Source organism: Triticum urartu, chromosome 5A, assembly GCF_056163025.1.
Source record: "Triticum urartu cultivar PI428250 chromosome 5A, HENAU_Tu73, whole genome shotgun sequence".
NCBI lineage: Eukaryota > Viridiplantae > Streptophyta > Magnoliopsida > Poales > Poaceae > Triticum > Triticum urartu.
In genome coordinates this window covers 508,649,184-508,721,272 of record NC_141877.1, presented here as the reverse complement: position 1 = coordinate 508,721,272, position 72,089 = coordinate 508,649,184, and the positions used below count along the sequence as shown (strand labels likewise).

The window sequence follows — 72,089 nt, the reverse complement described above, 5'->3', positions numbered from 1 at the left end:
GTGAGGATGTTGATGATGGATAGTCGCACATCGAGCGTAGGAGGTCTTCTAACTTGCGGATAATGCCCTTGAGTACGATGATATGCTCCTTCAACAAAATATTTTCACGTGTGAGATACTTATTTTGTATACGAGCTAACTCAATCATCTTGAAAGCATCGATTTCTGTTGGAGTAAGAAGATTGTGATCCAGTTGAAGGGTGTCTTCTACTGCCGGAACTTGGTCCTCCATGGCCTTCTTGATCCCTTCATCCTTGTTGATCTCCATGGCTCTTCTCTCTTCAGCTCTATCTTCATTAGCCAAGCATCGTTGCCCTCATGGTTGGAGGAGGAGGGAGATGACATAGTGCCTGGCCTTGACAACCCTGACAGAAAACAGCTCGAAACAAAGACAGGAGATTTTTGCGTGATACGGGAGTCAAAACCTCCGGAAGATTTTATAATGAATTTTTACCGACCAAAATACGTGTCGTGTATGAAAACGGATTCCGGAGAGCACACGAGGTGCCCACGAGTAGGGGGCGCTCCCAGTAGGGTAGGGCGCGCCCTCCACCCTCGTGGAGGCCTCATGTCCTTCCCGGACTGCTGCTTATTTTTCTATTTTTCTAAATATTCCAAAACGGAGAAATATTGCCTTAAAAACTGTTTTGGAGTCGATTTACTTACCGTACCACATACCTATTCCTTTTCGGAGTCTGAAACGTTCCGGAAAGTGTCCCTTATGTAGTCCTCCGGGGTTACGGTTTCAATAACATTGGTTTCAACATTTATGGGATTACCTGAGATATAATGTTTGATTCTTTGACCGTTCACCACCTTCGGATGTGTGCCTTCGAAGTTGTTGATTTTTATGGCACCGGAACGGTAGACCTCCTCGATAACGTAAGGACCTTCCCATTTAGAGAGAAGTTTTCCTGCAAAAAATCTTAAACGAGAGTTGTATAGCAATAGATAATCACCTACATTAAACTCACGCTTTTGTATCCTTTTGTCATGCCATCTTTTAACTTTTTCTTTAAACAACTTGGCATTTTCGTAGGCTTGGGTTCTCCATTCATCAAGTGAGCTAATATCAAATAACCTCTTCTCACCGGCAATTTTAAAATCATAATTAAGTTCTTTAATAGCCCAATAAGACTTGTGTTCTAGTTCGAGAGGTAAGTGACATGCTTTTCCATAGACCATTTTATACGGAGACATACCCATAGGATTTTTATATGCAGTTCTATAGGCCCATAATGCATCATCAAGTTTCTTAGACCAATTGCGATCACGATGAACAAGATGCATAGGATAAAACTTCTGATGAAATTCCAATTTCAATCGTTTGTAATTCCAAGATGTAACATCCCAAATTTTCAATTTGGAATGTTTTACAATTATTAGTTAAGCATCTATGCATTTTTTTGAATTGTGTGGCATTTGGAAATTTTTAGAGGCATTTGAGTTGTTGTTTGAATTGGATTCAACTTGGCAATTGAAATTTATTTCAAAAAGAAATGTCTGATGATAACCCACAAGTATAGGGGATCGCAACAGCTTTCGAGGGTAGAGTATTCAACCCAAATTTATTGATTCGACACAAGGGGAGCCAAAGAATATTCTCAAGTATTAGCAGCTGAGTTGTCAATTCAACCACACCTGGAAACTTAGTATCTGCAGCAAAGTGTTTAGTAGCAAAGTAATATGATAGTGGTGGTAGCGGCAACAAAAGTAAAGACAGCAAAAGTAATGTTTTTGGTATTTTGTAGTGATTGTAACAGTAGCAATGGGAAAGTAAATAAGCGAGAACCAGTATATGGAAAACTAGTAGGCACCGGATCAGTGATGGATAATTATGCCAGATGCGGTTCATCATGTAACAGTCATAACATAGGGTGACACAGAACTAGCTCCAATTCATCAATGTAATGTAGGCATGTATTCCGTATATAGTCATACATGCTTATGGAAAAGAACTTGCATGACATCTTTTGTCCTACCCTCCCGTGGCAGCGGGGTCCTATCGGAAACTAAGGGATATTAAGGCCTCCTTTTAATAGAGAACCGGAACAAAGCATTAGCACATAGTGAATACATGAACTCCTCAAACTATGGTCATCACCGGGAGTGGTCCCGATTATTGTCACTTCGGGGTTGCCGGATCATAACACATATTATGTGACTATAGACTTGCAAGATAGGATCAAGAACTCACATATATTCATGAAAACATAATAGGTTCAGATCTAAAATCATGGCACTCTGGCCCTAGTGACAAGCATTAAGCATAGCAAAGTCATAGCAACATCAATCTCAGAACATAGTGGATACTAGGGATCAAACCCTAACAAAACTAACTCGATTACATGATAAATCCCATCCAACCCATCACCGTCCAGCAAGCCTACGATGGAATTACTCACGCACGGCAGTGAGCATCATGAAATTGGTGATGGAGGATGGTTGATGATGATGACGGCGACGAATCCCCCTCTCCGGAGCCCCGAACGGACTCTAGATCAGCCCTCTCGAGAGGTTTTAGGGCTTGGCGGCGGCTCCATATCGTAAAACGTGATGATTTCTTATCTCTGATTTTTTTTCTCTCCGAAAGCAAATATATAGAGTTGGAGTTGGTGTCGGAGGGCATCCAGGGGGCCCACGAGGTAGGGGGCGCGCCCTAGAGGGGGGGCGCGCCCCCCACCCTCGTGGACAGGGTGTGGGCCGCCTGGTCTTCATCTTTGGCAAGGATTTTTTATTATTTTTTCTAAGATGTTCCGTGGAGTTTCAGGTCATTCCGAGAATATTTGTTTTCTGCATATAAAACAACATCATGGCAATTCTGCTGAAAACAGCGTCAGTCCGGGTTAGTTCCATTCAAATCATACAAGTTAGAGTCCAAAACAAGGGCAAAAGTGTTTGGAAAAGTAGATACAACGGAGACGTATCAACTCCCCCAAGCTTAAACCCTTGCTTGTCCTCAAGCAATTCAGTTGACAAACTGAAAGAAAGAAAGAAAAACTTTTACAAACTCTGTTTGCTCTTGTTGTTGTAACTATGTCAAGCCAGTATTCAAGTTTTCAGCAGAGATCATAACTAACCACATTTGCAATAATTTTCAGGTCTCATAATTACTCATATCGATAGCATAATCAACTAGCAAGCCATAATAATAAATCTCGGATGACAACACTTTCTCAAAACAATCATAATATGATATAACAAGATGGTATCTCGCTAGCCCTTCCTGAGACCGCAAAACATAAATGCAGAGCACCTTTAAAGATCAAGGACTGACTAGACATTGTAATTCATGGTAAAAGAGATCCAATCATAGTCACACCCAACATAGATTAATAGTGATGAATGCAAATGACAGCTGTGCTCTCCAGCTAGTGCTTTTTAATAAGAGGGTGATGACTCAACATAAAAGTAAATGAATAGGCCCTTCGCAGAGGGAAGCAGGGATTTGTAGAGGTGCCAGAGCTCGGTTTTGAAATAGAGATAAATTGTATTTTGAGCGGTATACTTTCATTTTCAACGTAACAACTAAGAGATGGCGATATCTTCCATGCTAAACACATTATAGGCGGTTCCCAAACAGAATGGTAAAGTTTATACTCCCCCTCCACCAACAAGCATCAATCCATGACTTGCTCAAAATGACGAGTGTCTCCAACATACATCAGGTCCCAGGGGGAGGTTTGTTTGCAATTAATTTTGATTTATTTTGCATAAAGCATGGGACTGGGCATCCCGGTGACCAGCCATTTTCTCGTGAGTGAGGAGCGGAGTCCACTCCTCTTGAGAATAACCCGCCTAACACGGAAGATAAGGACAGCCTTGGTTGATACATGAGCTATTCGAACATACAAAACAGAATGTTTATTTGAAGGTTTAGAGTTTGGCACATACAAATTTACTTGGAACGGCAGGTAGATACCGCATATAGGAAGGTATAGTGGACTCATCTGGAACGACTTTGGGGTTTAAGGGATTGGATGCACAAGCAGTATTCCCGCTTAGTACAAGTGAAGGCTAGCAAAAGACTGGGAAGCGACCAACTAGAGAGCGACAACAGCCATGTACATGCATTAAAATTAATAAACATTGGATGCAAGCATGAGTAGGATATAATCCACCATGAACATAAATATCATGAAGGCTATGTTGATTTTGTTTCAACTACATGCGTGAACATGTGCCAAGTCAAGTCACTTAAATCATTCAATGGAGGATACCACCCCATCATACCACATCATAATCATCGCAATAGCATGTTGGGAGACAAGGTAAATCATTATAACTCATAGCTAATCAAGCATGGCACAAGCAACTATGATCTCTAATTGTCATTGCGAACATGTTTATTCATAATAAGCTGAATCAAGAATGAGGGACTCACCATATTTACAAAAACAAAAGAGGTCGAGTTCATACCAGCTTTTCTCATCTCAGTCAGTCCATCATATATCATCATAATTGCCTTTCACTTGCACGACAGAACGGTGTGAATAATAATAAGAGTGTACGTGCATTGGACTAAGCTGGAATTTGCGAGCATTCAATAAACAGGAGAAGACAAGGCAATATGGTCTCTTGGTTAAAGTAACAATAATGCATATAAGAGCCACTTCAACAATTTAATTATGGTCTTCTCCTACTGACCCCCGAAGAAAAGAAAAGAAATAAAACTATTTACACGGGAAAGCTCCCAACAAGCAAAAGAAGAACGGGAAATATTTTTGGGTTTTCTTTTTAATTATTACTACTACAGGAGAAAAATAAAATACTACTAATTTTTTTTGGTTTTTCTTGAGGTTTAACAAACACACAAGAAGAAAGCAGAAAAAAGAAAATAAACTAGAATGGATATTACAGTGAAAGAGTATGAGCACCGACATCTAGTGATGAGTGTGTGTGAGCATAAATGTAATGTCGGTGAGAAATACGTACTCCCCAAGCTTACGCTTTTGGCCTAAGTTGGTCTATTGCCAAGGATAGCCTGGCGGATACCCATAGGTGTAGCTGGGGTCGTACTGCGATGTAGAATAGTTGGGATCATACTGATGCGCAGCGGTTATCGCCTGCTGAGCTGCAGCGTGGAGTCGAGCTGCCTCTGCTCTCCTCTTGTACTCTTCTGCCTCCTCTCTGGTAATAACATATCTTCTTTTTGTCTGTGAATCAAAGAAGGCAGGAGCAAGGAGAGTAATACGGAAAACTCGTCGTTTATCAAAAATTAAACGATATAAGAGAGGTGATTCAGGCCTCTCGACAAACTGGTGTGAAGCCATAGAGTTATAATCTAAATATGCAGGAGGCAATTCCGTATCACCCTCACGAATATCTATCTCAAGAAAACGAGCTAAGCGGGTTGCATAAATTCCTCCAAAGAAATCTCCATTATGTCTATTATGATGCAACCTACGAGCTACAATGGTTCCCATATGATAAGATTGGTCTCCTAACACAGCACTCCTAAGAATGCTAAGATCAGGGACACACATGTGACATGCTTCATCCTTAGCATTTATGCATCTACCGATGAAGAGAGCAAAATAATGTATAGCAGGAAAGTGAATGCTCCCTATGGTAGCCTGCGTTATATCTCTAGATTCCCCCACAGTTATACTAGCAAGAAAGTTTCTAAATTCAGATTTAGGGGGAGCCCTAACACTACCCCATGATGGAAGTTTGCAAGAAGAAGTGAAATCCTCTAAGTCCATGGTATAAGATTTGTCATAGAGATCAAACATGACTGAAGGAGAATTACGCGAAGATGAATACTCAAACCTCCTCACAAATGAACTTGTGAGATCATGATACTGGGGGCATTTGTTAGCCTCAAAATCCTCAAGACCGGCATTGCGCAAATATGCTTTGAATTCTTCTTTAATTCCCGCACGGTCCATAAAATTTTCCGACGGCCATTCGCAAGGTCGTACTAGAGCGTCTCTTGGTGGATCCTCGTCAGCATCGCGCATAGCAATCCTGGGTCCTTGCTTCTTAGAAGAACCACCTTGGAACATCTTCCTAAGCATATTGTTTTTCTCTGAAAAATTCTGAAATTTTTAGTAACTTCAAACAAAAGTGAATCAACTTCAATAAAACTGATAGCAACTACTCCTACAAGTGCCTAGAGCCTATATCAAGCATTAGAACTACTTGGAACCATATAAATTTGACATGCAAGCTCAAGAACATGGTCACCTATGTAGCACAAATTTGCAAAGAATAAAGCACTAGAACAAAAACTAATTGGACCAATGGAGGAGTCACATACCAAGGAACAATCTCCCCAAGAAGTTTTGCAAGAGGTGCTTTGAGCAAGGAGATCGAAAATCACAGCAAAAGTGGCTGGAACTCGTGCTTGAGTTGGTGAGGGAGTCCTGGATTAGGGGGTGTTCGGGTAGCCGGACTATACCTTCAGCCGGACTCCAGGACTATGGAGACACAAGATTGAAGACTTCGTCCCGTGTCCGGATGGGACTTTCCTTGGCGTGGAAGGCAAGCTTGGTGATGCGGATATTCAAGATCTCCTACCATTGTAACCGGCTCTATGTAACCCTAACCCTATCCGGTGTCTATATAAACCGGAAGGTTCTAGTCTGTAGGACAACATCGTCATACAACAATCATACCATAGGCTAGCTTCTAGGGTTTAGCCTCCTTGATCTCATGGTAGATCTACTCTTGTACTACCCATATCATCAATATTAATCAAGCAGGACATAGGGTTTTACCTCCATCGAGAGGGCCCGAACCTGGGTAAAACATCATGTTCCCTGCCTCCTGTTACCATCCGGCCTAGACGCACAGTTCGGGACCCCCTACCCGAGATCCGCCGGTTTTGACACCGACATTGGTGCTTTCATTGAGAGTTCCTCTATGCCGTCGCAATCAGGAAGGATGCCTCCTCCCGTCTTTAAAGATGGCGCCGTTGCTAAGGGAGCCTTGGCTGTCGGCCAAACTCTCCGGTTAGGTGGTTTCCTCATGACCGCCTGTTCGGCTGTTGCGCCGACGGTGACCTCTCGGGTCATCATAAGCAACCTACACGTCAGCTCGGAGTTCGTCGAGCAGCTAGACCCAATGGAGCTCTCTTCCGTAAACGATCTCTTGGATCGCATCGCCGCCCTGGGGGTCGCTACGGATTACGACCAGGTTGGGCTTAAACCCGATCTAAGAGAAATTAACTCTCCCCAAGTCACCCACCACGTTGCCGTGGTGGAGGTGCAGTGCGGCGAACCTTCATCTATTCTAAGGACTAGCTACGTCCGAATTCCCGACCCCTCCAAGCCGAATACCCGCGGAGGGGAGGATGTAACTCAAGTCCTGAGCTTAGGATCAGGCAACGGGCCAGATTCATTGGACAACACCCAAGAATCCGAACTTCAGAGTTTGGAAACTCTTCAGCCTCCGAATCTTGGATTGGGTGAGGTTTCAGATTAAATGACACCCGCCCACCCGATCATAAGCGATCTCTCCCAAATCAGGCAGAGGCCCGAGGAAACAGTACATCATTACTGGGCCAGATTCCTCCTGGTTATGAACAGGATAAAGGATTGCCGTGAGGGAGACGCAATCTCAATTTTCTGCAGTAATTGCACGGACAAGGGAATCCTCAACGCCGTAAGTCGTCGTGATATTACACGCTTCGCTGACTTGGCGTCCATAGTACAAAAATACTGTGCGATGAAAAGCGCCTGGAAAACCAAAATAAAATTTTGGGATAATCCGGCCTTGATTAGTAATCTCGTCCAAACTAAGAGGGTGCATCATAGGACACCCGGGATAAACACCAAAAAGCCAAAACCCTCTACAGGGCATGGAACCGTACTGGAAAGATGGCTTGATGGACCCTGTAGAATTCACAGTACAGAGGACGCCACACCAACTCACAGCCTTAGAGCATGTTGGATACTCCGGTAGGTGGCCAAAATCGGCGAGGACCTCCTAATTCCGGAGGCCGCAGAAAGCCAGCCCAAGGACACCAGTACCGTTCTCACAGTCTTCGAGACTTTCGCATCAAACAATGTGCGAAAAAGAACACTCCGCAGCCTCACCGAAGTCTATCAAGTTGCAACAATAAATCCATGGAGTGACACTGCCATTACCTTCAACGCAAGTGATGAACCTAGATTCCGAACAGCCCGAGCACCAGCCGCATTGGTCCTCAGTCCCATAGTGGACGGCTTTCGCCTCACCAAGGTGCTCATGGATGGAGGCAGCGGACTGAACCTCATTTATGAGGAAACCCTTCAAAAAATGGAAATAGACTGGAACCGCGTCGAGCAAAGCAGCACATCCTTTAGAGGAATAATCCCCAGTCGGGAAGCGCGCTGCACAGGAAAAGTCACACTAGATGTGGTGTTCGGCACGCCGGATAATTACATGTCCGAAGAAGTCACGTTTCAGGTGGCCCCGTTTAAGAGCGGATATCATGCTTTACTAGGGCGGGAAGCATTCACAATCTTCCAAGCAATACCCCATTACCGGTACATGAAGCTTAAGATGCCCGGGCCGAACGGAATTATCACTCTAGCTAGTGATCCGGACATAGCACTCCGCGCCAAAAACAAGACGGCCGCATTAGCCCTCGAGGCGCTATCCGAAGCCTTAGCGGCCGAGGAACTGACCGCGCTCCACGGTTAACAGAGATGATGTGATACTCGATAAGAGATCCAAATCCACATCCTTCAAGCCAGCTGACGAAATAGTCAAATTCCAGGTCCATCCAACGGACCCCAATAAAACAGCTTCCATCGGGGCACGACTAAACCCTGATGTAGATGCTGCACTGCGAGAGTTCCTACGAGAGAACTGGGACATCTTCGCCTGGCACCCTTCAGACATGCCAGGGATCCCACGCAAGCTGGCCGAACACAGCTTAAGTATCCTAAAAGGATTTAAACCTGTCAAACAAGCCCTTCGGCGTTTTTCCGAACCCAAGAGACAGGCCATGGGAGAGGAGCTGGCCAAGCTATTGGAGGCCGGATTCATCAGAGACATAAAACATCCGGACTGGCTAGCAAACCTGGTGATGGTACCAAAGAAGGACAAATCCTGGCGCCTGTGTGTTGATTTTAAAGACCTTAACAAGGCTTGCCCAAAGGATCCCTTCCCCCTCCCCCGTATCGATCAAATTATCAATGCCACCGTAGGACACGATTCATTGTGTTTCCTCGACGCATACTCCGGTTACCATCAAATCAAGATGGCAATATCAGACCAAGCTGCAACAGCATTCATCACACCATACGGCCCATTCTGCTTCAACACAATGCCCTTCGGGCTGAAAAACGCCGGCGAAACATATCAGCGCATGATCCAGACATGTCTGGCACACCAGATCAGCAAAACAGTGGAGGCGTATGTGGATGATGTGGTCGTCAAATCAAGACATGTCGAATCCCTAGTAGAAGACTTGAGGCTTACATTCGATAACCTCCGAAAATATGACATCAAGCTCAACCCGGAAAAATGCGTCTTCGGCGTTCCAGCCGGAAAGCTCTTGGACTTCATTGTATCCGGTAGAGGAATTGAAGCAAATCCAGCCAAGATCCAAGCTTTGTCACAATTGGATGTCCCAAAGGACCTTAAACAAATACAAAAATTAATCGGATGCGTGGCGGCTTTAAGCCGCTTCATCTCCCATTTGGGAGAAAAGGCACTACCCCTCTATCGCCTCCTTCGGCGCACCGAACACTTCGAGTGGACAGATGCGGCCACGGCCGGACTTGATGAAATAAAAGCCATATTGGCAACAAACCCAGTCCTGGCCGCGCCAAACACCGGCGAACCAATGTTATTGTACATTGCAGCAACACATCAAGTTGTCAGCGCAGTGCTCGTTGTCGAGCGGGAAACGGACGCACACAAATTCCCCCTTCAAAGGCTGGTCTAATACGTGTCCACTGTCCTCACTCCATGCAAATCACGGTACCCGCATTATCAAAAGATTGCATACGCGGTATTCATGGCATCCCGGAAGCTACGACACTACTTTCAAGAGTGTTCCATAACAGTAGCCTCGGAAGTACCACTCAACGATATCATCAACAACTGCGATGCAACGGGCCAGATTGCAAAATGGGCCATCGAGCTTCTCCCGTTCGATATAACCTATAAGCCACGGCGAGCTATTAAATCGCAAGTTTTGGCCGACTTCGTCGCAGAATGGACGGAGGCCGAGCTCCCTAAAGAGTACGACACATATTCAAACTGGATTATGCATTTCGACGGCTCCAAAATGTTGGCCGGACTGGGGGCCGGCGTCGTCCTGACGTCCCCCACAGGCGACACAGTCCAATATGTGCTCCAGCTCATGTACACGGATTCCAACAATGCAGCCGAATATGAGGCCCTCCTACATGGCCTCCGGATAGCAATATCCATGGGTATCCAGTGCCTAGAAGTACGCGGGGATTCAAACCTCGCGATATCCCAAATAAATGGAGACTTCGACGCCAAGGACCCAAAAATGGCAGCTTACCGCAACGCCGTCCTAAAAATGTCAGCTCGGTTCGAAGGGCTGGAGTTTCACCATATAGCCCGAGAAAACAATCAAGCGGCGGACGTCCTAGCACGCATCGGAGCAAAACGCGATGCAGTCCCCCCCAACATCTTCTTGGAAAGATTGTTCAAGCCATCCGTAGCATGGGAGGGGGAACCCGCAAACAACAGCCCGAACCCAGCCGCAGCACTCGACGCCGAACAATCTGACACAATTGGAGGCTCTGCCAACGAAATTACACCTTCAGCCCACGTAATAATGGCGGTTATCGCCCCGTGGACAGAACCATTCCTAGCCTACCTTACTAGGCAGGAACTCCCGGAGGACCAAAACGAGGCCCGCTGCATAGTGCGGCGATCTAAAGCCTACAGAGTCCATGAGGGAGAGCTTTATAAGAAAAGCACTACCGGAGTCTTTCAAAGGTGCATCTCCGAAGAGGAAGGGCGAAACCTTCTGGCTGAAATTCATGCCGGACTCGGTGGTCACCACGCCGCTGCTCGGTCCCTTGTTAGCAAGGCTTTCCGTACAGGCTTTTATTGGCCGACGGCCCGGGCAGACGCTCAGGACCTAGTCCAACGATGCGCTGGTTGCCAACTGTTTGCCAACCAAAGCCATATGCCACCCACCGCACTCCAAACTATACCCATCACCTGGCCTTTTGCGGTCTGGGGGCTTGACATGGTCGGACCCCCTTAAAGGTGGAACCCATAAGAAAAAATACTTACTGGTCATGGTGGATAAGTTCACCAAATGGATAGAAGCCAAGCCTGTTAAAACGGTCGAATCCGGACCGGTGATAGACTTCATATCCGGGGTTGTACACCATTATGGCGTCCCCCACAGCATCATAACCGATAACGGTACAAACTTTACCGCTGACGAGGTAAAACTCTAGTGCAAAAACATGGGCATCAAGCTCGATTATGCTTCCGTCTATCACCCACAAACCAACGGCCAGGTCGAACGTGCAAATGGTCTTATCTTGAGCGGCATTAAACCCAGACTAGTGCGGTCCCTCAAGGAATCTAACACGCACTGGGTAGAGGAGCTCGACTCCATGCTATGGGGGCTGCGGACCACGCCAAATCGCACCACCGAATACACACCATTTTTTATGGTGTACGGCGCAGAAGCAGTTCTGCCCTACGACATAATTCATGACTCACCTAGAGTGCGCATGTACGAAGAAAGAGAAGCCGAGCTCGATCGGCAGGACAACTTGGACGCCTTGGAGGAGGAGCGTGACGTGGCAAAAGCCCGTTCCGCATTTTATCAACAGCAGGCCCGAAGATATCAAAGTAGAGAAGTACGGGCCAAAAATTACAATGTTGGCGAACTAGTTCTACGCCTGCCGGATAAGAAAAAGGACAAACTCAAGCCCAAGTGGGAAGGTCCATTCATAATCGACCAAGTCCTGACTGGTGGGGCGTACCGCCTGTGAGATGCGTCGAACAACCGACTCGAGCCGAACCCGTGGAACGCCGCCCGTCTCCGAAGATTCTATGCCTAACGCCGGACTCTGTGTTCGTCTCCTTCCTCTGTCCATTCTTTTTTGAATTTTTCTGTCTTGCATTTCTCTCCTTCCCATTTTTCCTTTTATAGCCCTTATAGGCTCATCTAGTGATGCGCCACTCGCGCTCATTAAACCTGGGGGCTTCTTTAACAGAAGCTTATTTATACGGGCTTCACGCCCAACACATGCGTCAAACTTCTGCATGTACCTTTTTCTTCACCATTATATGCATCGATATGACTTAAGTTTTGGCCAAGCTGGGTTGCCTGGCTCCTGTGCTTACCCCTACGTTCCCGATTGTTCAGCTAGGCGGTAAAGGGAGCACCTCTGCGATTGTTACTACCGGGTCAGCCGGATGTGTACCTCAGACTGGGTGAAGCCGAAAGCTAGCATTCTTAAGGGAATATTCGGTCGATGAGATAAAAGATGATCTTTTTACTCATTTTATGCGCCCCCAGATGCTTTTTTCTGCGTCTCTTCACGCAGTCCGGACATGCACCTTAGGGCATGCCTCCCAGCGAAAGGAACCCTTAACGAAACTATTCTCTCTGGAAGATGTTTCTTACTAACCATGTAATATAACATAACTAGTTGGGCACTTGTCTGATAAAGCACTGATGACCCCTACGCCTGGTCTCCAAGCATACCCCGGTTCTTATATAACCGTTAGGGTATTCGGACACACTCCGGACCATCAGGTCCCGAGGTTGAAGCGAAAAGGTCGGCAACGACAAACGATCTACAATCCGGCTAGAAGGCATTACACATGTCAATTCAAAATTACACAGACATTCTAACTGATTGTATTCCTCTTCTATACAATCTAATAGGCTGTCTAATTTACAGTCCTGCTGGGAATACTTCGCGGCCAACTCTACTTGGCCGTATACTAAGCTTACAGGGATCTCCTTCCCGTTAGGCCCCACTGGTCCGACCTCGGCCATGTGGTTTGGGTCAGACTTCGTAAAACGGGTCTTCACCATGGCCCAGGCCTCCCTAGCACCTTGTCGGCAGGCCGATATCTTCCACAACCGGAAGCGCCGCCGAGCTCCCTTCAGCTTCTCCGCAAGCTCTCCAAGGCCCTCGGGCACGGAGTGGGCAGGCCATAAGGCTTGGGCAATACCTCGCATCGCCTGCCAAATTCGCTCGTGCAGTTGCAAGAGTTCGGGAAGAAGGTCACCCGTATAACCGGGCATCTCCTCTGCAGGATGACCTGTGAGCATACCTACAGAAATTACTCTGTTAGTCGACTTCCTCGCCGAACTTTTTCTTCAAAGTTCGTTCAAGCACTTACTAAATATGCTGCGTCGAAGCCGCTGATTCTCCTTCGTGGAGTCCGACAGCTGGCCACGAACATCTTTAAGTTCGACGTCCAGCTTGGTGTTGGCATCCTGAAGATCATTCTTCTCCTGCCTCACCTTTGTCAACACACTCTCACCGGCCTTTAGCTGGCGTAAGAGTTGTTGCTTGTCCGGATCGAGTCCGGCGCCATCTGCAATATAATCGGTCAGATTTGCACCCACACCACACAATACTAATCTTTTGAAGTGTATCTTACCTGAGGGGGTCTCTTTGGGCTCCCCTGCTGCGGCTAGTGCGGCCTCTAGTTGGGCCTTGCACTTTTCCAGCTCCTGGGACAGTACGATATTCTTCTCTGTAAGAACCTGCATATTAAATGATCCTTAAATCAGTTTCTCTAACTGCTTCAAGTCTCGTGGGCTACTAGCATATATATATATTTAACCAAAATTTTCTTACCCGTATGTCTTTTACATACTGCTCCGTGGCTCTGGCTAAACCATTTTGAGCGGCACGGAGGTACGCATCTCCCGAAATAAAGGCATCTAAAGCCTCTTGGGAGAAACAAGCGTCGCGTAGAACTGTCCGGCGACGCCTGTGGTTCATGGCACTCTCCACTTTAGAATTTGTGGCAGACAGCCCGTCCGCATCCTCTGTCGGAGGAGCGTCCGGTACGCGCCTTGTGCTCGTCTTCGCTTCCTGGCCAGACGTTGGAGCCTGGCTGGTGGAGGCGCGATTGGAAACCTCTTCGGATGTAGTCCGGCGAGGTCTCTTCGTTCTGAAGATGGCACGAACATTAATATGCCCTGACAGAATAACTCTAGGGAAACAGAGGGTGCGCTATACCTTTGCGCCGGCATCTCAGTCCGGACTACATTCCTTTTTGCCCCACGGGGCCCTGCGGCCCCTCGTTGGCTAGCCGCCGCAGGTTCGGCCTCCTGCCTCGGAAATCTCCCCTGCAAAACACGGTTGTCGTTAGAAACACTGGAATACGTGAGAGTGGAATCTCTTTCAAGGGAATGGGACTCCGGTTTCCGTCACCTGGGAGGCCGGGATTAACCCTGGGTAATCCGCCGTAATGGCCACCAAGGTATTGTCCTTACTTAGCTCATGGAACACCCCGTCAATAAGCTCCACTAATATGTCCGGATCCTCTTCGGAGTCCGGATTGAGGGACCGTTCTGGGTCCTCAGTCTGTGGAGGACGGTTGTTTATATCCTTTACCTCCTGTCGCAGTTCCTGCATCGAAGTCGTTAGACTACCTATCTAACCGTGGGAGTATAAAACAAACGGGCAAGCGCAATTGTTCACTTACCCAACTTGGAGGATTGTACATACTGAATCCGGCCTGCGGGTTGACGCGGAGGAATTCCTCCTTTTCTCCCTTGTACAAAGAGGATAAGATCTTTACTAAGGCGGCGGCTGAGGCCGGCCCCTTACGACCGCAACGGGTGGCGTCATCCTCCCCGTTGAAATCCCACATGGGGTGGCCTCTATATTGAAGCGGTTGCACCCCCCGCATAATGCATACGGTCATGAATCCAATCATGGTTAGTCCGGAATGAGCCAACAGTCTTATCCGGCCCATCAGGTAAAGGACGTCTCTGTCACTTTCTCTCTGAGAACTCCGTGGACGCCAGCTCAGGTGTTTCTTCAATGGGGCATTGTTGAACTCAGGGAGACCGACCCGGATAGGGTCCGGTAGCGGGACATCATCTATGTAAAACCATTCCGAAGGCCAGTCCTCGGACGCCTTCTTCGGGGTTCCGGATAGGTATCCGGTCCCGGCGATGCGCCATGCTTCGGCTCCGCCCACTTGGTAGATAGACCCCTCTTGAGAATGGGGCACCAGGTAGAATAACCTCTTCCACAGTGCGAAATGAGCCTCAACGCCTAAAAATAGCTCGCAAAGGGCGACGAAACCCGCGATGTGTAATACGGAGGCGGGCGTGAGATTGTGCAGCTGGAGACCGTAAAACTCCAGAAGCCCGCGGAGAAATGGATGAATTGGAAATCCCAGTCCCCTTATTAGTTAGGGGACGAGGCACACCCGCTCTCCTTTAGAAGGATTGGGGGTGCTCTCCGCTTGTTTTCCGCCATTGTAGGTGGCGAGACCGGCTCGGACCGGGACCATGTATGCCTGGGGGAGAAATCCCTTGGCCTGAAGCGACACTAACTCGCTGTGCGGGATGGTGCAACTCTCCCAGTCCCCGGGTTTGGGACCGGAGGGGCGAGGGGAGGAGCTGCGACGGCTGGACATGTTGGAATGGACCTTTGCTGGAAGCGCTCTGATGATAACTCGCGGAGAGGAGAAGATGTGGTTTGAACCTGAATCCCCATCCCGTTAAATAGGCGGCTCGTTTATATGGCTAGGGGTGTTGATGTAAAAACGCCCTGGCTTTTCGCATTCGTTTGACACGTGGAAGACGACCATTATTGGGCGTGGAAGTCAAGGAGCATTACATTACAAAAATCGAACATTATTCTTACAAGTACACAGGATTGGGAGAAGAACCCGCCTTGCAATGTCGAACAATCTGCACGCCGGACTTATCGTCATTGAAGCCTGGTTCGGGGGCTACTGAGGGAGTCCTGGATTAGGGGGTGTTCGGGTAGCCGGACTATACCTTCAGCCGGACTCCAGGACTATGGAGACACAAGATTGAAGACTTCGTCCCGTGTCCGGATGGGACTTTCCTTGGCGTGGAAGGCAAGCTTGGCGATGCGGATATTCAAGATCTCCTACCATTGTAACCGGCTCTATGTAACCCTAACCCTATCCGGTGTCTATATAAACCGGAGGGTTCTAGTCCGTAGGACAACATCATCATACAACAATCATACCATAGGCTAGCTTCTAGGGTTTAGCCTCCTTGATCTCATGGTAGATCTACTCTTGTACTACCCATATCATCAATATTAATCAAGCAGGATGTAGGGTTTTACCTCCATCGAGAGGGCCCGAACCTGGGTAAAACATCGTGTTCCCTGCCTCCTGTTACCATCCGGCCTAGACGCACAGTTCGGGACCCCCTACCCGAGATCCGTCGGTTTTGACACCGACAGTTGGTTTTTTGGGTTTGTGTGAGACAGAGGAAGAAGATGGGTGCTGGGATAAGTCGAGGAGGGCCACCATGGGCCCACGAGGCAGGGGGGCGCGCCCTAGAGGGGGGGCACTCACCACCCTCGTGGCCAGGTGGCAGCTCCTCCCGCGGTAATTTTTGCATAGTAAATCCTCAAATATTCCCGAAAAAATCATATTAATTGGCATGTCATTCTGAGGACTTTTATTTTCGGGATATTTTTATATTGCACAGATAAGTCAGGAAACAGACAGAAAAATACTATTTTTACTTTATTTCTACTAATTAACAGAAAATATAGAGAGGGTACAGAAGGTTGTGCTTCTAGTTTCATCCATCTCATGCTCATAAAAAAGAATCCACTAACAAGGTTGATCAAGTCTTGTTAACAAACTCATTCCGATAATCATGAAACCAGAGAAATTTCGAATAACACTAAGTTACCTCAACGGGAATATGCACATCCCCTATAATAAGTATATCATATTTCTTTTTGATAGTAGGAAGAGGAAATTCAAAACCTCCAATTATAATCGATGGAATTTTTCCAATGGAGTTGATACTATGAACTTGAGGTTGTTTCCTTGGAAAGTGTACCGTATTCTCATTACCATTAACATGAAAAGTGACATTGCCTTTGTTGCAATCAATAACAGCCCCTGCAGTATTAAGAAAAGGTCTTCCAAGAATAATAGACATACTATCATCCTCGGGAATATCAAGTATAACAAAGTCCGTTAAAATAGTAACGTTTGCAACCACAACAGGCACATCCTCACAAATACCGACAGGTATAGCAGTTAATTTATCAGCCATTTGTAAAGATATTTCGGTAGGTGTCAGCTTATTCAAGTCAAGTCTACGATATAAAGAGAGAGGCATAACACTAACACCGGCTCCAAGATCACATAAAGCAGTTTTAATATAATTTCTTTTAATGGGGCAAGGTATAGTAGGTACTCCGGGGTCTCCAAGTTTCTTTGGTATTCCACCCTTAAAAGTATAATTAGTAAGCATGGTGGAAATCTCAGCTTCTGGTATCTTTCTTTTATTAGTAATGATATCCTTCATATATTTAGCATAAGGATTTGTTTGGGCACATCAGTTAATCGCATACGCAAAAAGATAGGCCTAATCATTTCAGCAAAGCGCTCAAAATCGTCATCATCCTTTTTCTTGGATGGTTTTGGAGGAAAAGGCATGGGTTTCTGAACCCAAGGTTCCCTTTCTTTACGATGTTTCCTAGCAACGAAGTCTCTTTTATCATAACATTGATTCTTTGATGGTGGTTTATCAAGATCAACAGCAGGTTCAATTTCTACATCATTATCATTACTAGGTTGAGCATTATCATGAACATCATCATTAATATTTTCATTAGGTTCATGTTCATTACCAGATTGTGTTTCAGCATCAAACATAGAGATATCATTTGGATTATCAGGTGGTTCAGCAATAGGTTCACCAGAAGTGTGCACAGTTCTATTATTTTTCTTCTTCTTCTTTTTAGAAGAACTAGGAACATCAATATTATTTCTTTGAGAATCTTGCTCGATTCTCTTAGGGTGGCCTTCATGATACAAAGGTTCCTGAGTCATTCTACCAGTTCTAGTAGCCACTCTAACAGCATAATCATTTTTCTTACTATTCATTTCATCAAGCACTTGTTTCTGAGCTTTAAGCACTTGTTCTACTTGTGTGGTAACCATAGAAGCATGTTTGCTAACAAGTTTAAGTTCACCTTTAATATTAGCCATATAATCACCCAAGCGTCTAATCATATAAGCATTTTTCTTTTAATTGTCTACCAAAATAAGCATTGAAGTCGTCTTGCTTAAACATGAAGTTATCAAACTCATCCAAGCACTGACTAGCAATTTTAGTAGGAGGGACTTCAGCTTTATCATATCTATAGAGAGAATTTACCTTTACTACCTGTGTCGGGATATCGTGGTCAGGAGGTTTTTCAATAAATAAAGAATTTAGATCATAAGTTTCTTCAATAGGTGGTGAATTAATACCATGTATTTCTTCAATAGGAGGTAAATTCTTAACGTCTTCAGCTTTAATACCTTTTTCTTTCATAGATTCCTTTGCCTCTTGCATATCTTCAGGACTGAGGAATAGAACACCTCTCTTCTTCGGAGTTGGTTTAGGAATAGACTCAGTAATTGGAGTAGGAGCTGGCTCAGGAGGTGCCCAATTATTTTCATTTGTCAACATATTATTCAATAGAATTTCAGCTTCATTCGGTGTTCTTTCCCTGAAAAGAGAACCAGCACAACTATCCAGGTAATCTCTGGAAGCATCGGTTAGTCCATTATAAAAGATATCAAGTATTTCAGGTTTCTTAAGAGGATGATCAGGCAAAGCATTAAGTAACTTGAGAAGCCTCCCCCAAGCTTGTGGGAGATTCTCTTCTTTAATTTGCACGAAGTTGTATATTTCCCTCAAAGCAGCTTGTTTCTTATGAGCAGGGAAATATTTAGCAGAGAAGTAATAAATCATATCCTGGGGACTACGCACACAACCAGGATCAAGAGAATTAAACCATATCTTAGCATCACCCTTTAATGACAATGGAAATATTTTGAGTATATAAAAGTAACGCGATCTCTCATCATTAGTAAATAGGGCGGCTATATCATTTAACTTAGTAAGATGTGCCACAACAGTTTCAGATTCTAGCCATAAAACGGATCAGATTCAACCAAAGTAATTATATCAGGATCAACAGAGAATTCATAATCCTTATCAGGAACACAAATAGGTGAAGTAGCAAAAGCAGGGCCGGGTTTCATTTTATCTCTAAGTGATTCTTTGTTCCATTTAACTAATAACCTCTTAAGCTCATATCTATCTTTGCAAGCTAAAATAGCGGCAGAAGATTCCATATCAAAAAGATAGCCCTCAGGAATAACAGGCATATTTTCATCATCACTTTCATCATCGTATTTAGATTCAATAATTTCTTTTTCTCTAGCCCTAGCAATTTGTTCATCAAGAAATTCACCAAGGGGCACAGTAGTATCAGGCATAGAAGCAGTTTCATCATAAGTAGCATGCATAGCAGAAGTGGCATCATCAATAACATGCGACATATCGAAAGGAATAGAAGAAGCAGGTTTAGGTGTCGCTAGCCTACTCATAACAGAAGGTGAATCAAGTGCAGAGCTAGATGGCAGTTCCTTACCTCCCCTCGTAGTTGAGGGATAAATTGTTGCATTAGCGTCTTTCAAGTTCTTCATAGTGTCCAGCAGATATAAATTCCAAGTGACTCAAAGAATAGAGCTATGCTCCCCGGCAACGGCGCCAGAAATTTGTCTTGATAACCCACAAGTATAGGGGATCGCAACAGCTTTCGAGGGTAGAGTATTCAACCCAAATTTATTGATTCGACACAAGGGGAGCCAAAGAATATTCTCAAGTATTAGTAGCTGAGTTGTCAATTCAACCACACCTGGAAACTTAGTATCTGCAGCAAAGTGTTTAGTAGCAAAGTAATATGATAGTGGTGGTAGCGGCAACAAAAGTAAAGACAGCAAAAGTAATGTTTTTGGTATTTTGTAGTGATTGTAACAGTAGCAGCGGGGAAGTAAATAAGCGAGAACCAGTATATGGAAAACTCATAGGCACCGGATCAATGATGGATAATTATGCCGGATGCGGTTCATCATGTAATAGTCATAACATAGGGTGACACAAAACTAGCTCCAATTCATCAATGTAATGTAGGCATGTATTCCGTATATAGTCATACGTGCTTATGGAAAAGAACTTGCATGACATCTTTTGTCCTACCCTCCTGTGGCAGCGGGGTCCTATCGGAAACTAAGGGATATTAAGGCCTCCTTTTAATAGAGAACCAGAACAAAGCATTAGCACATAGTGAATACATGAACTCCTCAAAATATGGTCATCACCGGGAGTGGTCCCGATTATTGTCACTTCGGGGTTGCCGGATCATAACACATAGTAGGTGACTATAGACTTGCAAGATAGGATCAAGAACTCACATATATTCATGAAAACATAATAGGTTCAGATCTGAAATCATGGCACTCTGGCCCTAGTGACAAGCATTAAGCATAGCAAAGTCATAGCAACATCAATCTCAGAACATAGTGGATACTAGGGATCAAACCCTAACAAAACTAACTCGATTACATGATAAATCTCATCCAACCCATCACCGTCCAGCAAGCCTATGATGAAATTACTCACGCACGGCGGTGAGCATCATGAAATTGGTGATGAAGGATGGTTGATGATGACGACGGCGATGAATCCCCCTCTTCGGAGCCCCAAACGGACTCCAGATCAGCCCTCCCGAGAGGTTTTAGTGCTTGGCGGCGGCTCTGTATCATAAAACGCGATGATTTCTTCTCTCTGTTTTTCTCTCCGAAAGCAAATATATAGAGTTGGAGTTGGCGTCGGAGGGCATCCAGGGGGGCCCACGAGGTAGGGGGCGCGCCCTAGAGGGGAGGTGCGCCCCCACCCTCGTGGACAGGGTGTGGGCCCCCTGGTCTTCATCTTTGGCGAGGATTTTTTTTTCTAAGATGTTCCGTGGAGTTTCAGGTCATTCTGAGAATATTTGTTTTCTGCATATAAAACAACATCATGGAAATTCTACTGAAAACAGCGTCAGTCCGGGTTAGTTCCATTAAAATCATACAAGTTAGAGTCCAAAACAAGGGAAAAAGTGTTTGGAAAAGTAGATACGACGGAGACGTATCATCTGACAAAATACTTGAGCAAAAGTATGAGAGGAGTAAACATGACACTCCAAAAATGTCAGAAGAAAAATTAATGTCAAAAGGTTTGAATTCAAATTTGATTTTATTTGGAATTTGCAGAAATGTTTTTTTAGTTTTTGTTTCGCCCCTAGAAAAATGTCCATGTTGTAGGATTATTTCCCCTGAGAATTTTGATATATATATATGTCTTATATAAAAATATTATAGTTTTCTCTTAGTTTAGTTTTTTCTCTCTGCCTTAATTTTAAAAAAAGGAAAAGCCCCCCCCCCCGAGCTGGCCAGGCTCGGCCCAGCCAGCGAGGCCGCAGCCCAGCCAGCGCCGAGCCGCCAGCCCAGCATAGCGTTCGCACCCGAATCCTCTCCCGACCGGTCGCCCACTTGCCTCCCCCTCCTCTCTCTCTCACTAACCGCGGGGGCCTGCCCTTATATCTTTCCCCTCGCCCACGCTATGCCGCGTCAGAGCGCGTTCGACACCGCCGCCGCGTTCGAATTCCACAGGATCACGATCCCGAGTCGCCCCCTGCTCCAAGTTGATGTCCTTTAAATACCTACGCCCTTCCTCTCTCGATCCCCCTAAAACCCTACTCCCAAAGCCCACCACAGCCACCGCCGTCGCCAAACGCATCTCGCCGTCGCCGCCTTGGTTCGCCACCGCTTCTGCCACCGGTGAGCACCCTCCTTGACTCCAAGATCCACCCCGCGAACCGCCTCATCCTCCCACAACCCCCTGACATCTTTTTGATCTTCCTAGACGCCTACAGGAAGCCGCCCGAGCACCGCCGCTCTTCACCGGAGCTGCAGCTCACCAGGACCCCGCCGTCGACGCCCCGGCCATTTCCGTCGTCCCCGAGCCACCTCGACATCACCACCGCCTCCGCAACACTCCGCCGCCTCACCCAGACATCTTCGCCGACCTCCCCGGGCCCCGGAGCCGCCGCGCCGTCCACGCCCGAGCCGCCGTCGCCTGTCGCCGTTGTCGCAACCGTGGTGAGTCGCCGGAGCCGCTCCCCGCCGTCCGATCTGCTATCATGGCCTAGATTAGATCACACGGAGAGTTTGTTTTTTTAGTAAATTAGTTTGGTTTCGGGTTTTTTTCCGGTTAGGTTGGTTTATTTTAAGTTGCGGTTTTGTTAGACCGGCTGCGCGGTTTATTTCTGTTTAGCCGCGGGCGTGTTTTAGTTAGTGTTCGCCTGAGCGTTAGATAGGCTCAGTAGCGCTTGTTTTTTTAGTTATTTTTAGTTTTTGTTTTTAAAACAGAATAGTTCTGTTCTTATAAAATCTATATCTTTTGGGTTGTTTAATATTTTTAGTTGATTTTTTTGTTAGTTTACAAATTTCCTATAGTTTCTGTAGAAAATAGATTTGGCCATGTTTAAGCTTATAAAAATAGTTTTATATCCGTTTTAGTCAGATTAGTATTTCTATGTAATTTGAGCTAGAATTAATATTTTTAGGTGATTCTTTTTGCCACTGCTTAGTTTTGACCTAGCCTAGCATTAGGAACTTGTTGGGGTATTTGTAGATTGTATGAAAATTAGTTTTAGTCGAAATCAAGCTTTTCTAGTTTTATTTAGTTTGCTGCTGCTTCCTGCTGTTCTAGTTATTATAGAATTTTAAATTACCCCTGTTATAATTTATTTTAGATTAGTTTCTGTAGTTACAGAGGGTGAACATTTATTTACAGCAAAATAAAAAGTTTTATTTTATTTTCTTATTAGTTTTGTTTTAGGTATAACATGAGTTCTATAATAGATATTGATGTGATTCTTTTTGCACCTAGTTTATATGATGTTTTCCTTTATGTTAGTTAGCAAAACCCTTATTTTGATTCTGTTAAGAAAAGTGTTAGTAGGATAAAACTATTTCTTTGTTGTTGCTTGAAGTGATGAAAACCTTGATTTTGTTTTCCTCGAGTTTTCTTTGGTTTTGGTTTGAGTGCTTGTGTGATTTCCTTTAGCTTGCTGTTATGTTATTTAGTGGAATACTTATTTGTGCTATTGTTTGACTCGATAGAATTTCTGGAGTGCGAAGCTTGCTATCTCGAGTCACTAGCATTTGAAGACCGCCAGCCAGGCAAGTCATTTGATCATGTTTTACAATACCTATGATTTTGTTGCATTAGAATTATTCCTCCCCACCATGCATGCAGTAGGAGAATTTTAAGTTATGTCTTGAGTAGTATCATGAGGTAGGATGAACCCAGTTCCCCTTGCTACTATTGCCCGGGACGATGTAGTTTATCTTGCTATGCTCATAGACAGGGTTGGTTGAGAGATTCATAAGGGAGATGTGAGAGTCAAGATGATGACAACCCCATGACTTCAAGCTCAAGATGGACTTCAAATTCACAACTAGGTGGAGGACGGTTGACGGGCACCCTGGAGGAACCAGCGGATGGCCGGGATGCATGGAGAAGCGCCATGACATCTTGCGGAAAGCTTCACCCAGCCATGAAGAGACGGATGGATAACCCTTGACCGGAAGCTTACCTGTGCAGCCGCAAGCCATTATGGGCTCTGGCTGGGTTGACCTTAGGCGTGAATCTGGACGGATGGTGCCAGCAGATGTAGAAGAACGGTAGGACATGGATGGGCACCGGCAGTGCCCAGAGAAACTCTACGGAAGACCTTGTTTCGTTCAACCTGTCTTCAAACACCAGGTAGTGTGAGGACATAAAGGAGGGAACGATTCTTGCGGGTAAAGTGCACAAGACTCTGCAGAGTAACAACCTAATCGATTAGCCGTGTCCCCGGTTACAGACAAATGAGCCTCTGGAAACTGTAGTATTTCGGAAATCTCAACACCGAACAAATAAATTAATTGAGGGGTTAATTAATAATTGGGAATGAGACATTGGTTCGCGGAACCATCTCAATAACTACCAACATTTTGTAGTAATTGTAAGCAAGTCCTTTGTTGTAGGGAAAAACTGGCATTCTCGCAAAAACATAAAACTTAGAGCCCCACAGCCAAATTGCATATAGTGTTAGCATTATTATTGTTGTTTCTCTCTATGACTTGCCGGCATATTCAAAATGCTGACCTACACGGCTGCAACGTCTCATGTTGCAAAGGAGTTTTCCGACCAGGAGTGAGGCTACGATCTATGCTCGGTGATTGCCCTATGGAGTTGGATGGACTCGCTTAGTCGTCTACACTTCCGCAGCTTTATTTAGTTTATTTCTCATGAGTTGGCCTTCGGCCGAATTTATTATGATGTAATAAAGACTCGATATGAGAATCGTGTAATAAATTCAGGTGTGATTGAACTTTGAATCTTTTCATCAATGTATTGTGTGTGCCAGCATGATCTTGGGATGGTACAACCACACAAGACTTGACCGATTTTGGGTCGGGTCGTTACAGAGATGGTATTCAGAGCACAGGCTGACCGTAGGACGTAACCCCTAGGATCGGAAAGCCATAGGAAGAAACTATTTTATTTTATGTCCTTATCATTCTGTAATTCTCCCCTATTCATTTCTAATTTCTCTCCGATTTCAACATTCTAGATTGCCATCAAGTTCATGCCAATTCTGCTCCCGGAGTTTTGCTAGCCAGATGAGACAATGCTTTTCGGCAGGAGGCTGGTCCAGATCATCAAGGAATTGAAGATTGCTCTGCCGTCTATCACCGGGACCCCTATCATGGCATTCCTAGAAGAGCCTCGCTATAGGATTAAGGTACACATACCAGGGAGGACTTTCGGAAGTATCTCGGCGCCCGTTGACTTTAGGTTCACTGCTCCCACTTGGATACTCGGGAGAGACATAGCAGTTCATACTGCACTTAGACGCATCCAGGAGGAATACAGGGTCGAGCTCGTTGGATCAGATCACACCATGATTTCTCGCAGGACTGCAGATGGAGAGCTCATCCGCACTATTGATGACGACTCCGTTCGCTCATATGCCCAAGACTTGGAGGCTCACATCAGGGCTCTAGAGATTCAGATGCGCAGGAGCTTGAAGACGGTCCAAAAGTTGCATCTTCGTGAAATGGAACTGGAGGATGCAGCATGTGAAGCCCACTATGAGCATGAAGAATAAGTCAAGGATTTTATGGATAGACTCGAGGACCGGGAGAAATATATTGCCACACTGGAGGAGAAGATGGATCTGGGAGAAGACCTTTTTCCGAGTGGAGATGATGGACCCCTCGTGAGCAATGACGAGGATTATGAAGAGAGCTCCACCGAAGGAAGCCGCAAGAGGAGGCGCCGCACCAGAGGACGATGCACCAGAGGACGCCGCACCAGAGGACGCAAGGATAATTGATGAAGACATTTAGTCGACCGCCATGTTATTTTATTTTCGTCGATCAGTTAGGCTGTTATTTTCGACTAGTCGTGAGATTTTGTAATCCGAGATTGAACCTTGTTTGAGATGAATTAATAAATGATTGGTGTGATTATGTTTGTGCATTCATTTGGGTAGTGCTATTTTCTCATTAGACCCTTGTTCTATTCTAATTTCGCATCCACTCCGTAACACCAGATGCCTCCAAGACGTGATCCCGGTTTCACTTTCCTGCCGGAGCTCACCCAGCTGATTCAACAGCAGAATGCCTTAATGCAAATGCTCATCCAAAACCAAGGCAACAACAAAAACCCACCGCCGCCACTCCCCGTTGATAACCTGACCCGGTTCCTAAGGCTGAATCCGTCGGTGTTCTCTAGTAGCACCGAGCCGATTGTAGCTGATGATTGGATCCGCAAGATCGGAAGGGATCTAACAACTACTGGATGCACAGATGCTGAGAAGGTGCGTTTTGCCGCACATCAACTGAATGGACCTGCAGCCTCTTGGTGGGAGAACAACACCGCTACTTATCCGGTCGCCACCATGACATGGGATCAGTTCCAGCATGCTTTCCGCACCACTCATGTCTGAAGAAGCGTGAGTTCCGCAACTTACGCCAGGGAAACTGTACTGTGGGGCCATATGTGGATGAGTTCAGCAAATTATCTCGCTATGCCCCAGATGATGTGGCCACAGAAGCCGCAAAACAGGAGAAGTTTCTTGAGGGACTCAATGATGACCTGGGAATGCAGCTAATGGTGGCTACCTTCAACAACTACCAGGAGCTGGTAGACAAGGCCACTATACTTGAAGGCAAGCAGCAGCAGATTGAAAGCCGCAAGCGGAAATATGGCCAGGGAAAGTACAACTCCGGAGCTCAGCAGAAGCCCCGCTATGCCCCATACTCGGGAGGACATACCCATCACACCCATGGAGGACATAATCATGGAAGACATAACAATGGAGGGAATGGGAACAATCGCAACCACGACAACAACTCCAAGTCAGGCAATGGAGGCAACGGCAACCAGCACCTTCCTACTCCGACTTAGAAGGATCTGAGTCATATCACCTGTTTCAAGTGCCAGAAGACAGGACACTATGCCACCGATTGTCCGGAGGCCAAACAGAGGAATGGAAACGGCAATGGCAATGGAAGCTCAGCAAAGAAGCCCAACCCTTTTCCTCGTGCTCAGGTGAATCAATGACGTGGAGGACGTCTATGACCAGCCAGACACTATGGTTGGTAAGTTTTTATTAAATTCACGTCCAGTATTGGTACTCTTTGATTCCGGTGCAACACATTCATTCATATCCAGGGTAGTTGTGGAAAAGTACGGTTTGCCCACTAGGACCCTTAGAACCCCGCTCCTTGTCACTTCCCTAGGAGGAGAGATGATGGCAGGCTTAGATTGTCATTCAACCCTCAGCATCGGAAATCATGATTTTCCCGTAGACCTCATAGTCTTAGAATCCCAGGGATTGGACATGATCCTAGGCATGGACTGGTTGACGAAGTTTGAAGGGAACATCGACTGTGCCCGCAAGACGATTTTGCTCACCACCCCGGAGCAGAAGAGGACCAAGTATGTATCCAGACACACACCGATGAAGAAGCAGGTGAATTCCCTCACGGGAGTGGTTCAGGAGGAAGTTCCTATAGTACAAGATTTTCCGGATGTATTTCCGGAGGAATTACCAGGAATGCCACTAGACAGAGAAATAGAATTTCTGATCGAGTTATTACCTGGCACAGCCCCAATATCCAAGAGACCTTATCGGATGCCCCCGAATGATTTGGAAGAGATCAAGCAGCAGATCAAGGAATTATTGGAGAAAGGATATATTCGCCCAAGTTCGTCACCTTGGGGAGCCCCGGTTCTTTTGGTAGAGAAGAAGGATGGAACCCTGAGAATGGTTGTAGATTATCGTTCATTGAACGACGTGACCATCAAGAATAAGTACCCTCTGCCGATGATTAATGATTTATTTGATCAGCTAGTCGGAGCCAAAGTATTTTCCAAGATCGATCTTCGATCAGGGTATCATCAGCTGAAGATTCGTGAACAGGATATACCCAAAACATCTTTCACCACCATGTATGGTTTATATGAGTATACCGTCATGTCATTCGGATTGACTAATGCCCCTGCGTATTTCATGAGCATGATGAACAAGGTATTTATGGAATATATGGACAAGTTTGTCGTGGTGTTCATCGATGACATATTGGTTTTCTCCAAGAGTGAGGAAGAGCACAAGGAACATCTGCGTCTAGTTCTTGAGAAACTCCGAGAACATCAGTTATATGCCAAGTTCAGCAAATGTGAATTTTGGTTGAAGGAAGTCGGATTCCTTGGACATGTTATTTCAGGAGAAGGAATAGCAGTCGACCCCACCAAGGTTGAATCGGTCACCAACTAGCAATCCCCCACCTCAGTCAAGGAGATCCGCAGTTTTCTCGGACTTGCAGGATATTATCGACGATTTATTGAGAATTTCTCCAAGATTGCTAAACCCATGACCGAGCTGTTGAAGAAGGAAACCAAGTACATTTGGACCGAGGATTGTGAAGCCAGTTTTCAGGAGTTGAAGAAACGTCTGGTTACAACCCCAGTACTCATTTTGCCGGACATACACAAGGATTACCAGGTCTATTGTGACGCTTCTCGTCAAGGACTCGGAGGAGTGCTCATGCAGGAAGGAAAAGTTGTAGCTTATACCTCCAGACAGCTACGACCTCACGAGATGAATTATGCCACACACGATTTGGAGTTAGCAGCCGTAGTGCACGCACTCAAGACATGGAGACATTTCCTTGTCGGAAATAGTTGTGATGTTTACACGGATCATAAGAGCTTGAAGTACATTTTCACGCAGAAGGAGTTGAACCTCAGAAAAAGGAGATAGCTTGAATTGATCAAGGACTATGACGTGAGATTGCATTATCACCCAGGGAAAGCAAATGTTGTAGCAGATGCCTTGAGCTGTAAAAGCCATGTGAACACCCTCATAGCTGGAGGATTACCTCAGAAATTAGCCGACGATCTCAGAGATCTCCGATTGGAGATAGTACCAAGAGGATTTTTCGCCACCTTGGATATTCAATCCACTTTGACCGAAAGGATCCGTGAAGCGCAGAAGACGGACAAGGAAATTGCAGAGATAAAGGAAAATATGAGTAACGGAAAGGCTAAAGGTTTTCATGAGGATGAACACGGAATTTTATGGTTTGAGGATCGTATCTATGTGCCCAATGACCCAAAGGTCAGGAAGTTAATTCTTCAGGAGGCCCATGATTCACCGTACTCGATTCACCCAGGCAACACCAAGATGTATCTGGATTTGAAGGAAAGTTTCTGGTGGACAGGTATGAAGAAGGATATTGCCGAGTATGTAGCAGTATGCGATGTTTGTCAGCGAGTAAAGGCGGAACATCAGAAGCCGGCAGGGTTGCTTCAACCACTGTTGATTCCCGAGTTGAAATGGGAAAAACATGGAATGGATTTTATCACAGGATTACACCGGACCCGTTCAGGTTATGATTCTATCTGGGTAGTAGTTGATCGCTTGACCAAGGTAGCTCATTTCATTCCCGTGAAGACTACATATGCCAGCGCTAAGTTAGCCAAGGTATACATGACCAGGATCGTATGTCTGCATGGAGTTCCGAGGAGTATCATGTCAGATAGAGGAACACCGTTTACCTCAAAGTTTTGGAATCAGTTGCATGAAACTTTGGGTACGGGGCTGGAGTTCAGTACAGCTTTTCATCCACGGACAGATGGACAGACCGAGAGAGTCAACCAGATTCTAGAGGACATGTTGAGAGCCTGTGCGCTAGACTACAGGTTTAGCTGGGATGACAATTTTCCATATGCAGAGTTCTCGTACAACAACAGCTATCAGACCAGTCTGACGAAGCTCTATACGGAAGGAGGTGCAGAACACCATTGCTGTGGGATGGTGTTGGAGACCGAAAACTTTTTGGTCCCGATCTTATCAGAGACTCCGAAGAGAAAGTCAAGCTGATTCGAGATAGACTCAAGATAGCCCAATCAAGACAGAAGAGTTATGCCGACAGTAAACGCAAGGAGATAACATATGAAGTTGGAGACCGAGCATATCTCCGTGTGTCCGCACTTCGTGGAATCAAGAGATTTGGGGTTAAAGGAAAATTAGCACCCAGGTTCATTGGCCCCTACAAAATCCTCGAACGCAGAGGAGAAGTTGCATATAAGCTAGAATTGCCAGAAGGATTGTCAGGAGTTCACGATGTCTTTCAAGTATCCCAGCTGAAGAAATGCCATGCCAAGATGGCTGATATTCCTTTGAGAGACACAGTGCCTCTAGAGGCCATACAGCCTGACAGTGATCTGACTTATGAGGAGAAACCCGTCAGAATTCTCGAGATTGTGAACAGAGTTACCCGCCGCAAGATCATCAAGTTTTGCAAGGTTCTGTGGAGCCACCACTCCGAGGAGGAAGCCACCTGGGAGCGAGAAGAAGATCTCCGCCGAGACCACCCGCACCTATTTGCTAGCCAACCTGAATCTCGAGGGTGAGATTCATCTTAAGGTGGGTAGGTTTGTAACATCCCAAATTTTCAATTTGGAATGTTTTACAATTATTAGTTAAGCATCTATGCATTTTGTTTGAATCGTGTGGCATTTGGAAATTTTCAGAGGCATTTGAGTTGTTGTTTGAATTGGATTCAACTTGGCAATTGAAATTTATTTCAAAAAGAAATGCCTGACAGAATACTTGAGCAAAAGTAAGAGAGGAGTAAACATGACACTCCAAAAATGTCAGAAGAAAAATTAATGCCAAAAGGTTTGAATTCAAATTTGATTTTATTTGGAATTTGCAGAAATGTTTTTTTAGTTTCTGTTTTGCCCTTGGAAAAATGTCCACATTGTAGGATTATTTCCCCTGAGAATTTTGATATATATATGTCTTATATAAAAATATTGTACTTTTCTCTTAGTTTAGTTTTTCTCTCTGCCTTCATTCAAAAAAAAAGGAAAAGCCCCCCCGCCCCCGAGCTGGCCAGGCTCGGCCCGGCCAGCGAGGCCGCAGCCCAGCCAGCGCCGAGCCGCCAGCCCAGCATAGCACTCGCACCCGAATCCTCTCCCGACCGGTCGCCCGCTCGCCTCCTCCTCTCTCCCTCTCACTGACCGCGGGGGCCCGCCCTTATCTCTTTCCCCTCGCCCATGCTATGCCGCGCCAGAGTGCGTTCGACACCGCCGCCGCGTCCGAATTCCACGGGATCACGATCTGTAGCGACCAGACCTCAGACAGTCTGATCTCTGTGCTCCGGTGTCATCCCTAGATCAGTAATGCTGACACCACACAGTACACGGAGGATTTATAGCAGAGTAGCAATCACACACTTATTACATCGAATGTCTCAAAGGAGAACTTATTACAATAAATATGGCTTAAGGCCATCTAATAACGATAACAACGGAAGGCTTGGAAGATAAGTGAGTCCATCAACTCCAACAGCATCACTGAGTATAGGACCACGACCTAAAAACTCCTTAATCATCGTCTAAAAAGTCTGCAACATTAACGTTGCAGCCCGAAAACGGGTCAGCACATGGAATATGCTGGCAATGCAACACATAGAGAGTAATGGAATGAAACAGCTATACTATATGCATATTTGGCTGGTGGAAAGCTCTATGGTTACAGTTTTGCGTAAAGCCAATTTTTCCCTATTTCAAAGGAATAAAATTTAATTACTATCATGGTGGTTGTTAAACATTGAGAATGGTTGACAGCATCCTCAATCCCAATTAAGCATCATCATTAAACATAACCCAACAAAATTTATTTAGAGTAACATGTTGAGATTCACATGATAATCCAAGTACTAGATACTCAAGATGTCCATAACCGGGGACACGGCTAACCATGATTAGTTTATTATACTCTGCAGAGGTTTGCGCACTTTTCCCCACAAGACTCGATCGCCTCCGTTTGGTTTCTCGCACTACATGGTGTTTGAGAAGACGGATGACCGAGACATAGTCTTTCAGAAGCACTAGCACCTTACGATCGGGTAGACCGTACCACCTACATCCCCTACATCTGCTAGTCTACCACTGTAAGAGTTCGCACAACTTAGTCAACTATGCTAGAGCCCATAATAGCTTGTGGCTGCACACGGAAGTTTCTAGTATGAATAGTCTCATGATCCCTTTGAGCCTGGGTGGCGGTCCAAAAGAAAACAGGCAAGTCCTGGAATACCCAGGTGCCTCAATTCACCCAGATGTGTGTTTAAGTTGCCACCTTAGATAAACCATTAATTAACAAAACTCACATATGTCATGTATATCACTCACCCAATCCACGTCTACTAGTATAGCATGGCATAATAAGCAAACGTAGAAGTAACTCCCAAAGGTTTGATAATAAACAGGTAATAGGTACTACCTCATCTACTTCCCATCCCACAATTTAATTAGATTCTAATCATGCAATGTGTGAGGTTTGATCTAATGCAATAAAACTGGGTAGTAGAAAAGGTATGATCAAAGTGTTAGTTGCCTTGCTGATGATCCGCGAAACCTAACGATTCGAAGTAACAGGCGGCGCACTCCGGATCGAGGCAGGACTGATGGGCTGGGGCGGCTCGGGTTGGCGCTATTTAAAGGCTGCCCCTGGGCGGTGTTCCGCTCGGGTACGGCCCAAAGTTGGTTCGTTTTTTTTAATTATTCCGCTCGGAAGAAAAATAAAAATAAATAATAACGGACTCCAAAAATTCCGAAATAAATTTTCATGGGCTTCTAAAATCAAGCCGCACAAGGTGAACATTTATTTGGGCCCTAAATGCAATTTTGAAAAACGCACTTTTTTTCCTAAATTCAAATAAAACACCGAAAAACTCCGAAATAAAATCTTATTTGATTTTATTATTAAGTCCTCAATGTTTCTTTATTTTGGGAAAGTCATTTTATTCCCTCTCTCATATTTTTGTAATAGAAATAATTGATGATAAAATAAATAAAATCAAATGATCCTATTCTCAAAATTTGAGAGGACTCAAATATGAAAGTAACGAAATCCCCAACTCTCTCCGCGGGTCCTTGAGTTGCGTAGAATTTCTAGGATCAACCAAAATGCAAAATAAAATATGATATGCATTGATGATCTAATGTATAACCTTCCAAATTGAAAATTTGGGATGTTACAAACCTACCCCCCTTAAGATGAATCTCGCCCTCGAGATTCGGGTTGGCTAGAAAATAGGTGAGGGTGGTCATTGAGCAAATCTTCCTCTCGTTCCCAGGTGGCTTTATCCTCCGTGTGGTGGCTCCACTGAACTTTGCAAAACTTGATAACCTTGCTGCGGGTAACTCGGCTGGCAAAGTCGAGGATCTTAACTGGTTTCACCTCGTAGGTCAAATCGTTATCCAACTGAATAGTTTCCAAAGGCACTGTGTCTCTCAACGGTATGTCAGCCATCTCCGCATGACATTTCTTTAACTGAGAAACGTGGAACACATCATGTACTCCTGACAATCCTTCGGGCAATTCCAACTTGTAGGCCACTTCTCCCATACGCTCCAAAACTCGATATGGTCCTACAAATTGTGGCGCTAACTTCCCTTTAACTCCAAAACGCTTTGTTCCCCGAAGTGGAGATACTCGAAGATAAGCTCTATCTCCGACTTCGTAAACTGTCTCCTTGCGTTTATAATCTGCATAACTTTTCTGCCTGGACTGGGCTATCTTGAGCCTATCGCGAATCAACTTCACCTTCTGTTCAGACTCTTTAATCAAGTCAGGTCCAAACAACTGGCGGTCTCCAACTTCGTCCCATGACAACAGTGTCCTGCACCTCCTTCCGTACAAGGCTTCGAAAGGGGTCATCTTTAAACTGGTTTGGTAACTGTTGTTGTAAGAGAACTCTACATATGGCAGATTATCGTCCCAACTAGATCCATAATCTAGTGCACAAGCTCTCAGCATATCCTCCAAAATCTGATTGACTCTCTCAGTCTGTCCATCTGTCTGTGGATGAAAAGCTGTACTGAATTCTAGCCTGGTTCCCAAAGTTTCGTGCAACTGCTTCCAGAACTTTGAGGTAAACTGGGTTCCTCTATCCGATACGATACTCCTTGGAACTCCATGCAAACATACGATCATGGTCATGTATATCTTGGCCAACTTAGCACTGTTGTAAGTGGTCTTTACTGGGATGAAATGAGCTACTTTTGTCAATCGATCAACTACAACCCAAATTGAGTCATAGCCTGAACGAGTCCTGGGCAATCCCATGATAAAATCCATGCCTAACTTATCCCACTTCCATTAGGGTATCGGCAATGGTTGTAACAATCCTGCTGGCTTCTGATGGTCTGCCTTTACTCTCTGACATACATCACAAACTGCTACATACTCCGCAATATCCTTCTTCATTCCGGTCCACCAGAAAATATCCTTCAAATCCAAATACATCTTGGTATTACCTGGGTGAATCGAATATGGTGAATCGTGTGCCTCTTGCAGTATCAACTTCCTGATCTCCGGGTCATTGGGCACGTAAACACGGTCTTCAAACCATAGGGTGTCGTGCTCATCCTCACGAAATCCTTTAGCTTTTCCTTTGCTCAGTTTCTCCTTTATAGCAGCAATCTCTTTGTCAGTTTTCTGAGCTTCCCTGATTCTATCCATCAAAGTTGACTGAATCTCCAATGCTGCTACATAGCCTCTCGGAACTATTTCCAAACATAGTTCATGAAGATTTTCTGCTAACTCCTTGGGTATTTCTCCCGTCATTAATGTATTGACATGGCTCTTACGGCTTAATGCGTCAGCTACTACATTAGCCTTTCCGGGGTGATAATGCAATTTCATATCATAATCCTTGATAAGCTCCAACCATCTCCTTTGTCTGCGATTCAACTCCTTCTGGGTGAAAATGTACTTCAAACTCTTATGATCCGTGTACACCTCACAATGATTTCCAATGAGGAAATGTCTCCATGTCTTCAGTGCATGCACTATGGCTGCTAACTCCAAATCATGCGTAGCATAATTCAACTCATGAGGCTTCAGTTGTCTTGAGGCATATGAAACAACTCTCCCTTCCTGTATAAGCACTGCTCCAAGTCCTCAACATGAAGCGTCGCAATACACCTCATAATCCTTGGTCTGGTCTGGCAAAATCAACACTGGTGAGGTAACCAAACGTTTCTTCAACTCCTGGAAACTAGCCTCACACTCCTCTGTCCATATGAACTTGGTTTCCTTCTTCAACAACTCAGTCATAGGCTTCGCAATCTTTGAGAAATTCTCAATAACTCTCCGATAGTATCCCGCGAGTCCAAGAAAACTCCGGATCTCTCCAACTGTTGTTGGGGCTTCCCACTTGGTCACGGTTTCAACTTTAGCGGGATCTACTGCTATACCTTCTCCAGATATAACGTGTCCGAGGAATCCTACTTCCTTCAACCAAAACTCACATTTGCTAAACTTGGCATATAATTGATGTTCCCTGAGCTTTCCAAGTGCCAAACGCAAATGCTCCTTATGCTCCTCTTCATTCTTCGAGTAAACCATGATATCATCAATGAACACTACCACGAACTTATCCAAAAACTCCATAAACACTTTGTTCATCATGTTCATAAAATAGGCAGGTGCGTTAGTCAGACCAAATGACATAACGATATACTCGTACAGCCCATACCTGGTGGTAAAAGCTGTCTTCGGAATATCCTGTTCTCGAATCTTCAACTGGTGGTATCCTGATCACAGATCGATCTTGGAAAATACCTTAGCTCCTTGCAATCGATCAAACAGATCGTTGATCATTGGTAGTGGGTACTTGTTTTTGATCATTACTTCATTCAATCCTCGATAATCAACAACCATCCTTAACGATCCATCCTTCTTCTCCACTAGTACTACTGGCAATCCCCAAGGCGAAGAACTTGGGCGAATATATCCTTTATCCAGTAACTCCTTAATTTGCTTCTTAATTTCCACCAAATCCTTTGCTGGCATCCTATATGGTCTCTTTGATATTGGCCCTGTGCCTGGCAATAGCTCAATCAAAAACTCAATATCTCTATCCAGTGGCATGCCTGGCAACTCTTCCGGAAATACATCGGGAAAATCCCTTACCACTGGTACTTCCTCCTGCACAACTCCTGTTAAGCAATTTACTTGGGTCCTCTTTGGCACATGTCGGGATACATACTTGATCCTTCTCCCTTCCGGGGTGGTAAGCAAAATTGACTTACTAGCACATTCAATATTCCCTTCATACTTTGATAACCAATCCATGCCTAATATCACATCCAATCCTTGAGATTCCAATACTATTAGGTCTGAGGGAAAAACATAGTTACCAATCCTTAATGGTAACCGATCACACCATAGACTAGCCACATACTCTGCTCCGGGCGAGGTTACTAACATGGGTGACCTAAGGGCTTGGGTTGGTAGGTTATACTTATCCACAAATCCCCTTGGGATGTATGAATGCGATGCACCAGTATCAAAAAGAACGAGTGCAGTAAATGACTTAACCAAAAACTTACCTATTACTGCATATTTGGCTGGTGGAAAGCTCTATGGTTACAGTTTTGCGTAAAGCCAATTTTTCCCTACTTCAAAGGAATAAAATTTAATTACTATCATGGTGGTTGTTAAACATTGAGAATGGTTGATAGCATCCTCAATCCCAATAAAGCATCATAATTAAACATAACCCAACAAAATTTATTTAGAGTAACATGTTGAGATTCACATGATAATCCAAGTACTAGATACTCAAGATGTCCATAACCAGGGACACGGCTAACCATGATTAGTTTATTACACTCTGCAGAGGTTTGCGCACTTTTCCCCACAAGACTCGATCGCCTCCGTTTGGTTTCTCGCACTACATGGTGTTTGAGAAGACGGATGACCGAGACATAGTCTTTCAGAAGCGCTAGCACCTTACGATCGGGTAGACCGTACCACCTACATCCCCTACATCTGCTAGTCTACCACTGTAAGAGTTCGCACAACTTAGTCAACTATGCTAGAGCCCATAATAGCTTGTGGCTGCACACGGAAGTTTCTAGTATGAATAGTCTCATGATCCCTTTGAGCCTGGGTGGCGGTCCAAAAGAAAACAGGCAAGTCCTGGAATACCCAGGTGCCTCAATTCACCCAGATGTGTGTTTAAGTTGCCACCTTAGATAAACCATTAATTAACAAAACTCACATATGTCATGTATATCACTCACCCAATCCACGTCTACTAGCATAGCATGGCATAATAAGCAAACGTAGAAGTAACTCCCAAAGGTTTGATAATAAACAGGTAATAGGTACTACCTCATCTACTTCCCATCCCACAATTTAATTAGATTCTAATCATGCAATGTGTGAGGTTTGATCTAATGCAATAAAACTGGGTAGTAGAAAAGGTATGATCAAAGTGTTACTTGTCTTGCTGATGATCCGCGAAACCTAACGATTCGAAGTAACAGGCGGCGCACTCCGGATCAAGGCGGGACTGATGGGCTGGGGCGGCTCGGGGCGGCGCTATTTAAAGGCTGCCCCCGGGTAGTGTCCCGCTCGGGTACGGCCCAAAGTCGGTTCATTTTTTTTAATTATTCCGCTCGGAAGAAAAATAAAAAGAAATACTAAACGGACTCCAAAAATTCCGAAATAAATTTTCACGGGCTTCTAATCAAGCCGCACAAGGTGAACATTTATTTGGGCCCTAAATGCAATTTTGAAAAACACACTTTTTTCCTAAATTCAAATAAAACACCGAAAAACTCCAAAATAAAATCTTATTTGATTTTATTATTAAATCCTCAATATTTCTTTATTTTGGGAAAGTCATTTTATTCCCTCTCTCATATTTTTGTAATAGAAATAATTGGCGATAAAATAAATAAAATCAAATGATCCTATTCTCAAAATTTGAGAGAACTCAAATATGAAAATAACGAAATCCCCAACTCTCTCCGCGGGTCCTTGAGTTGCATAGAATTTCTAGGATCAACCAAAATGCAAAATAAAATATGGTATGCATTGATGATCTAATGTATAACATTCCAAATTGAAATTTTGGGATGTTACACGATCCCGAGTCGCCCCCTGCTCCAAGTTGATGTCCTATAAATACCTACGCCCGTCCTCTCTCGATCCCCCTAAAACCCTACTCCCAAAGCCCACCACAGCCACCGCCGTCGCCAAATGCATCTCGTCGTCGCCGCCTCGGTTCGCCACCGCTTCTGCCATCGGTGAGCACCCCCCTTGACTCCAAGCTCCACCCCGTGAACCGCGTCATCCTCCCACAACCCCCTGACATCTTTTTGATCTTCCTCGACGCCTACAGGAAGCCGCCCGAGCACCGCCGCTCTTCGCCGGAGCTGCAGCTCACCAGGACCCCGTCGTCGACGCCCCGGCCGTTTTCGTCGTCCCCGAGCCACCTCGACATCACCACCTCCTCCGCAACACTCCGCCGCCTCACCCCGACATCTTCGCCGACCTCCCCGGCCCCCGGAGCCGCCGCGCCGTCCACGCCCGAGCCGCCGTCGCCTGTCACCGTCGTCGCAACCGTGGTGAGTCGCCGGAGCCGCTCCCCGCCGTCCGATCTGCTATCCATGGCCTAGATTAGATCACACGAAGAGTTTGTTTTTTAGTAAATTGGTTTAGTTTCGGGTTTTTTTCTGATTAGGTTGGTTTATTTTAAGTTGCGGTTTTGTTAGACCGGCTGCGCGGTTTATTTCTGTTTAGCCGCGGGCGCATTTTAGTTAGTGTTCGCCTGAGCGTTAGATAGGCTCAGTAGCGCTTGTTTTTTTAGTTATTTTTAGTTTCTGTTTTTAGAATAGAATAGTTCTGTTCTTGTAAAGTCTATATCTTTTGGGTTGTTTAATATTTTTAGTTGATTATTTTTTTTAGTTTACAAATTTCCTATAGTTTCTGTAGAAAATAGATTTGGCCATGTTTAAGCTTATAAAAATAGTTTTATATTAGTTTTAGTTAGATTAGTATTTCTACTATAATTTGAGCTAGAATTAATATTTCTAGGTGATTCTTTTTTCCACTGCTTAGTTTTGACCTAGCCTAGCATTAGGAACTTGTTGGGGTATTTGTAGATTGTATTAAAATTTGTTTTAGTCGAAATCAAGTTTTTCTAGTTTTATTTAGCTTGTTGCTGCTTTCTGCTGTTCTAGTTATCATAGAATTTTAATTTACCCCTGTTATAATTTATTTTAGATTAGTTTCTGTAGTTACACAGGGTGAACATTTATTTACAGAAAAATAAAAGTTTTATTTTATTTTCTTATTAGTTTTGTTTTAGGTATAACATGAGTTCTATAATAGATATTGATGTGATTCTTTTTGCACCTAGTTTATATGATGTTGTCCTTTATGTTAGTTAGCAAAACCCTTGTTTTGGTTATGTTAAGAAAAGTGTTAGTAGGATAAAACTATTTCTTAGTTGTTGCTTGAAGTGATGAAAACCTTGGTTTTGTTTTCCTCGAGTTTTCTTTGGTTTTGGTTTGAGTGCTTGTGTGATTTCCTTTAGCTTGTTGTTATGCTATTTAGTGGAATACTTATTTGTGCTATTATTTGACTCGATAGAATTTTCGGAGTGTGAAGCTTGCTATCTCGAGTCACTAGCGTTTGAAGACCGTCAGCCAGGCAAGTCATTTGATCATGTTTTACAATACCTATGATTTTGTTGCATTAGAATTGTTCCTCCCCACCATGCATGCAGTAGGAGAATTTTAAGTTATGTCTTGAGTAGTATCATGAGGTAGGATGAACCCAGTTCCCCTTGCTACTATTGCCCGGGACGATGCAGTTTATCTTGTTATGCTCGTAGACGGGGTTGGTTGAGAGATTCATAAGGGAGATGTGAGAGTCAAGATGATGACAACCCCATGACTTCAACCTCAAGATGGACTTCAAATTCACTACTGGGTGGAGGATGGTTGACGGGCACCTTGGAGGAACTAGGGGATGGCCGGGATGCATGGAGAAGCGCCATGACATCTTGCGGAAAGCTTCACCCAGCCACGAAGAGACGGATGGATACCCCTTGACCGGAAGCTTACCTGTGCAGCCGCAAGCCATTATGGGCTCTGGCTGGGTTGACCTTAGGCGTGACTCTGGACGGATGGTGCCAGCAGATGTAGAAGAACGGTAGGACATGGATGGGCACCGGCAGTGCCCAGAGAAACTCTACGGAAGACCCTGTTTCGTTCATCCCATCTTCAAACACCAGGCAGTGCGAGGACATAAAGGAGGGAACGATTCTTGCGGGTAAAGTGCACAAGACTCTGCAGAGTAACAACCTAATCAATTAGCCGTGTCCCCGGTTACGGAAAAATGAGCCTCTGGAAACTAGAGTATTTCAGAAATCTCAACACCGAACAAATAAATTAATTGAGGGGTTAATTAATAATTGGGAATGAGACATTAGTTGGCGGAACCATCTCAATACCTACCAACATTTTGTAGTAATTGTAAGCAAGTCCTTTGTTGTAGGAAAAAATTGGCTTTCTCGCAAAAACATAAAACTTAGAGCCCCACAGCCAAATTGCATATAGTGTTAGCATTATTATTGTTGTTTCTCTCTATGACTTGCCGGCATATTCAAAATGCTGACCTACACGGCTACAACGTCTCATGTTGTAGAGGAGTTTTGCGACCAGGAGTGAGGCTACGATCTATGCTCGGTGATTGCCCTATGGAGTTGGATGGACTCGCTTATTCGTCTACGCTTCCGCAGCTTTATTTAATTTATTTCTCATGAGTTGGCCTTCGGCCGAATTTATTATGATGTAATAAAGACTCGATATGAGAACCGTGTAATAAATTCAGGTGTGATTGAACTTTGAATCTTTTCATCAAGGTACTGTGTGTGCCAGCATGATCTTGGGATGGTACAGCTACACAAAGACTTGACCGATTTTGGGTCGGGTTGTTACACAAGACCTCATATCATCACATAGCCTATACCATGTCGATGCATCTCCCCTCAAAGATAAGGGGAAGACCTTCTTCTTAACAACATCTCCGGGTACACCTGCAAGCTTAAATAATCCACAAACTTCATCCACATATATCAGATGTTCATCAGGATGTTTTGTTCCATCTCCTAGAAAAGGATTAGCTAGCAGTTTTTCTATCATACCCGAAGGAACTTCAAAGCAAGCATTTTCATTTTCATTTTCAGTAGGTTTAGTAGGTTGAGGAGCAACTCTTTGCTCTACTGGTCGGGGTGAAGATACCCCAAACAAGCCCCTCAGAGGATTACCTTCCATTGTAACAAGTGACAGTAAATTTCAGCACACTATATAAATTTTTCCTTACCAAATTCCACCTACCAAAGGCGCTTCACTCCCCAGCAACGACACCAGAAAAGAGTCTTGATGACCCACAAGTATAGGGGAACTATCGTAGTCCTTTCGATAAGTAAGAGTGTCGAACCCAACGAGGAGCAGAAGGAAATGATAAGCTGTTTCCAGCAAGGTATTCTCTGCAAGTACTGATATAAGTGGTAACAGATTGTTTTGTGATAAGATAATTTGTAACAAGCAACAAGTAACAAAAGTAAATAAGGTGCAGCAAGGTGGACCAATCCTTTTTGTAGCAAAGGACAAGCCTGGACAAACTCTTATATGATGTAAAGCGCTCCCGAGGACACATGGGAATATCGTCAAGCTAGTTTTCATCACGCTCATATGATTCGCGTTCGGTACTTTGATAATTTGGTATGTGGGTGGACCGGTGCTTGGGTACTATCCTTACTTGGACAAGCATCCCACTTATGATTAACCTCTATTACAAGCATCCGCAACTACAACAAAAGTATTAAGGTAAACCTAACCATAGCATGAAACATATGGATCCAAATCAGCCCCTTATGAAGCAACGCATAAACTATGGTTTAAGCTTCTGTCACTCTAGCAACCCATCATCTACTTATTACTTCCCAATGCCTTCCTCTAGGCCCAAATAATGGTGAAGTGTCATGTAGTCGACGTTCACATAACACCACTAGAGGAGAGACAACATACACCTCATCAAAATATCGAACAAATACCAAGTTCACATGACTACTAATAGCAAGACTTCTCCCATGTCCTCAGGAACAAAAGTAACTACTCACAAAGCATAAACATGTTCATAATCAGAGGGGTATTAATATGCATATAGGCTCTGAACATATGATCTTCCACCAATTAAACCAACTAGCATCAACTACAAGGAGTAATTAACACTACTAGCAACCTACTAGCACCAATCCCGGACTTGGAGACAAGAATTGGATACAAGAGATGAACTAGGATTTTGAGATGAGATGGTGCTGATGAAGATGTTGATGGAGATTTCCCTCTCCCGATGAGTGGAGCGTTGGTGATGATGATGGCGGTGATTTCCCCTCCGGGAGGGAAGTTTCCCCAGCAGAACAGCTCTGCCAGAGCCCTAGATTGGTTCCGCCAAGGTTCCGCCTCGTGGCGGCGGAGTTTCGTCCGAGAAAATGGCTTATGATTTTTTTCCCATCGAAAGACTTCATATAGCAGAATATGGCCACCGGAGGGCCAACAGGGGGCCCACGAGGTAGGGGGGCACGCCCAGGGGGGTAGGGCGCGCCCCACCCTCGTGGGCAGGGTGTGGCCCCCCTGGTGAAGTTCTTGCTCTCAGTATTTTTTATATATTTGGAAAACGTCTTCCGTGAAGTTTCAGGACTTTTGGATCTGTGAAGAATAGGTATCTAATATTTGCTCCTTTTCCAGCCCAGAATCCCAGCTGCCGGCATTCTCCCTCTTTATGGAAACCTTGTAAAATAAGATAGAATAGGCATAAGTATTGTGACATAATGTGTTAACAGCCCATAATGCAATAAATATTGATATAAAAGTATGATGCAAAATGGAAGTATCATGACTTCAATTGGGAAGAGCTCGGCTTAGAGGTACACGACTTGGACTCCCTCGCGGACCCCATCACCGCGGAGGAGGTGCACGAGGCCATTAAGCAAATGCCAACCGACAAAGCCCCCGGGCCAGACCGTTTCACATGTTTGTTCTTCAAGAGTTGTTGGGACATTATCAAGGATGACATCATGAGGGTAGTCTCTCTTTTTGGCAACCTGCACACGGCAAACCTCCACTGGTTTAACTCTGCAAACATTGTACTAATTCCTAAGAAGGAGGGTGCTGAGGGGATCACTGACTTCCGGCCTATTAGCCTCATCCAGGCGATTGCAAAGATTGTGGCAAAAAATTACCAATTCGGCTAGCCCCTCACATGAACAAGCTTGTCTCCAACGCACAAAGTGCTTTTGTCAAGACTAGGAGTATCCATGACAATTTCATGTATGTGAAAAATCTCGCGCGTTGCCTTCGCAAGAGCAAAACTTGATCCCTCCTTTTCAAGCTTGATATACGAAAGGCTTTTGACTCTGTGAGATGGGAGTATATCATTGACATCCTCCAGTAGAGGGGGTTCCCGAGCACCTTTCGAAATTGGATCACCGCCCTCTTATGCACCTCCTCCTCGCGAGTTCTCCTCAACGGCATCCCCGGCAGCCCCATTGCCCATGGAAGCGGCTTCCGGCAAGGGGATCCTCTTTCGCCCCTGCTATTTGTCATTGCCATTGATCCCCTTCAAAAGATCCTCGGGCTGGCTACTAGGAAGGGGTTGCTCCACAAAATCCGTGGGCGTGGGCCCATCATGAGAACACCCCTCTACGCCGATGACGCGGTCGTTTTCATTGCACCCATCAAGAAAGATATTGACAACCTCTCTGTGTTGCTCGATGCGTTTGGTGAACTCACAGGACTATGCACTAACTTCCAAAAGAGCTCGGTGGTCCCGATTCGGTGCAGGCACCTACACCTCGACACCATCCTCCAGAATTTTCCTGCTGCCTGGGCTTCATTCCCAATAAAATATCTAGGGCTACCTCTCTCAGTTTGGCAACTAAAAATTCAGGATTTCCAATTCCTCGTGGACAAGACCGCTTCCAAACTTGTTCCTTGGGATGGGAAAAATATCACAACCATTGGTCGGGCTGCCCTTGTCAAGTCTGTGCTATCCTCACAAGCCATCTACTTCATCACCCCATTGATCGTTCCACCAAGCATCCTCCACAATGTCAACAAGCTTGAGAGAGCTTTCCTTTGGGCGGGAACAGATAAGACTACCGGCATGAAGTGCAAAGTTAATTAGGAATCTGTATGTCGACCGGTCAAATATGGAGGTCTTGGGGTGCTAAACACAGAGAAATTTGCAAGGGCACTTCGCTTACGTTGGCTTTGGTTTGAATGGAAGGAACTCACCAAGCTATGGGTTGGGATCAGCAATCCATGCGATGAGATGGACAAAAATCTTTTCTATGCTTCAACGACCATAACCGTTGGCAACGGTGAGCGCACGCCCTTCTGGGACTCCCCTTGGGTGCGGGACCGCAAGCCAAGAGACATCACACCGCTTATCTACGCCGCTTCCTCTCGGAAGACATGGAAACTTTGGGAAGCCCTCCAAGATGATGCTTGGATTCGCAAGATCAAGGTCACTCCCAACTTCACCTCCGAACATCTTCGACAATTTATTGAGCTTTGGTCCACCATCCGCGACTTCCCTCTTGAGGTTCACGCTGAAGACGACATTGTGTGGAAACACACAGAGAGCGGGATTTACAGTGCCGAGTCCACCTACTTGGCCCAGTTTTTTGGGAACATCCGCTCACCCATGGAGCTTGCAGTGTGGAAGGCCTGGGCCCTGCCCAAGGTCAAATTTTTCGCATGGTTGTCCATGCAAAAATAGGGTATGGACTGCTGACTGGTTGGCCAACCGGGGGTGGCCCAATTGTGGGCTTTGTCCTTTTTGCAAGCTCATGCAAGAGTCCATCGATCACCTCCTCTTCAGATGCCGGTACACTACTAGACTTTGGGAAATGATAAAAGATTGGCTCCAGCTCGAAAGCATCAACACTTCCACTTGGCACTTGGCACGGTCAACCAAAGAGTGGTGGATCGGGCTCACGACTCTACCATACCTAATAGGAAGGCCATGGCTACCCTCTCTATGCTCACCTCTTGGACAATCTGGAATGAAAGGAGGCACTCGCATCTTCCAACTCAAGAGTGCCCCACCGACGGTTCTACTAGCTAACATCAAGATTGAGGCTCAAACTTGGGTCACCGCGGGTGCAAAGAAATTGGGATCTATCATGCCGCGAGAGTAGGCCTGTTGTAGTGGTGTTGTAACACAAACTTTAAACTCCTTTTCCCCCTCTTAATTAATGAATGAGGCAAGTCTTTTGCCTCCTTTCAAAAAAAAGTATTGGAGCAAGAGCAACTCTAGTAGAGTCACTATGTTCGCATCCTCAATCACACGTACTGGAGTGTGTTTCATAATACTATACAGACTGCCGAGGTGATGCATAAATGCAAAATCTACATAAATCAACTTAAAAAAATCCATGTGAGACATGTTTGCCATTGGATATAAGACCTCTTGCTACCTCATCTCAACAATGGACGTTGTTTCTGATGGATCAACATTGAATCCAACAACAATGACAAAGATTTGAACAACCATTTAAACTACTATTCTTTTCTATAATTTGGACTGTGGGCTCTTCCTCCATTTGGAAGTGACCTCACTGGCGGGGAGGCTTCGGCTGTGGCGACTTTCGCAGCATGTGGTTGATGGACACATACACGGTCATATTTTTTAAGCCAAGCATGAGCGCAACGTCCATTTCTGCCAAGGTGGTTGTGATACGTCTCCATCGTATCTACTTTTCTAAACACTTTTGCCCTTGTTTTGGACTCTAACTTGCATGATTTGAATGGAACTAACCCGGACTGACGTTGTTTTTAGCAGAATTGTCATGGTGTTATTTTTGTACAGAAATAAAAGTTCTCGGAATGACCTGAGAATCAACGGAGAATTATTTTGGAATATATAAAAAATACTGGAAGAAGAATCCACGTCAGGGGGGCTCCACCTGTCCACGAGGGTGGGGGGCGCCTGCCCCCCTGCTTCGTGGGCCCCCTGACGCTCCACCGAACTCAACCTTGACTCCATATATTCACTTTCGGGGAGAAAAAACCAGAGAGAAGGATTCATCGCGTTTTACGATACGGAGCCGCCGCCAAGCCCTAAACTCTCTCGAGAGGGCTGATCTGGAGTTCGTTCAAGGCTCCAGAGAGGGGAATCCGTCGCCATCGTCATCATCAACCTTCCTCCATCACCAATTTCATGATGCTCACCGCCGTGCGTGAGTAATTCCATCGTAGGCTTGCTGGACGGTGATGGGTTGGATGAGATTTATCATGTAATCGAGTTAGTTTTGTTAGGGTTTGATCCCTAGTATCCACTATGTTCTGAGATTGATGTTGCTATGCATTTGCTATGCTTAATGCTTGTCACTAGGGCCCGAGTGCCATGATTTAAGATCTGAACCTATTATGTTTTCATCAATATATGAGAGTTCTTGATCCTATCTTGCAAGTCTATAGTCACCTACTATGTGTTATGATCCGGCAACCCCGAAGTGACAGTAGTCGGGACCACTCCCAGTGATGACCGTAGTTTGAGGAGTTCATGTATTCACTATGTGTTAATGCTTTGGTCTGATACTCTATTAAAAGGAGGTCTTAATATCCCTTAGTTTCCAATAGGACCCCGCTGCCACGGGAGGGTAGGACAAAAGATGTCATGCAAGTTCTTTTCCATAAGAACGTATGACTATATTCGGAATACATGCCTACATTATATTGATGAACTAGAGCTAGTTCTGTGTCACCCTAGGTTATGACTATTACATGATCGATCACATCCGGCATAATTATCTATCACCGATCCATTGCCTATGAGATTTCCATATATTGCTCTTCGCTTATTTACCTTTCCGTTGCTATTGTTACAATCACTATAAAACACCAAAAATATTACTTTTTCTACCGTTACTTCTGTTATCGTTACCACTACTATCATATTATTTTGCTACTAAATACCTTGCTGCAGATATTACGTTTCCAGGTGTGGTTGAATTGACAACTCAGCTGCTAATACTTGAGAATATTCTTTGGCTCCCATTGTGCCGAATCAATAAATTTGGGTTGAATACTCTACCCTCGAAAACTGTTGCGATCCCCTATACTTGTGGGTTATCAGGCTGCTAACATTCAGACAAAGTAGCAGAGAGCGGCGGGGAGGCGCCCCAAACCGACAGCTGATTCAACCTTATGGATGTGTCCTCCTCGACCCACTGGGAGTAGTTACACGCCCACTCACAGGACTCTCTTTGATCTAGTCCTCTTCGGTCTCGCCAGGGAAAAGTCCAGAAGAGGGCGCAACTGCCATGATATGGTAGATGGGGATGAGTGTGACGACGTCGGGGGAAGGGGAATATAGAGGGGCAGACCGGTGTTGGCAAAGATGGCAGATGGTTGAGTGGCGTCGTCGAGTGAAGTGGTCCGTTTTATATACCTGCGAATGGGCGTGCTTCGGCGGGAAACAAAGCCATATTTGACATGCACGGGGGTGGAAAACGAGTGTGAAACAAGGTGGTGGCCATTTATTGACGCTCGTCCCGATGGGAAAATAGTCGCGTCATTAGTAAGGGTGGAAGCGCCAAGCATACGAAAGCACCAATGACCGGGCTCCGGGCGGGAGGAAGAGGCTGGGCTGAAACTTCCCCCTGCGCCAGAGGTTACTTTTGGAGGATGTTCCATGTCAACGAACCTAGCCTTCAAATATAGAGGCTAGCGGGCTCGATTTGGAGTGACCTCCATAGATTATGTAAGCTGGGGGCGTATGGGGCGACTGTCGGAGTGTATACTCAAGACATCCGGGATTGAGGATACCTTGTTTTTGTGTGTTCGACCAAGTGATAAAATGCTCTGTGTTTCTTCGAGTAAGCTATAAAAGAGACACAAAGATTTCTACAGGTTTAGACTGCTAGCGATAGCGTAACACCCTACTCCTGTTCTTGGTTGGCTTGATATGTATATGAGATGCAATACGGTGCTCATGGTGGCTAAATGGGGCGCTCGGGGTATAGACTCATGTTGCCTGAGCACCAGTTCTTTTTCCTATCTCCTCTAGCTAGTGATCTTGGATCTCGTGTTGCTTGTGATGTGGCTTTCTTGTTCGATCCTCTATAAATGGCCATGACCCTCCCCTTATATAGGCCCGGGGTACCACAATGGCACACTTGTACGTCTGGACATTACAAAGAATGGTGAGCGCCCGCCTTGCATAGTCTTCTTTGTCTTCGGTTTTGCAGGGGATAACCTGGTGATGTAGTCGTTAGGTACTCAAGTGCACCCGACAGTCTGTCATATCATGTGGGTCCCATATGTCATTGTATCCGCATTAAATGCACAGTCGGGGATGTGGCACACCATGGCCATGGGATCCGTTCGCATACACGACACATGGTGCCGATGCTCAGGACACCGATCACTCACTCTGGACGTCACGGCTGATGTTTTTGGACTCAGTTTAACCGGGGTGGGATTTACTTAGGGCAAGTCTTCACAAGGATCTGTACGCGGCCATGTGTATGTACTGGAATAATATCCTTCTGGATGTTGTAGTATTCTTTAGGGGAATGAAATTCCGATGTGCCTTTTCCGTATATGGACGTGGCATTTGGGCTCCATCTGTCGGTTCGGTTTTTATTATGCCGACAACGACTCTGCTAGACCGCCCATTTTGACTTGCGACCATCATCCGGCGGTTATTATGGCTACCCACGTGATATGATGACTATGTTATAATTGCTTTTACAACTTACTCGAAAGGAAACATAAGTGCTCACGCAAGCGTTGCATCTCGAACCATGACTCGGGCATTCACCAGAGATCATCCTATCTCACTGGCATTTTTTTCTTGGTAGTAGATTCAACCATACATAATCCATATGGATATGACATTGTAATCTTACGTTCTATTTGCGCCACGTCATTTTGTCGGATTATTATGGAAATCAAGTTTACCCTCAACAAAAATCTGGCAACTGCAATTCGATTGAATGGAAACAAGAATGAAAAGCCAAGGCAAGAGCAAGGGACACAAAGGAAGGAGGGAATGCAAATCAAGACAAGCCAAAAAAGAAGAGAATAGAAGGGGGCAGCATACATACCAGTAGCCAGTAGGTAGTCTCCATCACTTTGACTTCGGAGCAACCGCGACCACGTCGGTAGCATAAAGCTTTCGCCCGAAGCGCAACAGCGCACGGCTGGCTCGGGTGAGAGAGACAGGGAAGGCGGAGGGGGCGGAGGCTGGGCGGCAGAGGCGGCGCCGTCACTCTGTTCTTGCGCTCATCTCCAGAGGAAGGTACACATCGATTCCTCGACCCCCGTCGGGCTCCTCCGAGATTTGTTGGGTGAATTGCGCGCGCTTGATCGGGGGCAATCGCCTCTCTCTCTCCATCCCTTTCCTCCCCTTCTCCGGCCAGCCGAAGATTGCCCGGATATACTCTGCGATTCTGCCCCCCTTTTCCTTTTTCTTCTTGGAGCGGCGTGTCCAACATGTCGTCTGCCTATTCGGCGATGATAAGAAGAATATCAAGATTGGATTTTCTTCTTCTTCTTCTTCTTCTTTAGAAATTCGAGCTCTTTTAGGTTTTAGAAAAGCCCTGCCTGATCTTTTCAAGTGTAGTATAATTTAGCTGTATTTATTTGGAGAGTGTGCTGTTCTATTTCTTCCAGAGCACCAGTAATTGATGAAAATTTGTTCTTAGTCAGTCTAGAAATAGAAGGAGGAATAATGCACTGCAATCATCAGCTTCTATAGTAATTTAGTCGGAACGCAATTCTGAATGCTCCTTCAGTTAAGATGATAAATTGATAATCAGAACAGGGTTTCTATCTTCAGTGTTGCATTGATTGATTAATCACAGTGTTCATCAGCTGCAAATTGCTGCAGGGGAGCGTCACGGTTCAGCAATGGCAGCTCCGAATACCTACGCCGTCCATCTCTCCTCGGAGACCCACAAGATCGAGGCCTGGTGCGAATCGGACGAGGCTTTGGCTAAGCAACTGCAGGAGGAGGAGGATTCGCTCGCTACAAGGGAATTTGCCGGTAATAATATAGTGGTGCTACTACTCCCAATCTCCGAGCATCTTTTGCGTTGTTTGAGGTGGATTCATTAGCTGTAATCAACTGATGCTCACGCGTGCTACATGTTGATGGTGCATTGTTTTTAGGCAGCGTGTCCTTGGAACCATCATCACCAGCTGTTGAGTATAGGCCTGCCAATAATGCAGCTCAGGTTTGTTGCTTCTCTACTCTTTTGTTTCCTTTGGTTGCCTCATTGGGATCATCAGCACATTCCTTGGAAAGGGATTCCAAATGTGTGCACTGAATTTTTTTGAAGGGGTCACGGAATGATGAGTTGATGACAATCTGTATATGCAGGTGGCGACAGAAGATAATGTCGATCCGGATAATATGTCATACGAGGTATGCTGTTTTGCTTTTGCCGAGTAAACGTTCTTTGACAGTTTTGAGAGAACAAACAATTTTCTGAACACATATTGTGCCAATGTAGTTCACTTATATATACTACCTGCTCCCATACAAAAGGTTTAAGGTTGTGTTATACTACTACTTTGTTCCCTTGATTTGACATCAAAAACAATTGGGCATAAAGAGACACACTTTGATTGACATCTTGTAGCACATGAAAAATCTCATTTCTGAGCAACTTTTCACTATTGTTTTGGTGATTCGTAGCAACTGCAAGCAATCGGTGAAGAAGTAGGAACTCAGTCCAGAGGATTATCTGATGACCTGATCAGCTACCTGGAGCCTTTTAGGAACAAATGTAACTTCTTCTCCTGCAAAAAGAATACCGATGAGTACGTGACAGTTAGTTTTACTCTGAATCGATCATCATTTTGTAACCCTATGATGAACAATAATCGTGTGATACCCCCATGCAGATGTGTGATCTGCAAATCGAACTATAAAAGCCTACAGAAGTTGATAAGATTGCCCTGCAGCCATTGTTACCATGCAAATTGCATAACTCGCTGGCTTAAGATTAACAAGGTAAAACTCAGTTTTTTTTCTTCTCTAAGTATTCGATTTTATTTTGGTATGCTACAATTCAAATACTCCCTCCATCCCAAAATAAGTGACTCAACTTTGTACTAACTTTAATGTAAAGTTGTACTAAGCTTGAGACACTTATTTTGGGACGGAGGGAGTATAAGTTTTTCGTCCTCAATGAATAGATGCTGAATGTTGATATTAACCTGCCATGTCGCTGGACAAAAGCAGACATTGTCTGGACTCCATATCAAAATTCTCTGTTGTCTGATATCTTGGTGTACAATCCTCTGTTGTTTGATATTCAGAGGATTATCTGATTCTTTTTCTGATATATGCACCTTTGTTTTCATTCAGGCATGCCCAGTCTGCAATGAGGAGGTATTCGGTTAACTTGCGATGTTAGTGGAGACGCTGTGGCCTCCTCGCCGCATCATGATAATGGACAATCTTGCTCTCCTATAGCCTATTATACTATAAAATACTTGATGGTCTACCGTGCTTTAAGAACAAATGTATTTCGGATCATGCCATGTTTGATGTCCCCCAACTTAGTTTTGTCATTAAGGTAATGATAAATATGTGCGGGCAGTGGGTTATATAGTTTGCAATTTTCCGAGAATGCAACCGAGCAGGAGCAGCTAAGTAGATGATGTGGTTTGCTATGTCTTGCACAGTCTTTACATCAGCCCACTGTGTAAAGTCCGAAGCAAGATTTGTAAATGTTTATATAGGACGTCTCTTTTTGACTTTGAAAGGTTCAGACAAGTGTGTTCTGAGGTTTCCAAAATTTTGGGAACAAATCTTGCATGTAAAAATTATAATGGAATGAACTGTGTTTTTCGCAAAGTTCTGCGAATATGAGTTCATTTGTGGTCTGCGTTACGATGATAAGCATGAAGTGTCAAAAATAACTATATGTGATGTCCTTTTTTCTTCACCCAGGCCACAAAAAGGCGAGCTTTTTCATGAAGCATGACCATTTCACCATATAACTATCTCCATTCGGGATACTTTTTTTTTAGAAATTTTCTGGAAGCACAAAAGGAAATTAGTAGAGTATGTGTGAGCCCGAATCGCCTACAATATATCCATGTCGTGTAACACTATTCTTTTATGTTTAATTATTTCAGCAAAAAATTGGGCATGATTTTCTGAATCAGAAGCTAGGCAATGACCTATTTTATTAGCAGATGCTAGATGCTGAAACACACAGATCCCAATCTAGAGTAGGAACTCATTCCTACTATTACTTCCGCCAGAAGTGACGTTGTTTTAGTTCAATTTCTGAATTCTAGTGGAATTTGGATCACTTATTTCCGAACGGAGGGAGAGTAATTAATACTGTATCAGTTAGTTCTTTTGTTCAGCAAGGAGAGCTTTAGTGGAATCTGGATCTCTGCATCTTCTCAGTGGACATTTTATTTGCCATCCTTCTCTTCTCTGAGTGATGTTGCAGCTTGGGCACAGCAAAGGCTGCACACCCATATTAACAGTGGCGTACCCAGGGGGTGTGCCAGGTGTGCCATGGCACACCCAGATTTTTGGAAGATATTTTTTCACCATGTAAAAATTAGCTTATTTTTAATGCCCATGCAAGCTAATTGCAATAGACTTCAGTTTTCTTAACGTGTGCACATCCTCCATTTTATTTCTTGGTCCGCCACTGCATATTAATATCCTTGGATCCTGGAATTAGCATTGGATCTCAGTGTCATTGGTTGCTTAAACAATGGTGATCGACTGCAAATGGTACTGATTAATAGTTAATAATGAATCATGGAGCATGATCCAGTGCCGACACTGATCCACTCCAATCCGGTGTAGATTCCTGTGCTGATAGATGTTCTTGTTGGCATCTCATCTTTTAGAAAGTTTAAGGTGTTCTTTCCCTGATTAATAATCATTCTCTGGTTGGTTGTATAAAGTTGTAAAGTGTGGGTGTGGTGTCATGCAACCAACATCACAAATCTTATCTGGGTTCGCTGTCACGCATGATCTCATCCTCAGTGTCAGCAACAGGTGTTTAGCACCAGAACAGGCCGTCCTTTGTGCAATGGCTATGTTGTCATGAGCACACCCCATCCCCATCCACACGCCCCAAAGGAATGACATGTCCCCAACAAACAATTTTCCACCGGTGTTTTTGTTTTGCTATTCAGGGCCTCTTTGCTTTGAATTCGATGCAGTTATTTCTATGAAAATTGGCGGTACAAAACTTTAGTATGAGGACTAAAACAAAAGTGCATATAGTTTATTATATTTGATTATTTTTATTGTTGTACAAAAAATCGAATATAAATAGCATGCAAGGTGCATGCTAAGGTGGTCCTTTCCCTGCATAGTCTCATGGTGGGTTGACATAGTTACATGTTAACAGGATTAAATTTTATGGGACATACATGGTGGCATACTGAGTTGACATAATTGCATGTTAAGATAATTGAGTTAGTGAAGATAAACTATTTAAGTATATAGGATTTGTATAGTTTCAAATCCTTGAAACATTTCTTGTATTGTTGTTTGATTTGTTGGACCAGAAAGGAAGTTGAGGGGAATTTGATTCAACCAAGGTTTGGAACACAAGGATCAGGTGCCACAGAACATAGCAAAGGCAAACATGTAGATCTGTCACAAACTCACAATTTACAAGGTGTGACATGCTTGATGCTCCTATAGGGACAAGAGGAAATAAAAGATCACTCACCCCTCCAATTACATTTACATTACAGGATTGAAAAAATACCGACAGCCGCAAGCACACGACGGAGGAAGTAAGCAAAACCATATAGTTTCTATAGATATCGAGCTTAATGTGCTCACTAAATCTACTCATAACTTCCAGTTCCCTTTTCCCGCGCAAGGCATTTGGGTTTTATAACCACTGAATCCATACACAGGCCTCCTTTTGTGTGTGTGCAATCTATCTGAACCATTGCAAACTGGATATTCAGTGGCTCGTTCGAGTCCTTCACGACGAAATCGCCGACATGATGATAGATCCAGACACCTGGATCAGTTAGGTAACACTTGGACTGGGCCTGCTGCCCGTCCGAAGTCGATAGCTGGAAGCGCACCGGCTTGACGTCCCACCCATGGATGTGCTCGGCACTGTAAACCCGGCGACCGAGCCGCTTGAAAGGCCTGCCTAGATGAATTCGGAAAAACAGGCTGTATGTACCTTCTGGGAAGCAGAACTCAACCTCCCCTCTGACTTCAAACCACCAGATTTGCGACAGATAAGCAACCGAACGGAACCTGCAGAAAAAGCAACATGCTTATCAGGACTTCTCTTATCTGCCAAATGTTTGGAACATTGTGGCTCTATAACCACACACACTTGTACCGTATTTGAAATGGATATGCGTTGTCGTTGTATGCCAGTAAAGCAAACATGCTCAATTATCTCACATGAAAGGCATGATTAACAAAGCAAACATGCTCAATTATCTCACATGAAAGGCACCAATGCATCATCAGAAACAACTACTGCTTATCATGTCCCAACTGGCATACATTTCAGAGGCCACTGCAGATAATCACACCCCTAGTTGGTGACATGTGGAAGTAGTGTGTTGTTCACAATCCCGCCTTCTTTTCGCTTTTATTATCAAGACAAGCTAACTAACTGTCAGTTGCAACTTGTAACACGAGTTGAACACAGGGAGAGTTGATGTAGTTTGCACCATTTGGTGTTCTTATTAAGTGGCTATAACATACGACAAGTGAGCACTACGAATAGCGGGAAGTGCTGCTCAGCTTCGGCGATACGCACCCGGAGTTCAGAACTTCAGATACTCATCCACAAACAAAAAAGAAAGAAGTCATGGCATGAAGTTTCTATTAATGAGGCCCATTATAAGCTGTCGTATTTGGTTTTGATGAAAGCACCTTGATTCATCATTTGGAATGAAGTTCCAGTATCTCCTGTCATCGATGCCTGTTATCGAAAGCGCCCTCGAATAAATTGTCATGCAGGTGCCTCCACCAGCCTTGTCGAGCCAGAACTCCTGCACAATGAACCAGATACTGAATTTCATTTGCAGTAGCAATAACAAATTAGCAAACAGTAATTCAAGGAAAACAGAACAAATTAATCAAACAAGTTCATCTTCAAAATCGGCGTTGAAACTAATCCGACTTCTCCGTAAACCTTATTTTAAACTCAAATTCCTGCACTTTAGTAACACAAACTTCACCCCGAAATAAACTCATATTCCTGCACCTTTATTAACACAAACAATACCCCGAAACAAGACTCAAATCCCCGCAGTTCTATTAATTTGCAGGCATACTGATTTGCACAAGGTTTTGTCATAAATTTTTAAAAGAAATTGCGGGGAAATTTTCAATATTTTTAACAGATACAGTGGCGATGTTCACCGCAAAGATGGGACAAAGTACACACCTTGGTGCCGCCGTCGAGGGAGTTGCGGCGGGAGAGCCGCGCGTACACCTCCTTCTTGGGGATGGCCTCCGCCTCCAACGCGGCGGCCTCCTCGTCTCCGGCGGCGGCGGCGAGGAGGCGCGCGTAGTTGCGCGGCAGCTTGGCCTCCCAGACGGCGTCCCCGGACGCGGCGGCGCGGAAGGTGCGGCTGAGCCGCGCCATCCCGCAGATCTCCGTCGGGTTCAGCCTGAGCATCACCTCGGCGACGCAGTTCTCCGGCAGGTCCCCCAGCGCCGTGCCCCCGCCCCGGCTTGCGGACGACCCCGCGGCGCCCATGGATGGATGACTCGCTCGACCGAGAAGAAGGGAACAGCCGCCCGCCGGGAGCTCAACAGTAGAGGGTGAGCAGCTTGGAGAGCAGCAGCAGGGACGCCGGCGACTTGGAGAAGAGCGGCGTGTTACGCCTCACCGCCGAAAGGCCCATCCCTCCGTTGCCACTGCCACCTCGCTTGCCGTCGGAAAGCGGAGAACCCCCGGCGTCGTCGCCCTGATTCTTGTTCCGCCCGACTGTGGCTGGTCGATCGAGGAGGAAGGTTCTGGCTCCTGAGCTTGCTTTATGCGCTCGGTTGCTTGACCTTGGCGTCTGCCGGGTTAGGCTGGTGCTGAGGCAGGGAGCGGAAGCTGGGTAGCGGCTGCGCGAAGGGAGTGGAGGTTGTGGAAGACGACCGTGGGCAGCCGCAAGGGAAAGTTGGTTTTGTTCTTGCCCATGGGGGGAGGGGGAGGGGGGCGGTGCACAAGATTTCTCCCTTTTTTCCGCTTTGGCTCTCGGTGCTCTCTCTGTGGTGGGAGCCGCGTGTCGCGAGGTGGTTCCGTGCTTGCCTGCCGCCCCTCGCGCCCTCGGTGCGAGTCGCTGTCGGGAAGACGATGATTCACTCAGTTCACCCTCCGTCGCCTACTGACCGTTGAAATCGACTGACTGCTATCGTGTGCCTGAATTGTTACTGTCGAGCAAAGCAAAAGGTCTACTTTCTCGGGGTATCTCTACCACCGTCCGTTAAATATCCAGGCCTCGCGATCTGAACATTTTGTGACGTCCAACGCCGTGCATCAAACGGCCGCAGGCTGCTCTACATGTCTGGATTTTCGTAATCCAAAAGCAAAGTTGGGAAGGTTTACGGATACATCCTGAACTCAACCAAAACTAAGGCCAATCCCGCATATTTGGACGGACTTGATACATGTGTATGCCACTTTATGCTTCATCTCTTGTACACTCTAGCTTTTAAAGCTGGAGATTCTCACCTGACGAGAAGTACCACTATTGATTTGTTTGTCTATGCACAAGACAAGCAGAAGGTGGATGTGTTTTACTTCATATTTCATAAGATTCCACAATGTGTGCTTATGCGGCACTCATGCATCTATGCATCATTTATTCACACACTGATCGAGATTATCTGTCCACGGGCTGCTATTGCGTCTTACCGCACCTCGTTGTCCAAGCACAACCGTTCCTCCAGTCCTCATGTATCATGTCAACTCGAGGGTTCTCCTCCCAAGAAGGGGCACAACCCCATATACCAAAGGATATGGCCACCTACACATAGGTTGCTCCTTGGCTGCCCGTAGTCCTAATGCTCCAGAAGTGTCTGCTCCAGGTAGCTTCACCAGGCATGAGAAGAAGTCTTTGTTCAAGATCGTCGACAGTTTGTTCAAGATGTGCTAACCTATCCTAGGAGTCAAAATGAGGATACCAATAGGGTCAAGTTCTATAAACACATTAAGAAGGCATATTTGGTACAGTGCATGAAGGTTCTCCATGATCAAAGGATGTGTTCCCACATAGTTTGATAATCCTTTGGCATGTTGGCGCCTTGACGATGATTAAGATGATGTTGTGAGTGACCCTTCATGTGTTTAGGATTACTCTAGCATCACTTTTTTCATATTTGGCGTTTTGATGCTAGGGGTTGTTATATTTAGGAGCGTCTGCATTTGGGAGATCTCAAGCCTTGCTCTTCTTTATTGGTATTTATGTGACTTGTGCTACTTACTTTTATTTATTTATATTGTGGTGTGAGAGATACTATTTATGTTTGTGTAAGACTATGTGGTATTGCTATTGTTATGTTGTGACTGGATATGCTATGCTCAGTTATTTATCTGTGTGCTCATATCATGTCATATCTCTATGCTCATTGTCTCACTTATTATGCTCTCTCGCTACACCTCTTGCATGTCATCCTTGCACCGCCTTGTTGTGTTGTTGACCACATGTCAAGCCTTTATGCAATGAGTTTATTAGACCATGATCTTAACTCGTATTCATTGCATTTGTATATTGATATAGGGGGCATCTTGTTGTGTGTGTATTGCATTTCAAGCAATATCTATACGTGCACACATGGAGGGGGAGCTCCTTATATAAATATAGTTGCATGGCCTTATTCATTGTTTATATCTTTTGCCATGCTCTAGCCGTATTGTCAACAGTTCAGCAAAAAAGAGGAGGTTGAAAGTGCATTTATCCTTAAATGATGTTTTGGTGTGATAATAATGTGGTTAGTGACACTAATGACGGTTGCTACAATTTATCTCAGGTGATTGGTCCCTCGAGGGTTATTTTAAAGAGGATGGTTTCCCCCCACCTCACTTCTAAAAAGAAATTGTCTGGTTCTCCGACAACTCGAAATTTATTTTTGGTTTCTTTAAGTCATAGGACAACCACATTCTAAAGAGGGTCAAGATACTTGGATGAGATGTGAGGAACTTGCAAACCATATACACTAGTGTACCTAAGTTTATCCACCGCCAAATTGCCAAGTCCAACCTAAGATGTGGCCCTTGGCTGGCTACCCCGTGCACATGAGGTCTAGGCAAAACTCTCTAGACACCGTATGTACACGGGCCTTCTGACCCTAGTGCACATGGGGTAGGTGGAAAATCTTCTGGACAACCCCTGCACATGGGCTTAACTCCGCCTATGTTGTCTCAACATAGCCGGTCCCAAGCCCGGGTAAAGGAGGAGGGTTGTCATAGGCTTGGCGAGCCAACGTAAAAACTCAGCCACTCTTATGGAGATGAAACCCAAAAGATATTCGTTGGGGCGTAACCCTCCCAGCGGCGCACCACATCGGAATCCGGGTGTGGTGGAAAATGGGCAAGGGCCGGGCCGTCACCCCCCAGGTGGTGCGTCGTATCTTGATCCGGATACGGTGGCAAGTGAGCGAGGATCGGGTCGTCGCATCCTTAGTGGCACGCTACATCGGCGCCCGGATGTAGTGGAAAATGAGCAAGGGTCTTCGCATTTGACTCGACGAGTGCGAAGGGTCAGGAAGCTAGCCGAGCCTAGGAGGATTCGCTTAAGTAGCTGGAACGTAGGGTCTCTGACAGGGAAGCTCCGGGAGCTAGTTGATGCAGCGGTGAGGAGAGGTGTTGATATCCTTTGCGTCCAAGAAACCAAATGGAGAGGACAGAAGGCGAAGGAGGTGGAGGATACCGGCTTCAAGCTATGGTACACGGGGACGGCTGCAAACAGAAATGCCGTAGGCATCTTGATCAACAAGAGCCTCAAGTATGGAGTGGTAGAGTCAAGAGACGTGGGGACCGGATTATCCTGGTCAAGCTGGTAGTTGAGGACTTGGTTCTCAATGTTATCAGCGCGTATCCCCGTAAGCAGGCCACAATGAGAACACTAAGAGGGAGTTCTGGGAAGGCCTGGAAGACATGGTTAGGAGTGTACCGATTGGTGAGAAGCTCTTCTTAGGAGGAGACCTCAATGGCCACGTGGGTACATCTAACACAGGTTTTGAAGGGGCGCATGGGGGTTTTGGATATGGCATCAGGAATCAAGAAGGAGAAGATGTCTTAAGCTTTGCTCTAGCCTACAACATGATTGTAGCTAACACCCTCTTTAGAAAGAGAGAATCACATCTGGTAACTTTTAGTAGTGGCCAACACTCTAGCCAGATTGATTTCTGAAGGGTTTCGTAGTAATTTCAAAAAAATTCCTACGCACACGCAAGATCATGGTGATGCATAGCAACGAGAGGGGAGAGTGTGATCTACGTACCCTTGTAGATCGACAACGGAAGCGTTTGGTTGATGTAGTCGTACGTCTCCACGGCCCGACCGATCAAGCACCGAAACTACGGCACCTCCGAGTTCTAGCACACGTTCAGCTCGATGACGATCCCCGGGCTCCGATCCAGCAAAGCGTCGGGGAGGAGTTCCGTCAGCACGACGGCGTGGTGACGATCTTGATGTTCTACCATCGCAGGGCTTCGCCTAAGCACCGCTATAATTTGACCGAGGTGGAATATGGTGGAGGGGGCACCGCACACGGCTAAGGAACGATCACGAAGATCAACTTGTGTGTCTACGGGTGCCCCCTGCCCCCGTATATAAAGGAGCAAGGGGAGGAGGCCGGCCGGCCCCTATAGGCGCGCCAGGAGGAGTCCTCCTCCTAGTAGGAGTAGGACTCCTACTAGGAGGGGGAAAGAAGTGGGGAGGGAGAGGGAAAGGGGGGCGCCGCCCCCCCCTCTCCTAGTCCAATTCGGACCAGGGGGGAGGAGGCGCGCGGCCCACCTCTGGCAGCCCCTCTCTCTCTCCACTAAGGCCCATATGGCCCATTACTTCTCCCGAGGGGGGTTCCGGTAACCCTCCGGCTCTCCGGTTTTCTCCAAAATCACCCGGAACACTTCCGGTGTCCGAATATAGCCGTCCAATATATCAATCTTTATGTCTCGACCATTTCGAGACTCCTCGTCATGTCCGTGATCACATCCAGGACTCCGAACTAACTTTGGTACATCAAAACTCATAAACTCATAATATAACTGTCATCGAAACCTTAAGCGTGCGGACCCTACGGGTTCGAGAACAATGTAGACATGACCGAGACACGTCTCCGGTCAATAACCAATAGCGGAACCTGGATGCTCATATTGGCTCCTACATATTTTACGAAGATCTTTATCGGTCAGACCGCATAACAACATACGTTGTTCCCTTTGTCATCGGTATGTTACTTGCCCGAGATTCGATCGTCGGTATCTCAATACCTAGTTCAATCTCGTTACCGGCAAGTCTCTTTACTCGTTCCGTAATACATCATCTCGCAACTAACTCATTAGTTGCAATGCTTGCAAGGCTTATGTGATGTGCATTACCGAGAGGGCCCAGAGATACCTCTCCAACAATTGGAGTGAAAAATCCTAATCTCGAAATACGCCAACCCAACATGTACCTTTAGAGACACCTGTAGACCACCTTTATAATCACCCATTTACGTTGTGACGTTTGGTAGCACACAAAGTGTTCCTCCGGCAAACGGGAGTTGCATAATCTCATAGTCATAGGAACATGTATAAGTCATGAAGAAAGCAATAGCAACATACTAAACGATCGGGTGCTAAGCTAATGGAATGGGTCATGTCAATCAGATCATTCACCTAATGATGTGATCCCGTTAATCAAATAACAACTCTTTGTTCATGGTTAGGAAACATAACCATCTTTGATTAATGAGCTAGTCAAGTAGAGGCATACTAGTGACACTCTGTTTGTCTATGTATTCACACATGTATTATGTTTCCGGTTAATACAATTCTAGCATGAATAATAAACATTTATCATGATATAAGGAAATAAATAATAACTTTATTATTGCCTCTAGGGCATATTTCCTTCAGTCTCCCACTTGCACTAGAGTCAATAATCTAGATTACACAGTAATGATTCTAACACCCATGGAGCCTTGGTGCTGATCATGTTTTGCTCGTGGAAGAGGCTTAGTCAACGGGTCTGCAACATTCAGATCCGTATGTATCTTGCAAATCTCTATGTCTCCCACCTGGACTAGATCCCGGATGGAATTGAAGCGTCTCTTGATGTGCTTGGTTCTCTTGTGAAATCTGGATTCCTTTGCCAAGGCAATTGCACCAGTATTGTCACAAAAGATTTTCATTGGACCCGATGCACTAGGTATGACACCTAGATCGGATATGAACTCCTTCATCCAGACTCCTTCATTTGCTGCTTCCGAAGCAGCTATGTACTCCGCTTCACATGTAGATCCCGCTACGACGCTTTGTTTAGAACTGCACCAACTGACAGCTCCACCGTTTAATGTAAACACGTATCCGGTTTGCGATTTAGAATCGTCCGGATCAGTGTCAAAGCTTGCATCAACGTAACCTTTTACGATGAGCTCTTTGTCACCTCCATATATTGGAAACATATCCTTAGTCCTTTTCAGGTATTTCAGGATGTTCTTGACCGTTGTCCAGTGATCCACTCCTGGATTACTTTGGTACCTCCCTGCTAGACTTATAGCAAGGCACACATCAGGTCTGGTACACAGCATTGCATACATGATAGAGCCTATGGCTGAAGCATAGGGAACATCTTTCATTTTCTCTCTATCTTCTGAAGTGGTCGGGCATTGAGTCTTACTCAATTTCACACCTTGTAACACAGGCAAGAACCCTTTCTTTGCTTGATCCATTTTGAACTTCTTCAAAACTTTGTCAAGGTATGTGCTTTGTGAAAGTCCAATTAAGCGTCTTGATCTATCTCTATAGATCTTAATGCCTAATATGTAAGCAGCTTCACCGAGGTCTTTCATTGAAAAACTCTTATTCAAGTATCCCTTTATGCTATCCAGAAATTCTATATCATTTCCAATTAGTAATATGTCATCCACATATAATATCAGAAATGCTACAGAGCTCCCACTCACTTTCTTGTAAATACAGGCTTCTCCAAAAGTCTGTATAAAACCAAATGCTTTGATCACACTATCAAAGCATTTATTCCAACTCCGAGAGGCTTGCACCAGTCCATAAATGGATCGCTGGAGCTTGCACACTTTGTTAGCTCCCTTTGGATCGACAAAACCTTCTGGTTGCATCATATACAACTCTTCTTCCAGAAATCCATTCAGGAATGCAGTTTTGACATCCATCTGCCAAATTTCATAATCATAAAATGCGGCAATTGCTAACATGATTCGGACAGACTTAAGCATCACTACGGGTGAGAAGGTCTCATCGTAGTCAGTCCCTTGAACTTGCCGAAAACCTTTTGCGACAAGTCGAGCTTTGTAGACAGTAATATTACCGTCAGCGTCAGTCTTCTTCTTGAAGATCCATTTATTCTCAATTGCTTGCCGATCATCGGGCAAGTCAACCAAAGTCCATACTTTGTTCTCATACATGGATCCCATCTCAGATTTCATGGCTTCAAGCCATTTTGCGGAATCTGGGCTCACCATCGCTTCTTCATAGTTCGTAGGTTCATCATGATCTAGTAGCATGACTTCTAGAACAGGATTACCGTACCACTCTAGCGCGGATCTCACTCTGGTTGATCTACGAGGTTCAGTAGTATCTAGTTCTGAAGTTTCATGATCATCATCATTAGCTTCCTCACTAATTGGTGTAGGTGTCAATGAAACAGTTTTCTGTGATGCACTACTTTCCAATAAGGGAGCAGGTACAGTTACCTCGTCAAGTTCTACTTTCCTCCCACTCACTTCTTTCGAGAGAAACTCCTTCTCCGGAAAGTTTCTGAACTTAGCAACAAAAGTCTAGCCTTCGGATCTGTGATAGAAGGTGTATCCAATAGTCTTCTTTGGATATCCTATGAAGACACATTTCTCCGATTTGGGTTCGAGCTTATCAGGTTGAAGCTTTTTCACATAAGCATCGCAGCCCCAAACTTTCAGAAACGACAACTTTGGTTTCTTGCCAAACCACAGTTCATAAGGCGTCGTCTCAACGGATTTTGATGGTGCCCTATTTAATGAGAATGCGGCCGTCTCTAGAGCGTGTCCCCAAAACGATAGCGGTAAATCAGTAAGAGACATCATAGATCGCACCATATCTAGTAAAGTACGATTACGACGTTCGGACACACCATTACGCTGTGGTGTTCCGGGTGGCGTGAGTTGCGAAACTATTCCATAATTTTTCAAATGTACACCAAACTCGTAACTCAAATATTCTCCTCCACGATCAGATCGTAGAAACTTTATTTTCTTGTTACGATGATTTTCAACTTCACTCTGAAATTCTTTGAACTTTTCAAACGTTTCAGACTTATGTTTCATTAAGTAGATATACCCATATCTGCTTAAGTCATCTGTGAAGGTGAGAAAATAACGATATCCGCCATGATCCTCAATATTCATCGGACCACATACATCTGTATGTATGATTTCCAATAAATCTGTTGCTCTCTCCATAGTACCGGAGAACAGTGTTTTAGTCATCTTGCCCATGAGGCACGGTTCGCAAGTACCAAGTGGTTCCAAAAGTCCATCAGTATGGAGTTTTTTCATGCGCTTTACACCAATATGACCTAAACGGCAGTGCCACAAATAAGTTGCACTATCATTATCAACTCTGCATCTTTTGGCTTCAACACTATGAATATGTGTGTCACTACTATCGAGATTCAATAAAAATAGACCACTCTTTAAGGGTGCATGACCATAAAAGATATTACTCATATAAATAGAACAACCATTATTCTCAGATTTAAATGAATAACCGTCTCACATCAAACAAGATCCAGATATAATGTTCATGCTTAACGCTGGCACCAAATAACAATTATTTAGGTCTAATATTAATCCCGAAGGTAGATGTAGAGGTAGCGTGCCGACTGCGATCACATCGACTTTGGAACCGTTTCCCACGCGCATCGTCACCTCGTCCTTAGCCAATCTTCGCTTAATCCGTAGTCCCTGTTTCGAGTTGCAAATATTAGCAACAGAACCAGTATCAAATACCCAGGTGCTACTGCGAGCATTAGTAAGGTACACATCAATAACATGTATATCACATATACCTTTGTTCACCTTGCCATCCTTCTTATCCGCCAAATACTTGGGGCAGTTCCGCTTCCAGTGACCAGTCTGCTTGCAGTAGAAGCACTCAGTTTCAAGCTTAGGTCCAGGTTTGGGTTTCTTCTCTTGAGTAGCAACTTGCTTGCCGTTCTTTTTGAAGTTCCCCTTCTTCTTCCCTTTGCCCTTTTTCTTGAAACTAGTGGTCTTGTTGACCATCAACACTTGATGCTCCTTCTTGATTTCTACCTCCGCAGCTTTTAGCATTGCGAAGAGCTCGGGAATAGTCTTATTCATCCCTTGCATATTATAGTTCATCACGAAGCTCTTGTAGCTTGGTGGCAGTGATTGGAGAATTCTGTCGATGACGCAATCATCTGGAAGATTAACTCCCAATTGAATCAAGTGATTATTGTACCCAGACATTTTGAGTATATGCTCACTGACAGAACTGTTCTCCTCCATCTTGCAGCTATAGAACTTATTGGAGACTTCATATCTCTCAATCCGGGCATTTGCTTGAAATATTAACTTCAACTCCTGGAACATCTCATATGCTCCATGACGTTCAAAACGTCGTTGAAGTCCCGATTCTAAGCCGTAAAGCATGGCACACTGAACCATCGAGTAGTCATCAGCTTTGCTCTGCCAGACGTTCATAACATCTGGTGTTGCTCCTACAGCAGGCCTGGCACCCAGCGGTGCTTCCAGGACGTAATTCTTCTGTGCAGCAATGAGGATAATCCTCAAGTTACGGACCCAGTCCGTGTAATTGCTACCATCATCTTTCAACTTTGCTTTCTCAAGGAATGCATTAAAATTCAACGGAACAACAGCACGAGCCATCTATCTACAATCAAGCATAAACAAGCAAGATACTATCAGGTACTAAGTTTCATGATAAATTTAGGTTCAGTTAATTCACTTAAAGAACTCCCACTTAGATAGACATCCCTCTAATCCTCTAAGTGATTACGTGATCCAAATCAACTAAACCATGTCCGATCATCACGTGAGATGGAGTAGTTTCATTGGTGAACATCACTATGTTGATCATATCTACTATATGATTCACGCTCGACCTTTCGGTCTCCGTGTTCTGAGGCCATATTTGTATATGCTTGGCTCGTCAAGTATAACCTGAGTATTCTGCATGTGCAACTGTTTTGCACCCGTTGTATTTGAACGTAGAGCCTATCACACCCAATCATCACGTGGTGTCTCAGCACGAAGAACTTTCGCAACGGTGCATACTCAGGGAGAACACTTCCTGATAATTAGTGAGAGATCATCTTATAATGCTACCGTCAATCAAAGCAAGATAAGATGCATAAAAGATAAACATCACATGCAATCAATATAAGTGATATGATATGGCCATCATCATCTTGTGCTTGTGATCTCCATCTTCGAAGCACCGTCGTGATCACCATCGTCACCGGCGCGACACCTTGATCTCCATCGTAGCATCGTTGTCGTCTCGCCAATCTTATGCTTCCACGACTATCGCTACCGCTTAGAGATAAAGTAAAGCATTACAGCGCGATTGCATTGCATACAATAAAGCGACAACCATATGGCTCCTACCAGTTGCCGATAACTCGGTTACAAAACATGATCATCTCATACAATAAAATTTAGCATCATGTCTTGACCATATCACATCACAACATGCCCTGCAAAAACAAGTTAGACGTCCTCTACTTTGTTGTTGCAAGTTTTACGTGGCTGCTACGGGCTTAAGCAAGAACCAATCTTACCTACGCATCAAAACCACAACGATAGTTTGTCAAGTTGGTGCTGTTTTAACCTTCGCAAGGACCGGGCGTAGCCATACTCGGTTCAACTAAAGTTGGAGAAATTGTCACCTGCAAGCCACCTATGTGCAAAGCACGTCGGGAGAACCGGTCTCGCGTAAGCGTACGCGTAATGTCGGTCCGGGCCGCTTCGTCCAACAATACCGCCGAACCAAAGTATGACATGCTGGTAAGCAGTATGACTTATATCGCCCACAACTCACTTGTGTTCTACTCGTGCAAATAACATCAACATATAAAACCTAGGCTCGGATGCCACTGAAGGGTTTCGTAGTAATTTCAAAAAAATTCCTACGCACACGCAAGATCATGGTGATGCATAGCAACGAGAGGGGAGAGTGTGATCTACGTACCCTTGTAGATCGACAACGGAAGCGTTTGGTTGATGTAGTCGTACGTCTCCACGGACCGACCGATCAAGCACCGAAACTACGGCACCTCCGAGTTCTAGCACACGTTCAGCTCGATGACGATCCCCGGGCTTCGATCCAGCAAAGCGTCAGGGAGGAGTTCCGTCAGCACGACGGCATGGTGATGATCTTGATGTTCTACCGTCGCAGGGCTTCGCCTAAGCACCGCTATAATTTGACCGAGGTGGAATATGGTGGAGGGGGGCACCGCACACGGCTAAGGAACGATCACGAAGATCAACTTGTGTGTCTAGGGGTGCCCCCTGCCCCCGTATATAAAGGAGCAAGGGGAGGAGGCCGGCCGGCCCCTATAGGCGCACCAGGAGGAGTCCTCCTCCTAGTAGGAGTAGGACTCCTACTAGGAGGGGGAAAGAAGTGGGGAGGGAGAGGGAAAGGGGGGCGCCGCCCCCCCTCTCCTAGTCCAATTCGGACCAGGGGGGAGGAGGCACGCGGCCCACCTCTGGCAGCCCCTCTCTCTCTCCACTAAGGCCCATATGGCCCATTACTTCTCCCGGGGGGGTTCCGGTAACCCTCCGGCTCTCCGGTTTTCTCCGAAATCACCCGGAACACTTTCGGTGTCCGAATATAGCCATCCAATATATCAATCTTTATGTCTCGACCATTTCGAGACTCCTCGTCATGTCCGTGATCACATCCGGGACTCCGAACTAACTTTGGTACATCAAAACTCATAAACTCATAATATAACTGTCATCGAAACCTTAAGCGTGCGGACCCTACGGGTTCGAGAACAATGTAGACATGACCGAGACACGTCTCCGGTCAATAACCAATAGCGGAACCTGGATGCTCATATTGGCTCCTACATATTCTACGAAGATCTTTATCGGTCAGACCGCATAACAACATACGTTGTTCCCTTTGTCATCGGTATGTTACTTGCCCGAGATTCGATCGTCGGTATCTCAATACCTAGTTCAATCTCGTTACCGGTAAGTCTCTTAACTCGTTCCTTAATACATCATCTCGCAACTAACTCATTAGTTGCAATGCTTGCAAGGCTTATGTGATGTGCATTACCGAGAGGGCCCAGAGATACCTCTCCGACAATCGGAGTGACAAATCCTAATCTCGAAATACGCGAACCCAACATGTACCTTTGGAGACACCTGTAGACCACCTTTATAATCACCCATTTACGTTGTGACGTTTGGTAGCACACAAAGTGTTCCTCCAGCAAATGGGAGTTGCATAATCTCATAGTCATAGGAACATGTATAAGTCATGAAGAAAGCAATAGCAACATACTAAACGATCGGGTGCTAAGCTAATGGAATGGGTCATGTCAATCAGATCATTCACCTAATGATGTGATCCCGTTAATCAAATAACAACTCTTTGTTCATGGTTAGGAAACATAACCATCTTTGATTAACGAGCTAGTCAAGTAGAGGCATGCTAGTGACACTCTGTTTGTCTATGTATTCACACATGTATTATGTTTCCGGTTAATACAATTCTAGCATGAATAATAAACATTTATCATGATATAAGGAAATAAATAATAACTTTATTATTGCCTCTAGGGCATATTTCCTTCAGTTTCATCCTCTCGAGAAGAGAAGATAGGTGTGCGTGCCTAGAATGTAAGGTGATACCTAGAGAGAGTGTTGTACCCCAACATAAGCTGGTGGTTGTTGACTTCCGCTTTCGGATTCGTGTCCAGCGGGACAAGCGTGCCAAAGTCGCTAGAACGAAGTGGTGGAAGCTCAAGGGGGAGGTAGCTCAAGCGTTCAAGGAGAGGGTCATTAAGGAGGGCCCTTGGGAGGAAGGAGGGGATGCGAACAATGTGTGGATGAAAATGGCGACTTGCATTCGTAAGGTGGCCTTGGTGGAGTTTGGAGTGTCCAGGGGAAGGAGAAGCGAAGATAAGGATACCTGATGGTGGAATGATGATGTCCATGTTGGGGAACATAGCAGAAATTCAAAATTTTCCTACGTGTCACCAAGATCTATCTATGGAGAAACCAGCAACGAGGGGAAGGAGAGTGCATCTACATACCCTTGTAGATCGCTATGCGGAAGCATTCAAGAGAATGGGTTTGAAGGAGTCGTACTCGTCGTGATCCAAATCACCGGAGATCCTAGTGCCGAACGGACGGCACCTCCGCGTTCAACACACGTACAGCCCGGCGACGTCTCCCATGCCTTGATCCAGCAAGGAGAGAGGGAGAGGTTGAGGAAGACTCCATCCAGCAGCAGCACAACGGCATGGTGGTGGTGGAGGAGCGTGGTACTCCAGCAGGGCTTCGCCAAGCATCGCAAGAGACGAGGAGAGAGAGAGGGGTACGGCTGCGCCAAGAAGGAGAGGAACTCGTGTGTCTTGGGCAGCCCAAACCTCAAGTATATATAGGGGGAGGGGAGGGGCTGCGCCCCCACCTAGGGTTCCCTCCCTAGGGGTGGCGGCAGCCCCCCAGATCCCATCTGGGTGGCGGCCACAAGGGGGAGAGGGGGAGGCGCACCTGGGGTGGGCCTTAGGGCCCATCTGCCCTAGGGTTTGCCCCCCTTCCCTCTTGGAGGCGCCTTGGGCCTTGGTGGGGGGCGCACCAGCCCACCTGGGGCTGGTCCCCTCCCACACTTGGCCCATGCAGCCCTCCGGGGCTGGTGGCCCCACTTGGTGGACCCCCGGACCCCTCCGGTGATCCCGGTACACTACCGGTAAAACCCGAAACTTTTCCGGTGACCAAAACAGGACTTCCCATATATAAATCTTTACCTCCGGACCATTCCGGAACTCCTCGTGACGTCCGGGATCTCATCTGGGACTCCGAACAACATTCGGTAACCACGTGCATCTATTCCTTATAACCCTAGCATCATCGAACCTTAAGTGTGTAGACCCTACGGGTTCGGGAACCATGCAGACATGACCGAGACGTTGTCCGGTCAATAACCAACAGCAGGATCTGGATACCCATGTTGGTTCCCACATGTTCCACGATGATCTCATCGGATGAACCACGATGTCGAGGATTCGATCAATCCCGTATACAATTCCCTTTGTCTATCGGTATTGTACTTGCCCGAGATTCGATCGTCGGTATCCCGATACCTTGTTCAATCTTGTTACCGGCAAGTCTCTTGTACTCGTTCCATAACACATCATCCCATGATCAACTCCTTGATCACATTGTGCACATTATGATGATGTCCTACCGAGTGGGCCCAGAGATACCTCTCCGTTTACACGGAGTGACAAATCCCAGTCTCGATTCGTGCCAACCCAACAGACACTTTCGGAGATACCTATAGTGTACCTTTATAGCCACCCAGTTACGTTGTGACGTTTGGCACACCCAAAGTATTCCTACGGTATCCAGGAGTTGCACAATCTCATGGTCTAAGGAAATGATACTTGACATTAGAAAAGCTTTAGCATACGAACTACACGATCTTTGTGCTAGGCTTAGGATTGGGTCTTGTCCATCACATCATTCTCCCAATGATGTGATCCCGTTATCAACGACATCCAATGTCCATGGTCAGGAAACCGTAACCATCTATTGATCAACGAGCTAGTCAACTAGAGGCTTAATAGGGACATGGTGTTGTCTATGTATCCACACATGTATCTGAGTTTCCTATCAATACAATTCTAGCATGGATAATAAACGATTATCATGAACAAGGAAATATAATAATAATCAATTTATTATTGCCTCTAGGGCATATTTCCAACAGTCTCCCACTTGCACTAGAGTCAATAATCTAGTTCACATCGCCATGTGATTAACACTCACAGGTCACATCGCCATGTGACCAACATCCAAAGAGTTTACTAGTGTCACTAAACTAGTTCACATCATCATGTGATTAAGACTCAATGAGTTCTGGGTTTGATCATGCTTTGCTTGTGAGAGAGGTTTCAGTCAACGGGTCTGCAACATTCAGATTCGTATGTACTTCGCAAATTTCTATGTCATCTTGTAGATGCAACTACTATGCTACATTTGGAGCCATTACAAATAATTGTTCTACTTGGAGCTATTCTAAATTGTTGCTCCATTATACGTATCCCGTATCTCTACTCAGAGCTATCCGGATAGGTGTTAAGCTTGCATCGACGTAACTCTTTACGCCGAACTCTTTATCACCTCCATAATTGAGAAACATGTCCTTATTACTCCAAGGACAATTTTGACCGCTGTCTAGTGATCCACTCCTGGATCACCTTTGTACCCTCTTGCCAGACATGTGGCAAGGCACACATCAGGTGCGGTACTCAGCATGGCATACCGTATAGAGCCTATGACAAAAGCATAGGGGACGACATTCGTCCTTTCTCTTTCTTCTGCCGTGGTCGAGCTTTAAGTCTTAACTTCATACCTTACAACTCAGGCAAGTACTCCTTCTTTGACCGATCCATCTTGAACACCTTCAAGATCATGTCAAGGTATGTGCTCATTTGAAAGTATCATTAAGCGTTTTGATCTATCCTTATAGATCTTGATGCTCAATGTTCAAGTAGCTTAATCCAGGCTTTCCATTGAAAAACACTTTCCAAATAACCCTATATGCTTTCCAGAAATTCTACATCATTTCTGATCAACAACATGTCAACAACATATATTCATCAGAAATTCTATAGTGCTCCCACTCACTTCTTTGGAAATACAAGTTTCTCATAAACTTTGTATACACCCAAAATCTTTGATCATCTCATCAAAGCATACATTCCAACTCCGAGATGCTTACTCCAGTCCTTAGAAGGATTGCTGGAGCTTTGCATACTTATTAGAATCTTTCAGGATTGACAAAACCTTCCGGTTGTATCACATACAACCTTTCCTCAAGAAAATCATTGAGAAAACAATGTTTTTGACATCCTATCTGCAAGATTTCATAAACAATGCAGTAATCGCTAATATAATTCCAACAGACTCTTAGCATCGCTACGAGTGAGAAAGTCTCATCGTAGTCAACTCCTTGAACTTGTCGAAAAACATCTTAACGACAAGTCGAGCTTTCTTGATGGTGATACTTACCATCATTGTCCGCCTTCCTTTTAAAATCCATCTGTACTCAACAGCCTTACGACCATCGAGCCGTTCTTCCAAAGTCTACACTTTGTTTTCATACATGGATCCTCTCTCGGATTTTATGGCCTCGAGCCATTTATCGGAATCCGGGCCCACCATCGCTTCTCCATAGCTCGTAGGTTCATTGTTGTCTAGCAACATGACTTCCAAGACAGGATCACGTACCACTCTGAAGTAGTATGCATCCTTGTCATCCCACGAGGTTTGGTAGTGACTTGATCTGAAGTTTCATGATCACTATCATAAGCTTCCACTTCAATTGATGTAGGCGCCACAGGAACAACTTCCTGTGCCCTGCCACACACTAGTTGAAGAGACGGTTCAACAACCTCATCAAGTCTCCACCATCCTCCCACTCAATTCTTTCGAGAGAAACTTTTCCTCGAGAAAGGACCCGATTCTTGAAACAATCCCTTATTGCTTTCGGATCTGAGACAGGAGGTATACCCAACTTTTTTTGGGTGTCCTATGAAGATGCATTTATCCGCTTTGGGTTTGAGCTTATCAGCCTAAAACTTTTTCACATAATCGTCGCAGCCCCAAACTTTTAAGAAATGACAGCTTAGGTTTCTCTAAACCATAGTTCATACGGTGTCATCTCATCGGAATTACGTGGTGCCCTATTTAAAGTGAATGTGGTTGTCTCTAATGCCTAACCCATAAACTATCGTGGTAATTCGATAAAAGACATCATGGTATGCATCATATCCAATAGGGTGCAGTTATGATGTTCGGACACACCATCACACTATGGTGTTCCAGGCTGTATTAGTTGTGAAACAATTTCCACAATGTCTTAATTCTATGCCAAACTCGTAATTCAGATATTCATCTCTATGATCATATCATAGATATTTTATCCTCTTGTCACGACGATCTTTCAACTTCACCCTGAAATTACTTGAACCTTTCAATAATTCAGACTCGTGATTCATCAAGTAAATGTACTCAACATCTACTCAAATCATCTGTGAAGTAAGAACATAACGATATCCACTACACGCCTCAGCACTCATTGGACTGCACACATCAAAATGTATCACTTCCAACAAGTTGC

At 45.1% G+C, this 72,089-nt stretch overlaps 2 protein-coding genes across 5 annotated transcripts; one reads left to right on the top strand and one right to left on the bottom strand.

Moving 5' to 3' along the window:
• Window positions 1-48,593: 48,593 nt before the first annotated feature.
• LOC125556492 (E3 ubiquitin-protein ligase BIG BROTHER) lies at window positions 48,594-51,401 on the top strand. Of its 4 annotated transcripts, none has more exons than XM_048719219.2 (7): window positions 48,594-48,788; window positions 49,380-49,535; window positions 49,661-49,725; window positions 49,872-49,916; window positions 50,190-50,314; window positions 50,399-50,507; window positions 50,865-51,401. In XM_048719219.2, exons 2-7 carry the CDS (start codon window positions 49,400-49,402, stop codon window positions 50,898-50,900), a joined length of 516 nt encoding a protein of 171 aa, XP_048575176.1. In that variant the 5' UTR covers window positions 48,594-48,788; window positions 49,380-49,399; the 3' UTR covers window positions 50,901-51,401. The 4 variants fall into 4 exon arrangements, with proteins under 4 accessions (XP_048575176.1, XP_087377522.1, XP_087377523.1 ...); XM_048719220.2 differs by having other exon boundaries at window positions 48,634-48,788; window positions 49,364-49,535; XM_087521396.1 differs by having other exon boundaries at window positions 50,190-50,507.
• Window positions 51,402-53,113: 1,712 nt separating this feature from the next.
• On the bottom strand, window positions 53,114-55,700 carry LOC125510215 (F-box protein PP2-A13). Its single transcript, XM_048675315.2, has 3 exons — window positions 54,916-55,700; window positions 54,399-54,517; window positions 53,114-53,765 (listed from the first exon to the last, which is right to left on the bottom strand). Exons 1-3 carry the CDS (start codon window positions 55,228-55,230, stop codon window positions 53,336-53,338), a joined length of 864 nt encoding a protein of 287 aa, XP_048531272.1. The 5' UTR covers window positions 55,231-55,700; the 3' UTR covers window positions 53,114-53,335.
• Between the last annotated feature and the right edge of the window lie 16,389 nt (window positions 55,701-72,089).

Coding starts and splice junctions, on each gene's coding strand:
- LOC125556492 (XM_087521396.1), top strand. CDS start 49,400: ATGGCAGCTCCGAATACCTACGCCGTCCATCTCTCCTCGGAGACCCAC. Junction 49,536..49,660: donor CGCTACAAGGGAATTTGCCG/GTAATAATATAG, acceptor CATTGTTTTTAG/GCAGCGTGTCCTTGGAACCA. Junction 50,508..50,864: donor GCTGGCTTAAGATTAACAAG/GTAAAACTCAGT, acceptor GTTTTCATTCAG/GCATGCCCAGTCTGCAATGA.
- LOC125510215 (XM_048675315.2), bottom strand. CDS start 55,230: ATGGGCGCCGCGGGGTCGTCCGCAAGCCGGGGCGGGGGCACGGCGCTG. Junction 54,518..54,915: donor CCCTCGACGGCGGCACCAAG/GTGTGTACTTTG, acceptor TTCATTGTGCAG/GAGTTCTGGCTCGACAAGGC. Junction 53,766..54,398: donor ATTCCAAATGATGAATCAAG/GTGCTTTCATCA, acceptor CTTTTTCTGCAG/GTTCCGTTCGGTTGCTTATC.